At 29.8% G+C, this 68,208-nt stretch overlaps 1 protein-coding gene across 1 annotated transcript; it reads left to right on the top strand.

Moving 5' to 3' along the window:
• Window positions 1-8,867: 8,867 nt before the first annotated feature.
• LOC119610695 lies at window positions 8,868-38,001 on the top strand (the record flags this gene model as incomplete). Its single annotated transcript, XM_037966023.1, has 2 exons — window positions 8,868-8,986; window positions 37,633-38,001. Coding segments are annotated over 2 exons (428 nt in total), but the record flags the coding sequence as incomplete, so codon positions are not given.
• Window positions 38,002-68,208: the final 30,207 nt, after the last annotated feature.

Below are 68,208 nucleotides of genomic sequence, written 5' to 3'. Positions count from 1 at the left end.
TTCACTCAAAATCGAATTTTGATAGGAATAGAAGGATCACAGATTTTCCATTCTTCTGGCTCTGCTCTTATAGTTTAGGCCAGAAAATGGACTTTGGGTTTTCACTCAAAAAATCGAATCTTTGTGGGAAATAGAAGTGATCAACAGATTTCATTCTTTTGGCCTAGCTCATCTAGTTTAGCCACAAAATGGACTTTTAGGTTTCGCTCAAAATTTAATTTTGGAAGTAAATAGAAGGTGATCACAGATTTCATTGTTTTGGCCCTAGCTCTTATAGTTTAGCGAAGAAATGGACTTTTAGGTTTTTTGCTCAAAAATTTAATTTTGGTAGCAAATAGAAGTGATCACAAGATTTCATTCTTTTGCCCTAGCTCTTATTGTTTAGTCAGAAAATGGTCTTTTAGGTTTTCACTCAAAAAATCGAATATTGGTAGGAAATTGATGTATCACAGATTTTTATTCTTTTGGCCCTAGCTCTTATAGTTTAGCCAGAAAGTTGACTTTTAGGTTTTCACTCAAAAATCGAATTTTGTTAGGAAATAGAAGTGATCACAGATTTTCATTCTTTTGGTCCTAGCTCTTCTAGTTTAGCCAGAAAGTGGACTTTTAGGTTTTCACTCAAAAAATCGATTTTTGGTTGGAAATAGAAGTGATCACAGATTTGCATTCTTTTGGCCCTAGCTCTTATAGTTTAGCCAGAAAATGGACTTTTAGGTTTTCACTCCAAAATTCGAATTTCGAAGGAAATAGTAGTGATCACAGATTTTCATTCTTTTGGCCCTAGCTCTTATAGTTTAGCCAGAAAATGGACTTTATTGTTTTCACTCAAAAAATCGAATTTTGGTAGGAAATTGAAGTGATCACAGATTTTCATTCTTTTGGCCCTAGCTTTTATAGTTTAGCCAGAAAATGGACTTTTGGGTTTTCACTCCAAATCTGAACTGAACTAGAACTTAAGTGAGTTAAAACTGAATATTTTTTAAATTTGGAAATCCTACCAAAGGGAACAAGCCTATTATTTATACAAACAAAAGAACCCAAGAAGTATTGAAACAGCAGGCTTATTTATGTTTAAATTATTTCCTCTTCGCCAAAAAGCATAAAAAGAAAAACAGTAAATCAGAGTGAAGGATTACTCAACGAGGGTGTGAGGAAACCAAGAGGAAAATAAAAATAAATAAAAGAAAGAATTCTATTTTGAAAATTGTCGTTAAATGATTTCCGCAATTGTTGGTTATTACTTAGTATTTTTTTGTAGCTTTGTTGCTATTGCTTTATTACTCTGTAAAGTTATTATGTGTGTGTGAGAGAGAAGAGTAGTATAATATTATTTACTTCTTTTACACAGTCGGTCCTGTAAACAAGTAGTAATGTGTGCATAGGAATATGTATAATTTTATGTTAACAGTCATTGTATGAATTATGTTTTTGAAACATGTGGCTTTCACTGTTTTATAACAGTAAAAGTTTTTCTTTTTTTCCCCCACTCTCGCTCCATTTCGTCTTTGATCCTTGTTTGGCAACAACAAGACCTTAAAAATATTCAGTATGTAAAATATTCAGTTGGTAAGTAGCTGCTGCAGCTACTGTTGGCAAACACCCGAAGTTGTTTTCCATGAGCACATCTACTTTAAAAGTCATTAGCAGCTTTACACATGATGACAAACATTTTTTGGAGAAAAAAAGTGTAAAAATAAGTTTACTTCTCATTTTTGTATGTTTGTTACAAAAATGTCCTTCCAAGCGTGTTATTTTTTGTTTGCTATAAAACACAAACAATTGTTTCTAGTGGTAAAGCAAATTGTATCAAAAGGCAGTTTACCTGTATTAGAATAATGTTGTCTAAAAGATACTTAAAGGCAATAAGCAAAGTAGCAGGGAGCTCTTTAGGATCACTATCTCACATGAATCGAACATTTGAATTTTAGGTGTATGTTTTATATATGTATAGCATTTATGTTCTGTATATAATTATTTAATTTTAAAATATATTTTAATAAGTTATTTCTATATTTTCTTTTAAATATTTTTCTGTTCACTTTATGCCAAAACATTTGCTTTTTAATTAATATCAGTTTTACCACAAAAAGTTATTTAAAAGGAAGTATTTCTTTGAAAGAAATTTATAAATTGAAAAATTAAAGTAATTACTTAATGGCATAAATACTTTTAATTACATACACATATTTATTTAAAAAATATTTAAACAGAAAACAAGATTTTACAAGATGACATTCGAAAAAAAATTTGATTGAAAACTTACTAAAAGAAAAACTTAATATTTATGTAGGAGACTGCTTTACAATTCAAACTTATACTTTATACTTTATACTTTATACTTTATACTTTATACTTTATACTTTATACTTTATACTTTATACTTTATTCTTTATATACTTTATACTTTATACTTTATACTTTATACTTTATACTTTATACATTATACTTTATACTTTATACTTTATAATTTATACTTTATACTATACTTTATACTTTATACTTTATACTTTATACTTTATACTTTATACTTTATACTTTATACATTATACTTATACTTTATACTTTATACTTTATAATTATACTTTATACTTTATACTTTATACTTATACTTTATACTTTATACTTTATACTTTATACTTTATACTTTATACTTTATACTTTATACTTTATACTTTATACTTATACTTATACTTTATACTTTATACTTTATACTTTATACTTTATACTTTATACTTTATACTTTATACTTTATACTTTATACTTTATACTTTATACTTTATACTTTATACTTTATACTTTATACTTTATACTTTATACTTTATACTTTATACTTTATACTTATACTTTATACTTTATACTTTATACTTTATACTTTATACTTTATACTTTATACTTTATACTTTATACTTTATACTTTATACTTTATACTTTATACTTTATACTTTATACTTTATACTTTATACTTTATACTTTATACTTTATACTTTATACTTTATACTTTATACTTTATACTTTATACTTTATACTTTATACTTTATACTTTATACTTTATACTTATACTTTATACTTTATACTTTATACTTTATACTTACTTTATACTTTATACGTTATACTTTATTATACTTTATACTTTATACTTTATACTTTATACTTATACTTTATACTTTATACTTTATACTACTTTATACTTTATACTTTATACTTTATACTTTATACTTTTATACTTATACTTTATACTTTAACTTTTGGTACTTTGTACATTTTTGTGAACTTCACTACCAGTGTCTCTGATGGAATTGAACTCACGACCTCCGGTTTGACGGTCTAGAACATTAACAACTAACCTACCATATGCACACGTACTTTAACTAAGTTTTCGTACTAAAAACTATGTTAAATAAATTCTAATATATTCCTAAATTTCTTCACCTTTTAAACTTATCTCGTTTAAAAACTCCCATTAATTTTTATCTTTCCCATACAATAAAAATCCTTTACCTCAATTAAAATAGAAAAGAAAAAAATCTAGACGCCATTCATTAGTCAGTCAAGTCATTATGGTTTTTAATTAGTAACTTTTTCGGGTATAAAAAGAGCACAAAAAGCGGCAAAAGTATCTAAACTACATAAACAAAAAAGTGAAAAACTTAAAACATTAACATAAAATTAGTTGTCTTTGTGACACTCTAATGAAACTAAACTCAACGAGAAAAAAGTGTCATAAAAACACAGAGACCATACAGCACAGTCATTAACATTAAACACCTCTCAGAAGAAAAACTTTAGAAAACAGACACATGCACTAGTTAAGAGACATACATATGTATGTATATGAATGACACTATAAAAACAGTTAAGTTTTTAACGTTAAAAACACTAATACAATCATAAACACATGTGAATTATTTAATATACACTTTAGTGCAAATAATTAAGGTTGTTTGGATATGAAGAAAACTTAACTACAGAACACAACTAAAACTGAAATAAAACTGAACTATGGACGTTATTTTCTTTTTTGCTATTTCTGATAAACATTTAATATTTTTTCTAATTTACAGCCAATTTTCCATCACCAATAGACATTTTTTTTAAACTTTTATGTTTTCCTTGCAACTAATGTGACAGCTGTCATTAAAAAACTTTCAACATATTCTTTAACACAAAAAATATGTTTAAAAAACATCATTGTTTTTGTTAAATTTTATAACTCTTTTTCTTTTCCAACAAACTAACGTGTCCCATAATGATGGTTTTTTTTCTGACTACTTTCAAGCACGTCAATGATGTTTCTATGAAAATTTTAAGCTTGACCTTTAACTGCAAAAATGTTCACACTCTATGACGAGTTAAATGAGTGTATTTAAAAACCAAAAAAGTAACAATTTCGTGTTATTAGGGAAAGAGGTACTTGTTCCTTTTTTTCGTCTTTTTTATTTCTGGTTTAATTTTCATGTTTTTGTAAAATGTTAGAGAACAAAAGGCTTGTTATTTTTGGTGTAATGTCAACTAATTGTTGTTTTTGTTGGAAAATTGCTATTTTTTTGGTGTTAAATTGTTTGGAAAGAGAGAAAAGAGAGCTGAATGAAGGTTCAACATTTTGTCACGCTTAAATGTTGAAGATTTTTAGGTTTGTAAAATTTTTAGTTTGGTGTGATGAACACGCTATTTTACTGTTTGACAAAACATTTATTTACACAGGGTTTAAATGTTTTTATTAAAAGGATATTTTAATTTCTAGTTCTGTTCTAGTTCTAGTTCTGTTCTAGTTCTGTTCTAGTTCCGTTCTAGTTCTGTTCTAGTTCTGTTCTAGTTCTGTTCTAGTTCTGTTCTAGTTCTGTTCTAGTTCTGTTCTAGTTCTGTTCTAGTTCTGTTCTAGTTCTGTTCTAGTTCCGTTCTAGTTCTGTTCTAGTTCTGTTCTAGTTCTGTTCTAGTTCTGTTCTAGTTCTGTTCTAGTTCTGTTCTAGTTCTGTTCTAGTTCTGTTCTAGTTCTTCTAGTTCTGTTCTAGTTCTGTTCTAGTTCTGTTCTAGTTCTGTTCTAGTTCTGTTCTAGTTCTGTTCTAGTTCTGTTCTAGTTCTGTTTCTAGTTCTGTTCTAGTTCTGTTCTAGTTCTGTTCTAGTTCTGTTCTAGTTCTGTTCTAGTTCTGTTCTAGTTCTGTTCTAGTTCTGTTCTAGTTCTGTTCTAGTTCTGTTCTAGTTCTGTTCTAGTTCTTTCTAGTTCTGTTCTAGTTCTGTTCTAGTTCTGTTCTAGTTCTGTTCTAGTTCTGTTCTAGTTCTGTTCTAGTTCTGTTCTAGTTCTGTTCTAGTTCTGTCTAGTTCTGTTCTAGTTCTGTTCTAGTTCTGTTCTAGTTCTGTTCTAGTTCTGGTTCTAGTTCTGTTTCTAGTTCTGTTCTAGTTCGGTTCTAGTTCTGTTCTAGTTCTGTTCTAGTTCTGTTCTAGTTCTGTTCTAGTTCTGTTCTAGTTCTTTCTAGTTCTAGTTCTGTTCTAGTTCTGGTTCTAGTTCTGTTCTAGTTCTGTTCTAGTTCTGTTCTAGTTCTGTTCTAGTTCTGTTCTAGTTCTGTTCTGTTCTAGTTCTGTTCTAGTTCTGTTCTATTATGTTCTAGTTCTGTTCTAGTTCTGTTCTAGTTCTGTTCTGTTCTGTTCTGTTCTAGTTCTGTTCTAGTTCTGTTCTAGTTCTGTTTAGTTCTGTTCTAGTTCTGTTCTAGTTCTGTTCTAGTTCTGTTCTAGTTCTGTTCTAGTTCTGTTCTAGTTCTGTTCTAGTTCTGTTCTAGTTCTGTTTAGTTCTGTTCTAGTTCTGTTCTAGTTCTGTTCTAGTTCTGTTCTAGTTCTGTTCTAGTTCTGTTCTAGTTCTGTTCTAGTTCTGTTCTAGTTTCTTCTAGTTCTCTTCTAGTTCTGTTCTAGTTCTGTTCTAGTTCTGTTCTAGTTCTGTTCTAGTTCTGTTCTAGTTATGTTCTGTTCTAGTTCTGTTCTAGTTCTGTTCTAGTCTGTTCTAGTTCTGTTCTGTCTAGTTCTGTTCTAGTTCGTTCTAGTTCTGTTCTAGTTCTGTTCTAGTTCTAGTTCTAGTTCTAGTTCTGTTCTAGTTCTGTTTAGTTCTGTTCTAGTTCTGTTCTAGTTCTGTTCTAGTTCTGTTCTAGTTCTGTTCTAGTTCTGTTCTAGTTCTGTTCTAGTTCTGTTCTAGTTCTGTTCTAGTTCTGTTCTAGTTCTGTTCTGTTCTAGTTCTGTTCTAGTTCTGTTCTAGTTCTGTTCTAGTTCTGTTCTAGTTCTGTTCTGTTCTAGTTCTGTTCTAGTTCTGTTCTAGTTTGTTCTAGTTCTGTTCTAGTTCTGTTCTAGTTCTGTTCTAGTTCTGTTCTAGTTCTGTTCTAGTTCTGTTCTAGGTCTGTTCTAGTTCTGTTCTAGTTCTGTTCTAGTTCTGTTCTAGTTCTGTTCTAGTTCTGTTCTAGTTTGTTCTAGTTCTGTTCTAGTTCTGTTCTAGTTCTGTTCTAGTTCTGTTCTAGTTCTGTTCTAGTTCTGTTCTAGTTCTGTTCTAGTTCTGTTCTAGTTCTGTTCTAGTGTTCTAGTTCTGTTCTAGTTTGTTCTGTTCTAGTTCTGTTCTAGTTCTGTTCTAGTTCTGTTCTAGTTCTGTTCTAGTTCTGTTCTAGTTCTGTTCTAGTTCTGTTCTAGTTCTGTTCTAGTTCTGTTCTAGTTCTGTTCTAGTTCGTTCTAGTTCTGTTCTAGTTCTGTTCTAGTTCTGTTCTAGTTCTGTTCTAGTTCTGTTCTAGTTCTGTTCTAGTTCTGTTCTAGTTCTGTTCTAGTTCTGTTCTAGTTCTGTTCTAGTTCTGTTCTAGTTCTGTTCTAGTTCTGTTCTAGTTCTGTTCTAGTTCTGTTCTGTTCTAGTTCTGTTCTAGTTCTGTTCTAGTTCTGTTCTAGTTCTGTTCTAGTTCTGTTCTAGTTCTGTTTTCTAGTTCTGTTCTAGTTCTGTTCTAGTTCTTTAGTTCTAGTCTGTTCTAGTTCTGTTCTAGTTCTGTTCTAGTTCTGTTCTAGTCTCTGTTTCTAGTTCTGTTCTAGTTTCTAGTTCTGTTCTAGTTCTGTTTAGTTCTGTTCTTTAGTTCTGTTCTAGTTCTGTTCTAGTTCTGTTCTAGTTCTGTTCTTAGTTCTGTTCTAGTTCTGTTCTAGTTCTGTTTAGTTCTGTTCAGTTCTGTTTCTAGTCTGTTCTAGTTCTGTTCTATTCTGTCTAGTTCTGTTCTAGTCCTTGTTCTAGTTCTGTTCTAGTTCTGTTCTAGTTCTGTTCTAGTTCTGTTCTTGTTCTAGTTCTGTTCTAGTTCTGTTCTAGTTCTGTTCTAGTTCTGTTCTAGTTCTGTTCTAGTTCTGTTTCTAGTTCTGTCTAGTTCTGTTCTAGTTTGTTCTAGTTCGTTCTAGTTCTGTCTGTTCTGTTCTAGTTCTGTTTCTGTTCTTGTTCTAGTGTCTGTTCTCGGTCTGTTCTAGTTGTTCTAGTTCTGTTCTAGTTCTGTTCTAGTTCTGTTCTAGTTCTGTTTCTAGTCTGTTCTAGTTCTGTTCTAGTTCTGGTCTAGTTTCTCTTCTAGTTCTCTTCTAGTTCTGTTCTAGTTCTCTTCTAGTTCTGTTGTAGTTAACAGTTCTGTTGTAGTTAAGTTCTAGTTCCTTCCTGATATATATTTTCACTTCTAAAATATATTATTTTTCTGCTAACATAATACATAAGTGACAAATATTTTTACTGGCTTTTATATTTTTTGCGAGGTAATAATTCACTTAATATCTGCTCTTTTTTATCTCAGACAAACAATAGAAATTTATCAAATTGTCCCCTGTGGGTGTAAAATGGAAATTATTTATTAAGAAATATAATTTATTATCGTGTGTATAATTAATTTAATGATTGTATGAGATTTTCTTTTTGGCTTTACGGCACATACACATACACACACACTCAACCACGTCTCGATAAATAAATAATTCCTATATAAAGCAAAGAAAAAATTTTACAGGGTCATCTATTATGCAGCATTTAATTGGTTAAAGTAGATTTTTAATAAATCATTTATGAACAACAATAAAGAGAGCACATTTATGCTGACAAACTGATACCATCACTAGTTAGTTTCAAACCATAAAGTGGAATATTGTAACTAACGATGGCTTTTAATAACAACATTTTTGTCTTTTTTATCCAACTTCTTATACCAAAGGTAACCAGTATTTTCTTTGTAAATATAACAATAGCTTTTTAGCCCAAACTCTTGAACTTTTGAGAACATGTGTATTTTTTCCATAAATAAATAGCAACTTTGGAAAATTTTCTTTTGTTATACTTAGTTTGTAGTAATCTTTACAATTGTGGGTTACTTGGGCGTTTGTTTTGGTTGTAGGTGTTATATTGAGCTAAAAGTTTGTATTTTCTTAAGCACACACACACACAAACTTTCTTTTGTTTCCTTCTTATATGTGCTTATGGAGCAGCTTTGACATCGACAGGCTTACAAACCTTGTAGTTGTGGTAGAACATGTATATAATTTATTCATTAAAAGCCATTAGCTAAAGAAAAGGTTATCACAAGCCAACATGTTTTACTTCTTTGGCTTATTGTTCTCAATTGTAGCTAAGATTTAGTTGAAAAGAAAAAGGTTTAGATGAATGGGGGAAAAGTATTCAAGTAAAACTAGAAGCTGTTGTATAAATATCTTGTGAACAAAATTTTTCCTTAAAAAATAAATAATATTTTATATCACTCTGCGTATACTTAATATTTTTCTTAATTATTTTACTTTACAACACTCATACGTTCTGTTGACCCCTATTTTTTTATTAATATTTTTAAATTTCCTTTTAACAATTAACTAATTTTTGGAATTTATTTTCTTTTATCTTTAAGGTTGTGCTTTCTTAACATATTTTACACCAGATAGCACTACGGCTTCTACCTCACCAACTGCCTTAACAACAACAGCAGCAGCTGCATCCATTTTAAATGATAAACAAGCTTTAACAGGGGTAAGTAACATTAACACCTTGTCGTTATTCTTTTTTTTTTCTTTTCTTAGTAGCAATTCCTCGCCATCCTGCTTATAATGTTAGTTTTAAAGCAAATTATAACAATCATAAATGTTGTTTTATACACTTTGTTCTTTATTTATTTTAGCTTGGCTATTTTTTTTTATATCCTGTCCCATCTCTTAGTGTCCTTTAAGTGTTTGCATAAATTATGTTTCTTTTTTCATTTCAAACTTTCTTTGTTTGTTGAAGTTTAGACATAAATATTTAAATACTGTTTTTTGTATTGTGTTCTTATTTAAATAGTGTTTGCTTATTTTTAATTATTATAAATTAGTTTGCTTTTTTTTGTTATTAAGAAAAATTGTGTTAAGAGGATAAATCTTAGCTGGAAAAACAATTTAAGTTTTACACTTAATTTTCATTAGTTTCATTATGATTAATATGATTGCGAAATGTACTTATGTGACCTTTAAAAGGACAAACGTAGAAGCAGAAATATTTTAGAAATATATGTTGTGAGAACAAAATTCAATTCGTTTTAGAAAGTGGTAGGGACAGTTTTCTTTAAAAAAGGGTCTTGTTGAAAAATTTTCTTCATAGAAGTGTTTTGTCAAAAAAGTTTTCGTTAGAAACGTGATTTGTACAGATAGTTTTCTTTAGAAAAATGTCTTTTTTAGACAGTTTTCTTTCGAAAAGCGTCTTGTACAGACATATTTCCTTAGAGAAAATGTTTTGGACAGACAGTTTTCTCTAGTAAAGTGTCTGGTATAGACAGTTTTCTTTAGAAAAGTGTCTGGTATAGACTGTTTTCTTTAGAAAAGTAAGTTGTACGGAAAGTTTTCATTAGAAAAGTGAATTGTCGAGACAGTTTTGTTTAGAAAAGTGTCTACTACAGACAGATTTCCTTAAAGAAGGGTTTTGAACAGACGGTTTTCTATAGAAAAGTGTTTTGTATAGACAGTTTTCTTTAGAAAAGTGTGTTGTACAGACAGTTTTCTTTAGAAAAGTGTTTTGTACAGACAGTTTTCTTTAGAAAAGTGTCTTATACAGACATTTTTCTTTAGAAACGTGTCTTGTACAGATAGTTTTCTTTAGAAAAGTGTCATGTACAAACAGTTTTCTTTAGTAAAGCGTCTTGTACAGACAGTTTTCTTTAGAAAAGTGTCTTGTACAGACAGTTTTCTTTAGAAAATTGTGTTATACAGACAGCTTTCTTTAGATAAGTGTCTTGTATAGACAGTTTTCTTTAGAAAAGTGTCTTGTACAGACAGTTTTCTTTAGAAAAGTGTCTTGTACAGACAGTTTTCTTTAGAAAAGTGTCTTGTACAGACAGTTTTCTTTAGAAAAGTGTCTTGTATAGACAGTTTTCTTTAAAAAAGTGACTTGTACAGACAGTTTTCTTTAGGAAAGTGTCTTGTACGGACAGTTTTCTTTAGAAAAGTGTATTGTACAGACAGTTTCCTTTAGAAAAGTGTCTTGTATAGATAGTTTTCATTAGAAAAATGTCTTGTACAGACAATTTTCTTTAGGGAAGTGTTCTGTACAGACAATTTTCTTTAGGAAAGTGTCTATAGACAGTTTTCTTTAGATAAGTGTCTTGAATAGACAATAACTGTCTTGTACAGACAGTTTCCTTTAGAAAAGTGTCTTGTACGGACAGTTTTCTTTAAAAAATGTCTTGTACAGACAGTTTTCTTTAGAAAAGTGTCTTGTACAGACAGTTTTCTTTAGAAACGTGTCTTGTACAGACAGTTTTCTTTAGAAAAGTGTCTTGTACAGACAGTTTTCTTTAAAAAAGTGACTTGTACAGACAGTTTTCTTTAGAAAAGTGTCTTGTACAAACAGTTTTCTTTAGAAAAGTGTCTTGTATAGACAGTTTTCTTTATATAAGTGTCTTGAATATGCAATAACTGTCTTTTACAGACAGTTTCCTTTAGAAAAGTGTCTTGTATAGATAGCTTTCATTAGAAAAACGTCTTGTACAGTGTCTTGTACGGACAGTTTTCTTTAAAAATGTCTTGTACAGACAGTTTTCTTTAGAAAAGTGTCTTGTACAGACAGTTTTCTTTAGAAAATTGTCTTATACAGACAATTTTCTTTAGGAAAGTATCTTGTACAGACGGTTTTCTTTAGAAAAGTGTTTTGAACATACAGTTTTCTTTAAAAAAAGTGTCTTGTATAGACAGTTTTCTTTAGATAAGTGTCTTGTACAGATAGTTTTCTTTAGAAAAGTATGTTGTATGGTCTGTTTTCTTTAGAAAAGTGTCTTGTATGGACAGTTTTCTTTACAAAAGTGTCTTGTACAAACAGTTTTCTTTAGAAAAGTGTCCTGTACAGGCAGTTTTCAATAGAAAAGTGTCTTTTCAAGAAAGTTTTCTATAAAAAAAGTGTCTTGTCGAGACACGGTTTTCTATAGAAAAGTGTCTTGTCGAGTCTGGTATAGACAGTTTTCTTTAGAGAACTGTCTTGTCTTGTAGTTTTCTATACAGAAGTGTACTTTATTACATATAGTTTTCTTTAAAAAAGTGTCTTGTTAAGACAATTTTTTTACTCCGCACTACCATTCGTATGTGTAATATTTTTCCATTAAATAACAATCATACGTACTGTTGTTTTCCATGTATACAAAGGTAAACAAATTTTTGCCAATGTATGTATGTACTTGTTTTCAATTATTTACATTTATATTTTCATTTAAATTAGATTATTTAGTTTAAAATAACATTTTAACTTTCCACTATTTTAAAATATTTATTTTTTTTTATAATATTTTATTTTCTAATTTATTATTTAGTCGATAACATATTTTTGGTGCGTTTTAAAAATGTATTTTTAACATGTTTATTTATAAGTTTTATAACTACATATGCATTTATTTATTAAACGCAAACATATCTTGTTAATAATTTATTATATTTATTTATTGAGCCATAAATTAAAAACCTTTAAATATTTTAACACTTATGCAGACATTTCAAAATTCACTTAAAAGGGGAAATTTAAATAAAACTAAGCAGTAGGTATAATGAATGTAATACTTTGAGCTGTATTAAAAATGAGCTACATTTTGTTGTAAGCTAAAAAATTTGAGGATAAAAAAGCGAAATCTTTTTTGTCGAAAATTCTGAAACTTGTCCAGAGATTGAAGGCTTCTACAATGTACTAAGTTCACACTGTGTTGGTTCCCAATGTTCTAGCTTAACCTTTTAACTACCCTGCAGGATATGCTATCATTAAACATCCTTTTTCCCGTAGTGTCCCTTAAACATTCGTTGTTTATCTTTTTTTAAAGACCACTTGTATTTGTTTTAATTTATGACTTTTTTAAATAATTTTTATGCATTTATGTTTTTTTTTTCGTTATTTAATATTTATTATTGCAGCTAATGCTGCTAAATATTTCTACAGCAGACATACGCCAAACATTTAAAAACATAAATAACAATTTAGGATTTTTAATATTTCGAGGCTAAAAATATTAATGGCATTTAAAAGGATTAAAACAAATAATTGTAAAGGGATTTTATTTCAGATTTTTGAAAAAAAATCTATAAAAGAGGAACAAGGGAAGGGTAATACACGTGAATTCCAAGCTCCATTTTTTACTAAACTAGAACTAGACTGTAGACTATAGTATAGCCTATAGACTAGTTTATAGACTAGACTATAGACTAGACTATAGACTAGACTATAGACTAGACTATAGACTAGAACTAAGACTAACTATAGACTAGTTTATAGACTAGACTATATACTAGACTATAACTAGACTATATACTAGACTATAGACGAGACTACAGACTAGACTATAGGACTAGACTATAGAATAGGCAATAGACTAGACTAAAGAGTAGACTATAGACTAGACTATAGGCTAGACTATAGACTAGACTGAAAGACTAACTATAGACTAGACTATAGACTAGACTATAGACTAGACTATAGACTAGACTATAGACTAGAACTATAGACTAGACTATAGACTAGACTATAGACTAGACTAGACTAACTATAGACTAGAACTATAGACTAGACTATAGACTAGACTATAGACTAGACATAGACTAGACTATAGACTAGACTATAGACTAGACTAGACTAGACTATAGACTAGGACTATAGACTAGACTATAGACTAGACTATAGACTAGACTATAGACTAGACATAGACTAGACTATAGACTAGACTAGACTATAGACTAGACTATAGACTAGACTATAGACTAGGACTATAGACTAGACTATAGACTAGACTATAGACTAGACTATAGACTAGACTATAGACTAGACTATAGACTAGACTATAGGACTAGACTATAGACTAGACAATAGACTAGACTATAGACTAGACTATAGACTAGACTATAGACTAGACTATAGACTAGACTATAGACTAGACTATAGACTAGACTATAGACTAGACTATAGACTAGACTATAGACTAGACTATAGACTAGACTATAGACTAGTCCATAGACGAGACTATAGACTAGTCCATAGACTAGACTATAGACTAGTCCATAGACTAAACTATAGACTAGTCCATAGACTAAACTATAGACTAGTCCATAGACTAGACTATAGAATAGACTAAACTATAGACTAGACTATAGACTAGACTATAGACTAGACTATAGACTAGATTATAGACTATCCTATAGACTAGACTATAGACTAGACTATAGAATAGACTATAGACTAGACTATAGACTAGACTATAGACTAGACTATAGACTAGACTATAGACTAAACTATAGACTAGACTATAGACTAGACTATAGACTAGACTATAGACTAGACTATAGACTAGACTATAGACTAGACTATAGACTAGACTATAGACTAGACTATAGACTAGACTATAGACTAGACTATAGACTAGACTATAGACTAGACTATAGACTAGACTATAGACTAGACTATAGACTAGACTATAGACTAGACTATAGACTAGACTATAGACTAGACTAGACTAGACTATAGACTAGACTATAGACTAGACTATAGACTAGACTATAGACTAGACTATAGACTAGACTATAGACTAGACTATAGACTAGACTATAGACTAGACTATAGGACTAGACTATAGGACTAGACTATAGACTAGACTATAGACTAGACTAAGACTAGACTATAGACTAGGACTATAGACTAGACTATAGACTAGACTATAGACTAGACTAATAGACTAGACTATAGACTAGACTATAGACTAGACTATAGACCTAGACTATAGACTAGACTATAGACCTAGACTATAGACTAGACTATAGACTAGACTATACAGACTATAGACTACTAGACTAGACCTATAGACCTAGACTATAGTACTAGACCATAGACTAAAACTATAGTCCTAAACTTAGACTATTAGGAGTCCAGACTATAGATCTAGACGCTATCTGGCCTACCTTGATCCGGATTTTCTTTGTTTTTAAATACTGCTGTCATATCATAAGTTTTATTAGTCCTTTAAATTTGCATAAATTATAATAAAGTTTTTAAGCCTTTTTTCTTAAATCATTTGCCCTCAAATTCATTGATCTAGAAACCTGATTTTAAGAATATAAGCAATATTTTGAAATTGGGAAAATAACAATAGTTTATTAAATTCCCAAAATCTTTGCTGAAAAATATGCCACAAAATCTTGCTAAATAGAGCAGAAATATAATAAAGAAATCAATTTCTTTCCCACTTTTCTCTATTTACCAAAAGAACAAAGCATTTGCTGGTGTCTTAACTTTTGAATATTTATAAGTCAAGCTATAAGAAAAACATATAGAAATTATTATTAAAATAAGCAAAAGTCTTGCAGGATAAAACTTCTTGTTTGCAGAGTTTCTTTTGAGAGTGTAAGACTTCTATTGTTTTTTTTTCTAGAGGTTTGTTTGGATTTCTTCTAACAACAATATCTAATTTGTTTTCTTGTATAGTTTATGGTGAATTTAATTTTTGCAAAATGCAGCTGTTTTCTGGGCTGCATTTCCATCTTAATATTATTCATATTGTAGGGAGAAAGAGAAAAACTAAATAAAATATAGTTTATTTTGTTATTGCAATTTTATCAATAAATTTTGTAACTAAAATTGTATACATCTTGTTCTGGTTTTTATTATTATTATTTATAAACATATTTTTGCAAGTCAAATCAAAAATGAACGAAATGTAAAGCAACAACTGTTTTTTTTTACTGCAGTGAAATATTCATGGCCCAATGATGATGATCATGAGCATGATGTACTTACACATGTTGCAACAGGGAAGAGTATAGGAAAAAATGTTATTGTTTCTGGCAGAAACAAATGTTGTACAGTTAGACAAACCAAAGTGCTGGAGAAATAACAACCGAAAAAATCAGGAAATAGTTTTTTATTAGAATTGACAGAAAAACCTTTTGTTTTTCAGACTATTTGATTTGTTAAGGATTTGCATACATACGTACAAGTAAACATTTGGTAGTTGGAATATTTTGAATATAAAATTTATTGTTTTGTTAGAAAAAGGAAGAGATTTTTTTTTTCAATTTTAAAAATAAACAACAAAATTTCTTTATCAATTTTAAATAAATAATAAATATTTTAAAACAAATTTAATTAATTCTGTAGCCAAGAGTTTAAATATTCTCCTAAAAATATGCAAATATGTTTTGACGTATGATTTATATGCATTTGTTGCATATTACTCAAACGCTTCATAGAACTTCCTATTTTTATTTTCTTCCTCCTAAAACTATGCTATATTCTTTTACTATTCAATTGACCACCATTATTACTTGTCACAAAAGTTTTTTTTAGAAACTTTAATTTTATACAAAAAAGCCGACCGGCATTTTTAACAGCATTGATATTAGCATAAAACTTCCTTTTTGTATTTTTCTCTAAAATAAAAACTTTTTCTTTAAACAAACTTTTTTTCTTTTTGTTTTCGAAGAGAAAAAAAAAAAAGCACCAACTAAAATGTCTTTTAAACTTTCTTTACTTTTGGCTAAAGGAACAAATTCTGTTTATCTAGATCTAGTTATGCTTTTGCTTATGAATTTTTTAAAGATTTTTTTTTGTTGCTATATTAAAGGAAAAGAAAAGGAAATCATTGTAAAACAAAAATTCTAACAGTTTGCAAAAAAAAGGACACCAGACTTCTTTAGTTTTTTTTTTAAGGATTTCTTTATAAGTTTGGCATAATGTTTGATGGCATATTCAAATTATGTTTGAAGGTATGCACACTACACCATTTTGAAGAAGAACTCGACTTTTAGGATTCCAAAAAAATCAAATTGCTGATCAGCAGCTTCAGATTTTCTAAAGGAAATAATCGAGCTGCTCATGAACTAAAGATTTTCTAAACAAAATGATCAAGCAGATTAGCAACTCCAGATTTTCTTAAGAAAGTGATCGAGCTGATCACCAACTCCATATTTTCTTAAGAAAGTGATCGAGCTGATCAGCAGCTCAAGATTTTCTAAACAAAATGATCTAGATGTTCAGGAGTTTCAGATTTTCTTAAGAAAATGATCGAGCTGATCTGCAGCTCAAGATTTTCTAAAGAAAATGATCGAGCTGATTCCAGATTTTCTTAAGAAAGTGATCGAGCTGATCAGCAACTCCAGATTTTCGAGCTGATCTGCAGCTTAAGATTTTCTAAAAAAAAATGATCGAGCTGATCAGCAACTCCAGATTTTCTAAAGAAGATCATTGCTGATCAGCAATTCCAGATTTTATTAAGAAAATGATTGAGCTGATCAGCAGCAAATGATCGAGCTGATCAGCAACTACAGATTTTTAAAAGAAAATGATCGATCTGATCAGAAACTCCAGATTTTCTTAAGAAATTGATCGAGCTAATCATAAACTCCAGGTTTTCCTAAGAAAATGATTGAGCTGATCAGCAATTCAAGATTTTTGTAAGGATATGATCGTGCTGATCAGCAACTCTAGATTTTCTTTAGACATTGATCGAGCTAATCAGAAACTTAAGATTTTCTTATGACAATAGTTGAGCTGATCATGTGATCAAGATTTTCTAAAGTAAATGATCGAGCTGATCAGTAACTCTAGATTTTCTTAAGACCTGATCAGTAACTTCAGATTTTCTTATGAAAATGATCGAGCTGATCAGCAACTTCAGATTTTCTTAAGAAAATACTTGAGCTGATCACGAGATCAAGAGTTTTTAAAGAAAATTCTTGAGCTGATCATAAGATCATGCTCGATCTGATCAGCAACTCCAGATTTTTAAAAAAAAATGATCGACCTGATCAGCAGCACAAGATTTTTTTTTTCTAAATAAAATGTTTGAGCTGATCATGAGATCAAGATTTTCTAAAGAAAATACTCTAGCTGCTCATGAGCTCAAGATTTTCTAAAGAAAATACTCGAGCTGTTCACGAGTTCCGGATTATCTAAAGAAAGTGATCGAGCTGCTCACGAGCTCAAGTTCAGATTCCTTTCCAACTCAAGATTTTGTGAAGAAATAGCTTGAGCGGATCATGAGCTCAAGATTTGTAAGGAAAACGCTTGTGCTGATCTTGAGATCAATATTTCCTAATGAAAATACTCGAGCTGCTCACGAGCTCAAGTTTTTCTAAAGATAATACTCGAGCTACTCACGAGCTCAAGATTTTCTAAAGAAAATACTCGAGCTGCTTACGAGTTCCGGATTATCTGAAAAATTTCAAAACAAATTTTTGATATAAAGATCCTTTAAGTCGACCTTGATGGTTTATAATATTTTATTTTGACATCTTTTTTCTGCGCTTACTTACTTTTGACAAACGATAAAAATCAAGTGGTTTTCAAATGTAGATGCAACAACAAAAAACCATCAGAAATACGAACAGCAGCAAAGAAATCATAACGGAAATTTTTCAAATTTATAAAAAAAAATATTTAGAAAAGAAATTGTTACTTCTTAAAAAACTAAAAAAAACTTCTTTGTATTCCTCCCCCAAAAGTCCTTGCAAACGGAAGTCTTAGTATTTGCATGTTTTAAAAAGCAATAACAGCAAATATAAGAAAAATTGTGAGTTCTTTCTTTTTTTTTTCTTTCTCCATAAAGCAAGATTTATTTAAAGATTAGATTTTTTTGGTGTTTACTTTGTTAGATTTTTCTTTAGCAGTTTTAAAATAAAGGAAATGAGAAATTTATATGCCAAAAAGTTTTCTATGAATTGTAATACTATTTCCGTTTTCTTAAACACAACCCTCCTCGACTGCTCAACCATACTCGGCTGCTTTGCCCCTAGAAATAGGCACCATATCATGTTTTAAACAATGATAATTGTATGAAAAAAAAACAAAAAATGCTCTACATTACTTTGTTATACTTAACAAAAATTCACGGATGTTACTTGCTTAAGTTTTGCTATGCTTTTCAGTGCAAACTTTTAAACCACATAGGAAGCGCCCGTAAGTATGCAATCATAATAATAGTTATAATATTTGTTGATGATTGCATAGTTTAAATGATTCTTTTTTGGATTTTATAAGTAAAAGTTAATGGCAGTGTAAGTGTGTGTGTTCGTCAGAGTTGGTGTTTTACTTGCTAAATATATTATTTTTGAAGTTAAGTGTTGAAATCAAGAGCATAATTTTAGGTGTTTAGTTTAAATGAAATACATGATAACATGAAAATTGCATGCCTAGAGAATTTTACTAAATGATTTAACATGCTTAATATTTTTTTGTAAACAAGCACGTTATAAAATACTCGATTTATGTTTAAAAATTTGTTAAAGAAAAATCAGGTTGTGGTGAATAAGAAATTTTCTTTCTTTGCACTTTATAACCCTCAACAAAGTTTTAAAATTTTCAGAATTTAAACTTAAACTTTTCACCACACAATTTAAAAATTTCTCTAAAACTAAAACTTTTATCAATATAAATTGAAATATGGCTTAAATACTCGCAGACTGACCAAATAAATTTGTCTGACAGCATTGTTAACCTCCAGTCTGGGCTAAAAATATTTAGAGGAAAATTCTGAAAAAAAAAACAAAATAAAAACCGGCAATGTTTCTTGTTAAAAGGCTCGGATGGTTAAATTTAAAGGTAAATGAAACACCAGCCTTTTGAATTTTTCCTTTACACTCTATTAAAGCAACAGAAAAATAGCAACAACTAAAACCACAGAAAAACGTTTACTGAAAGTAACAATCATGGCTAAAACAAATAACAAGAAATAGAAACAAAAGCAAACAAAAATGGTAAACTGTCGGCAGAGAGCTAAAAGATAGGGAAAGGAGGCAATGGAAAGTTAAAAAAATTAAGTAAATAAAACGTCTACAATCAGTTAGAGTTAAAAGGAAACCACATGTAAAGCTCAGGTAATAAAAATGCAACACTGATTAATGTCCAGGTTTAATTTTTCTGGTTTTTTGGGGGGAACAATTTTTTTCTTTAAATACTGGCCACAAAATATTTAGTTTCTTCTAGGATAATTATCTTTAACAGGAAGAAAGAAATCAACTTATAAAGCTAATGTAAACAACATATACTTTATACTTTATACATTATACTTTATACTTTATACTTTATTCTTTATACTTTATACTTTATACTTTATACTTTATACTTTATACTTTATATACTTTATACTTTATACTTTATACTTTATACTTTATACTTTATACTTTTATACTTTATAACTTTATACTTTTATACTTATTATACTTACTACTTTATACTTATAACTTATATACTTTATACTTTATACTTATACTTTATACTTTATACTTAATACTTAATACTTTATACCTTTATACTTATACTTATACTTTATATACTTTATACTTTACTACTTTATACTTTAGTACTGTATACTTTATACTTATACTTAATAATTAATACTTTATACTTGAATACTTTATACTTATCTTTATACTTTATACTTATACCTTTATACTTTAGCTTGATACTTAATACTTAATACTTTAAGACTTATACTTTATACTTTAGATACTTATACTTTAATACTTTATACTTATCCTTTATACTTTATACTTTATAACTTATACTTCAATACTTAATACTTTATACTTTATACTTTATAACTTTATACTTTATATACTTTATACTTTATTACTTTATACTTTAGACTTTATACTTTATACTTTATACTTTATACTTTATACTTTATACTTTATATACTTTATACTTTATACGTTATACTTTATACTTTATACTTATAACGTTATACTTTAATACTTTATACTTTATACTTTATACTTTATACTTTATACTTTATACTTTATACTTTATACTTTATCTTTATACTTTATACTTTATACTTATACTTTATACTTTATACTTTATACTTTATACTTACTTTATACTTTATACTTTATACTTTATACTTTATACTTTATACTTTATACTTTATACTTTATACTTTATACTTATACTTTATACTTTATACTTTATACTTTATACTTTATACTTTATACTTTATACTTTATACTTTATACTTTATACTTTATACTTTATACTTATACTTTATACTTTATACTTTATACTTTATACTTTATACTTTATACGTTATACTTTATACTTTATACTTTATACTTTATACTTTTATACTTTATACTTTATACTTTATACTTTATACTTTATACTTTATACTTATACTTTATACTTTATACTTTATACTTTATTACTTTATACTTATACTTTATACTGTATACTTTATACTTACTTTATACTTTATACTTTATACTTTATACTTTATACTTTATACTTTATACTTTATACTTTATACTTTATACTTTATACTTTATACTTTATACTTTATACTTTATACTTTATACTTTATACTTTATACTTTATACTTTATACTTTATACTTTATACTTTATACTTTATACTTTATACTTTATACTTTATACTTTACTTTTACTTATACTTTATACTTTATACTTTATACTTTATACTTTATACTTTATACTTTATACTTTATACTTTATACTATACTTTTATAATTATACTTTATACTTTCATACTTTATACTTTATACTTTATACTTTATACTTTATACTTTATACTTTATACTTTATACGTTATACTTTATAATTTATACTTATACTTTATACTTTATACTTTATACTTTAATACTTTATTACTTATACTTTATACTTTATACTTTATACTTTATACTTTATACTTTATACTTTATACTTTATACTTTAGACTTTATACTTTTACTTATACTTTATACTTTATACTTTACTTTATACTTTATACCTTTATACTTTATACTTTATACTTTAATACTTTATACTTTATACTTATACTTTATACTTTATACTTTATACTTTATACTTTATACTTTATACTTTATACTTTATACTTTATACTTTATACTTTATATTTTATTCGACAATAAGTTATTCTGATAGGATCACATTTGTTGGGAATCGAACCCATGAACTGCGGATTGACAGACTACAACATTACCAACTAATCTACCGCCTACAATTAAAAACTAAACCTACGTTCTCGTTTTACGTTTGGTTAAAATTTATAAAAAAATCTTAAACAAATTACCAAGTCTGGACGCTTAACTGAGCTGTGTAAGCATTCAATTTCTTTTCCACTTTCCCCCTCCAACAAGGAGGAAATAAAAATATTTCTGCTTACATTGTTGTTATCTTACAATATAAAACGGGGAAAATACAGCAAAACTTAAGCCACAAAAACACACCAAGACCTCAAACTCGAATAAAAACAAAAATAAAACTGAATAAAAATGTTAAAGAAAAAATTCTTTGCCATTTTTATTTTTTTTTGGCAGAATGTTTTTAAATCAGCAAAATTTAACCGCAGCATGCAATTAATCAAGCCCAAACCTCAAGCCGGGCAAGTAAAAAAAAAACTGCAAATAAAATCGGCAACATACCAAACAATACCAACCAACACACATCGCAGGCCAAAAAAAAAGAATGAATGAGGCTAAGCCTCATGCAAAAATAAAACGCCAAGCGCCAAATATAAAAAAAAATACTGAAAAGAAACCAAACAATTTATATTATAAAACCCAGAAAAAACGAGGAAAAAACAACAGATTCAAAGGAAAGACATATTTGCAAACTACCCGAAGACTAACGTAGATATCAAGCCGATTTTTTTCTATATCCTGGCCCAGGGTGGTTGGTGTAGGTGACCACATTGTAAAACTACAAAAAAAGCCTTAACAACAACAATATTTCACTGCTTATAACATCAACAGCAAAGTAAACTGGAAAATGTTTGTTTTTGTTCATTTAGCAGTGAGTTACGAAATACAAACAATTACTCTCAAACGCCCCAGCACCATCTACTCTCTTTTTTTTTTTGGACAGCAAACAAAACCTAAACGAATTGTAACCATCAACGGATTTCCGATATTTATCTTATTGCCCAGTTTAGCATTTAGGACACAATAAACAAAAAACCACAATTTCAAACACTCAACCACCCCCTTTCTCATAAATTTTCCTAAAAAATCTAGGAGACTTTTAACAATTATGTTTGATTTTCAGACGTCTACATGTCTGCTTGTTTTAGACAAAAATTTCACTTAATATTTTTCAATTTTTCCCTAAAAGTTTTCCCTCCACCTCTTAGCCCTTATTTTGATGGTATCTTGTCATTGGAGTTTGTTGACTGGCTTTTCTCAACAAGCCGCCTGTTCAAAAATTATGAAGATGCTGACCATGTTGTTTTTAATAAACATGATGACATTGTTGTTGTTTGCTGCAGTTGTTTAGTCCTTGTTTGAATGAAAACGAAAATTGAGTGTTAAATGAGTTTATTAGGGTGGGAGAATAAGAACAGAAGAATTTAGCTATAAAACATGTCTAAAACATACAATATTAATTGTTAAGGGACATTTATGAGTGGCCTTCTTTATTACTTTCTTGCAGCAAGAGGACCTAAACAAAAGAAGATTTTAAGAGATTTTTTTCTTTAACAATGAAATGTAATTAAAGTGGGACCATTTTATATATTTATAACTGGAAATTGCATTTTTTAACAAAAGTTCATTTAAGGTTGACTTGAGCTTGACAAGTACTTTAATTTCTTACACAAACAATTAAATGAAATAACCAAAATTTTATCTCAACCAAATTAGAACAGAACTAGAACAGAACTAGAACAGAACTAGAACAGAACTAGAACAGAACTAGAACAGAACTAGAACAGAACTAGAACAGAACTAGAACAGAACTAGAACAGAACTAGAACAGAACTAGAACAGAACTAGAACAGAACTAGAACAGAACTGGAACAGAACTAGAACAGAACTAGAACAGAACTAGAACAGAACTAGAACAGAACTAGAACAGAACTAGAACAGAACAACAGAACTAGAACAGAACTAGAACAGAACTAGAACAGAACTAGAACAGAACTAGAACAGAACTAGAACAGAACTAGAACAGAACTAGAACAGAACTAGAACAGAACTAGAACAGAACTAGAACAGAACTAGAACAGAACTAGAACAGAACTAGAACAGAACTAGAACAGAACTAGAACAGAACTAGAACAGAACTAGAACAGAACTAGAACAGAACTAGAACAGAACTAGAACAGAACTAGAACAGAACTAGAACAGAACTAGAACAGAACTAGAACAGAACTAGAACAGAACTAGAACAGAACTAGAACAGAACTAGAACAGAACTAGAACAGAACTAGAACAGAACTGAACAGAACTAGAACAGAACTAGAACAGAACTAGAACAGACTAGAACAGAACTAGAACAGAACTAGAACAGAACTAGAACAGAACTAGAACGAACTAGAACAGAACTAGAACAGAACTAGAACAGAACTAGAACAGAACTAGAACAGAACTAGAACAAAACTAGAACAGAACTAGAACAGAACTAGAACAGAACTACAACAGAACTAGAACAGAACTAGAAAAGAACTAGAAAAGAACTAGAACAGAACTAGAACAGAACTAGAACAGAACTAGAACAGAACTAGAACAGAACTAGAACAGAACTAGAACAGAACTAGAAAGAACTAGAACAGAACTAGAACAGAACTAGAACAGAACTAGAACAGAACTAGAACAGAACTAGAACAGAACTAGAACAGAACTAGAACAGAACTAGAACAGAACTAGAAGAGAACTAGAAGAGAACTAGAACAGAACTAGAACAGAACTAGAACAGAACTAGAACAGAACTAGAACAGAACTAGAACAGAACTAGAACAGAACTAGAACAGAACTAGAACAAACTAGAACAGAACTAGAACAGAACTAGAACAGAACTAGAACAGAACTAGAACAGAACTAGAGAACTAGAACTAGAACAGAACTAGAACAGAACTAGAACAGAACTAGAACAGAACTAGAACAGAACTAGAACAGAACTAGAACAGAACTAGAACAGAACTAGAACAGAACTAGAACAGAACTAGAACAGAACTAGAACAGAACTAGAACAGAACTAGAACAGAACTAGAACAGAACTAGAACAGAACTAGAACAGAACTAGAACAGAACTAGAACAGACTAGAACAGACTAGAACAGAACTAGAACAGAACTAGAACAGAACTAGAACAGAACTAGAACAGAACTAGAACAGAACTAGAACAGAACTAGAACAGAACTAGAACAGAACTAGAACAGAACTAGAACAGAACTAGAACAGAACTAGAACAAATAGAACAGAAATAGAACAGAACTAGAACAGAACTAGAACAGAACTAGAACAGAACTAGAACAGAACTAGAACTAGAACAGAACTAGAACAGAACTAGAACTAGAACAGAACTAGAACAGAACTAGAACAGAACTAGAACAGAACTAGAACAGAACTAGAACAGAACTAGAACAGAACTAGAACAGAACTAGAACAAACTAGAACAGAACTAGAACAGAACTAGAACAGAACTAGAACAGAACTAGAACAGAACTGAAACAATAGAACAGAACTAGAAACTAGAACAGAACTAGAACCGAACTAGAACAGAACTAGAACAGAACTTAGAACCAGAACCTAGAACAGAACTAGAACAGAACTAGAACAGAAACTAGAACAGAACTAGAACAGAACTAGAAAACAGAACTAGAACAGAACTAGAACAGAACTAGAACAGAACTAGACAGAACTAGAACAGAATAGAACAGACTTAGAAACTAACCTAACTAGAACAGTAACTAAAACATCTTATTGTCCTTCCTGTTTGTCATAATAAAAGTTATATAATCAAAAATATTTTTTAATTTCTCTTTGTTGTTTTCAATTGCCTTAAATTTTCATTCCTTTTTCATTTTGTCAACCAAAAGTAATAATATTATTACTCTTTTTTATTCACCAAGTTAATAATGATCATTTCATGTTGATGAAACAACTTAAAGTATGTGGTTAAAATACCTGTTTTTTATATTTCTAACCCTTTTCAAATAAAAATAAAGTAGAAAAAAAAAAAAAAACATTGTAGACTCTTACCGTGACCACTGACAGTATCAAGCAATTTTATTATCTCAACTTAAGCTATAAAATGAAAAAGAGGAGATCCTTTTTCCACAATGACAATATTTTACGAGCAAAAAGTCAAACTGAGAAACGAAATGCTTTTTAAGCATTTTAAAATTTATTTTTATACTTTTCGGCACAAATATATTTCTTCAATATTTTTTTAGGCAAAAATGAGAGATAGAGACCAAAGCTGGATAGATGTCTATGGGATTTTATGGGCAGCTGCGGTTGAAAATTATAAAAAATTTTTAGAACTCTTATATTTAAACATTATTTTTATTATTTGGTTTACTTTTGTTTTTTTCTTTTATAAGTATGAAACTTTACGACTTGTTAATAATCAACTGGTTGGTGGCAAGAAAAGGCCCCTTTTAAGAGACAAAACAAGTAAAAAATAGTCATTATTATTGTGTACCTGAGAGCTCATTGTAAATTTAAAAGGATTTATGTTTGTTAAGACCTACTACTACTGCTGCTGATGCTATTTATATGTATCTATATGGAGCAAAGCAAAGTTAAAATAACAAATGTTTAATAAGAGTTGTAGAGAGTAAAGTGCTAAGTTAAGTGAGTAGCATTAGTAGTAATTTTACCAGTATGAATAGTCAATCCCACAGGGTAACTTGTAATAAGGTAGACAGCAAGATTCAAGTTTAATTTAGCTGCAGGTGAATCTAGGATTTCAATTTGTTTTCTTGCTCTTTCTTCTGTGAGATTTACTTTTGTTACTCTGTATTAATCAAGGATTCTGATATTGTACAAGTTCTAAGAACTGTAAGTGTTAATTTACCACACTTTGACTTTTTCTGTTTTGTTATTCTCTGCTTTAATACGTTAAATGTTCATAAGGCTGTAAAGGAATTTACTAATAATAGGGTGTCCTTTTTAAGAATTGTCGCTATATCAAAATAACTTCATCTTAACACTTCATAGAAATGTCCTAACATGCCGAACTTAAAACGTAGTTATGTTTTTGAACATGTTCTAAAATGTTGTTTTTTGCACCACCCTAATATTTATATATACATATACATATATTCATAAGTATGTCTGTCTGTCTGTATATGTGTTACTTCATTTGTAACTCTACATTGCTTAATTGTAGACACCACTTTGTATATTTTCATTAAAATGTTAAAACAATACAAGGCAAAATTCTTGGAAAAATGAAAAAAAGACAAAAAACAGGACAAACATTCCTTACACTTACTTCCAAGGCCCTTTATTTCCATATTTTTTTTTCCAAAAGCCTTTCAGAATTTATATACTTTTGCTATTTTTTGAAATTGTTCATTTACAGCCGCCGAAAAAATGTGTTCATTTTCCCTATTCCTTACCCGTTATAGATTTTTAAATATCTTTTATTCTCCATTCACTCTTACACTTTCATTCGGCATTCACATACAAACTCACTTTTACACACATACATACAATAATCCATAACCATAAATTTACAAAAGGATTTTAATTACACACGTATTTTGTTCGAAATTCTTGGCATTTTTATATGGTCTCGGCTTTTTTCCCTTCTATCTTCACTGTATCCTTTTTATTAAAGGTTGCTACTCTGTTATAGTCCTTGCTCTTTAATTGCCAAGTCTTCATTGGCAAATTTACGCTGTAAATAGTTTGTGGTGGCTTAACTATTAAAATAGTAAAAATATTCATGCTTATTCATGGTTTAAAAAAGGATTTGAATGTGTGCGGTATATGATTTTTGAACTTAATGAACGCAGTTGATTTCTTTAAAAAGCAAAAAGGATAATAAATGTTAAGTAAGATACTGCTTAACTTTTTTCGATTGTCTATCATTGCATTACGCTATTTCTGTTCTAGTTCTGTTCTAGTTCTGTTCCAGTTCTGTTCTAGTTCTGTTCTAGTTCTCTAGTTCTGTTCTAGTTCTGTTCTGTTCTGTTCTAGTTCTGTTCTAGTTCTGTTCTAGTTCTGTTCTAATTCTGTTCTAGTTCTGTTCTAGTCTGTTCTAGTTCTGTTCTAGTTCTGTTCTAGTTCTGTTCTAGTTCTGTTCTAGTCTGTTCTAGTTCTGTTCTAGTTCTGTTCTAGTTCTGTTATAGTTTGTTCTAGTTCTGTTCTAGTTCTGTTCTAGTTCTGTTCTAGTTCTGTTCTAGTTCTGTTCTAGTTCTGTTCTAGTTCTGTTCTAGTTCTGTTCTAGTTCTGTTCTAGTTCTGTTCTAGTTCTGTTCTAGTTCTGTTCTAGTTCTGTTCTAGTTCTGTTCTAGTTCTGTTCTAGTTCTGTTCTAGTTCTGTTCTAGTTCTGTTCTAGTTCTGTTCTAGTTCTGTTCTAGTTCTGTTCTAGTTCTGTTCTAGTTCTGTTCTAGTTCTGTTCTAGTTCTGTTCTAGTTCTGTTCTAGTTCTGTTCTAGTTCTGTTCTAGTTCTGTTCTAGTTCTGTTCTAGTTCTGTTCTAGTTCTGTTCTAGTTCTGTTCTAGTTTGTCTATTTGTTCTAGTTCTGTTCTAGTTCTGTTCTAGTTCTGTTCTGTTCTAGTTCTGTTCTGTTCTAGTTCTGTTCTAGTTCTGTTCTAGTTCTGTTCTAGTTCTGTTCTAGTTCTGTTCTAGTTCTGTTCTAGTTCTGTTCTAGTTCTGTTCTAGTGTTCTAGTTCTGTTCTAGTTCTGTTCTAGTTCTGTTCTAGTTCTGTTCTAGTTCTGTTCTAGTTCTGTTCTAGTTCTGTTCTAGTTCTGTTCTAGTTCTGTTCTAGTTCTGTTCTAGTTCTGTTAGTTCTGTTCTAGTTCTGTTCTAGTTCTTTCTAGTTCTGTTCTAGTTGTTCTAGTTCTGTTTAGTTCTGTTCTAGTTCAGTTCTAGTTCTGTTTTAGTTCTGTTCTAGTTCTGTTCTAGTTCTGTTCTAGTTCTGTTCTACTTCTGTTCTAGTTCTGTTCTAGTTCTGTTCTAGTTCTGTTCTAGTTCTGTTCTAGTTCTGTTCTAGTTCTGTTCTAGTTCTGTTCTAGTTCTGTAGTTCTGTTCTAGTTCTGTTCTAGTTCTGTTCTAGTTCTGGTTTCCAGTTCTGTTCTAGTTCTATTAATGTTGATATAATTTTCATAATTTCAATGCAAATTTCTGTAATGTTTTTGTAGTAATTTTATTAATTTATATTACTTTTACAACAACGAAAACTGCATTAATAAAAACATTGTCATAAATATTAAAAAGCAGCATATTGTTGCTGCTTTTTCCCGCTCTCTCTGTTCGACGTTTTGACACAAACCTTTGGCAACGACAAAATGGGGTAATAAATTAAAATTGACGCTTTACACATAAAATCGTTTTAAAATACTCAAAACATACACATTCACAAATAATAACGGCACAAAAATGACATGCACATGCATGCTAAGGAAAGAGGAAATAAAATACAAAAACACAACTAACTTCACAGGGAAAATGTGAAAAATATACCATTAAACTCATATGAGATTTGTCATATTTTGTTAAACACATACACAAATAAAGGTAGTTGGAACAAAGAGTATTTTTTGTTAGTCAAGCTTCATACGTATTTGTAGAGTACCATGTGTCAACGGAAATTAAAATTTTGTGCTTGTATTACGTGTAGAGCAAGCAATTATTGATTGATTTCCTTGAATCACATTTCATTTTTTTAAGCTTTTTTCTACCTTTTTGATTTAACTCACAAAATCCTCATCATTTTTTTTACAAAAATTCTTTAGGGGAAATGATTCATAAACAAATGTAGATGAATTAAAATAATAAAAAAACAGTGAAGCAGAAAGAAATTCATATAAAATGAAATCACATACGACTATTAAAGTGTTTTTCATAATAATAACTTAAGGGAATTGTGTTGAGGAGAAAGAGAGTGTTAACATGATTGTGCATGTTTAAATATGTTTGTGTGTAGAAATAAATATTGTAATATTTGTTTATTTGATTTTAAGTGATTACCGGAAATTACTTAAAAAAACGCTACAGAAATAAATGACTGTCAACTGGGGATGCATTAGTTTGATTGGAAATGACAAAAAAGCTATAAATGCATTAAATTGCAAATAGCTGAGCAATAGGGAAATTGTCAAATAAATATAATTAATTATTTATTAAAAGCAGTTAAACATTTCCTTTTAGTGTTATTTAAATTAAACGAATTCTCTACAACAATTTTTTACATTTCCCTTTAAATTCTTCTTTTGTTAACAGTAACAATTATTTAACAAAATTTGCTTATTTCTTATTTAATTTTATTACCCCAACAATTTGTAAATTGTATTTTATATTGTTTTCTATTTGTTTTTTTTTCTTTAAAAATATATATATATTTTTTTTATTTATTAAAAACTACACATGATTGTATGTTAAGTTTACACTAGAATTACATTGTAATTCCGTTTTGGCAAACTTACGTTTCCGGTTGGTAGACATATAATACGGCCAAAATCATACCCCGAAAAACTACAGTAAAAGGCGCCAAATATTTATTGTTATAAATATGTATTTAAAACAAATTCACACTTAAATAAAAAGACAGTGGCTTAAATTCAGGTTTTAGCTAAAATTTATATTTTTAGCGAAAATTTGGTTTTTAAAGCAAATTTGTAATTTTAATGAAAATTTCGATTTTTATAAAAAATTGATTTTTGTAAAAATTTTGATTTTTAGTGAAATTTTATTTTTTTTGTGAAAACTTAAATTTTTAAATAAAATTTTAATTTTTATTTAAAAATTGATTTGTTAATTAAAATTCAGAAATTTTGTAAAAAGTAAAATTTTTTCTGAAAATTATATTTTTTTTTGTTAACAAACAAATTTTCGGATTTTTAGCGAGAACCAGAACTGAAGCTGAACTAGAACTGAACCAGAACTGAAAACTTAAATTTTTAAATAAAATTTTAATTTTATTTAAAAATTGATTTGTTAATTAAAATTCAGAAATTTTGTAAAAAGTAAAATTTTTCTGAAAATTATATTTTTTTTGTTAACAAACAAATTTTCGGATTTTTAGCGAGAACCAGAACTGAAGCTGAACTAGAACTGAACCAGAACTGAACTAGAACTGAACTAGAACTGAACTAGAAACTGAACTAGAACTGAACTAGAACTGAACTAGAACTGAACTAGAACTGAACTAGAACTGAACTAGAACTGAACTAAACTGAACTAGAACTGAACTAGAACTGAACTAGAACTGAACTAGAACTGAACTAGAACTGAACTAGAACTGAACTGAACTAGAACTGAACTAGAACTGAACTAGAACTGAACTAGAACTGAACTAGAACTGAACTAGAATTGACTAGAACTGAACTAGAACTGAACTAGAACGAACTAGAACTGAACTAGAACTGAACTAGAACTGAACTAGAACTGAACTAGAACTGAACTAGAACTGAACTAGAACTGAACTAGAACTGACTAGAACTGAACTAGAACTGAACTAGAACTGAACTAGAACTGAACTAAAACTGAACTAGAACGAACTAGAACTGAACTAGAACTGAACTAGAACTGAACTAGAACTGAACTAGAACTGAACTAGAACTGAACTAGAAAACTGAACTAGAACTGAACTAGAACTGAACTAGAACTGAACTAGAACTGAACTAGAACTGACTAGAACTGAACTAGAACTGAACTAGAACTGAACTAGAACTGAACTAGAACTGAACTAGAACTGAACTAGAACAGAACTAGAACTGAACTAGAACTGAACTAGAACTGAACTAGAACTGAACTAGAACTGAACTAGAACTGAAACGAAACTGAACTAGAACTGAACTAGAACTGAACTAGAACTGAACTAGAATGAACTAGAACTGAACTAGAACTGAACTAGAACTGAACTAGAACTGAACTAGAACTGAACTAGAACTGAACTAGAACTGAACTAGAACTGAACTAGAACTGAACTAGAACTGAACTAGAACTGAACTAGAACTGAACTAGAACTGAACTAGAACTGAACTAGAACTGAACTAGAACTGAACTAGAACTGAACTAGAACTGAACTAGAACTGAACTAGAACTGAACTAGAACTGAACTAGAACTAGAACTGAACTAGAACTGAACTAGAACTGAACTAGAACTGAACTAGAACTGAACTAGAACTGAACTAGAACTGAACTAGAACTGAACTAGAACTGAACTAGAACTGAACTAGAACTGAACTAGAACTGAACTAGAACTGAACTAGAACTGAACTAGAACTGAACTAGAACTGAACTAGAACTGAACTAGAACTGAACTAGAACTGAACTAGAACTGAACTATAACTGAACTATAACTGAACTAAAACTGAACTAGAACTGAACTAGAACTGAACTAGAACTGAACTAGAACTGAACTAGAACGGAACTAGAACTGAACTAGAACTGAACTAGAACTGAACTAGAACTGAACTAGAACTGAACTAGAACTGAACTAGAACTGAACTAGAACTGAACTAGAACTGAACTAGAACTGAACTAGAACTGAACTAGAACTGAACTAGAACTGAACTAGAACTGAACTAGAACTGAACTAGAACTGAACTAGAACTGAACTAAACTAGAACTGAACTGACTAGAAACTGAACTAGAACTGAACTAGAACTGAACTAGAACTGAACTAGAACTGAACTTTGAACTGAACTAGAACTTGAACCTAGAACTGAACTAGAACTGAACTAGAACTGAACTAGAACTGAACTAGATCTGAACTAGAACTGAACTAGAACTGAACTTGCACTGAAACTAGAACTGAACTAGAAACTGAACTAGAACTGAACTAAAACTGAACTAGATCTACTTCTTCTGCTTTTGTATACTTTTCTGCTGTGTGGACGAATTTCTTATATTTAAACCAAGTTTTAAAACATATCAGACTACTGTGTTCAGTGGTATGTTTTAACGGACTAACAAATTGATATTACAATATATTTAAACAAATTTGTTGGTTTGTTTTTTTCTATAAATTTTATAGTTTTTATCCAAACATTTTCCTACAAATTCATGTAGAACATGATTTTTAACTGCATTGCTGTTAAAAAAGGCATTTAAATATTCAATATTAAATTAAAATGAAATATAATAAAAATAAAACAAACAGCGAGATAAGCAAATAAAACACAAAAAAACCTGCCAACATACACACATACACAACTGTTAACAAACACACACTAATAAAAAAACAGGATAACGGAAAAATAAAAATTATAAAAATAACACTACAAATATTATGTTTATAGGAGTATAACAGGCTCTTTTACAAAACAAAAGTTATATATGTATATATAATACCCACACATAAACAAATATGTGTGTGTGTGAAAGTAAGGATATGTCTGTGTTTTTTTGTTAACACTAAACAACAACATACAAGCAACATATGCGGTCAATTTCACCAAATGTTTATTATTTATTATTATTTTTTCCTTTTGTTTATTTGTGCAATATGCAACAAAAACAAATTTATTATATTTTTATATTCATTTCAGTTTGTTTTTGCTTTTTTTGAGTAATTTATTTTCATTTGCAACAACAGCTGCATTTCACTCTTTTTACTGGCTTTTGCCGTTTGCCCCTTTAGCCCCTGCTCTGTTTATGATACATTTTTTTTCTCTCTCTGTATCTGATGTTGATGTTTGTATAGTTATTTGTATAAATTTTGTTGCATGGTATAATCTGCATGTGTGTTCTTTATTTTAATTTTTTTCCTATTTTTTTAAATATTCAACTAAGGTTTTTCTATATATAAAGCTCTATGTATGGCCCACTTTAGTATGTGCCCCTAAATGTGGCAATAAAAGAAATAAAACTAAAAATAACAAACATAAAAATGCAACCAATATTGTTTTATAAAATATTTATCAATAAATATTTTGTAAGAGTTTTTTTATAAACAAATTGCTCGTTTGTAGTTTTTTCTTTAAACAAAACGAGAAAAAAAAAATTTGGCAAAAATAAATAATTTTTAAAATTCAATGAATAATATTGGTCGGTTGGTTGGTTGAGTGGTTGATTTAACAAAAACCCCAAAAAAATCTATCTACATATGTGTGGCAAGTGTATTTATGTATGTGCAACAAGATATATTTGTTTTGTAATTCCTCAATATTTGCCAGCCAAGTTTTTTTTTTGTGTGCCGGTGAATTGTGTTATTTAAAACCACCACCTGGCAAAAGAATTATTAGTATTTGGTTGGAAAATACAATTGAAATTTTTTGTTTAACCAAATCATTTTAAGAGCCGCTTAAATAAGGCTTAAAGCAAAAAACAAAACAAAAATTTTACAAAAATTAACAGAATTAAATATCAAACAAAATTTAAATTTTTCTTCTATTTGAAGTAATTTTGCAATGAACCTGTTCTCTGCATTTATCCTTTTCATGTTCCACTACAATTGTCAACAATGTAATATTTACCGTCGCTAATTAACGTTATAATAATTTTACTACCTTTTCCTTAAATATTCGAGTGCCACACATAGTTGCTTATGAGTGTGCAACATGCTCGCTAAATGGCAACAATGTTGCACAAAAAAACCATTAAACTAAATAATGTTTATGTATGTATTTAAAACGTTAAATTTAAATAGCAGTAAAAAGAGTGTAAAAGTTAAAACATTAAACAGCAGGGGTTAACTACGGTTGTTAGGAAAAAGTGTGCTGTGAAAAATAAGTATTTTTCTCTACTTCTGTTCTAGTTCTAGTTCTGTTTTAGTTCTGTTCTAGTTCTGTTCTAGTTCTGTTCTAGTTCTGTTCTAGTTCTGTTCTAGTTCTGTTCTAGTTCTGTTCTAGTTCTGTTCTAGTTCTGTTCTAGTTCTGTTCTAGTTCTGTTCTAGTTCTGTTCTAGTTCTGTTCTAGTTCTGTTCTAGTTCTGTTCTAGTTCTGTTCTAGTTCTGTTCTAGTTCTGTTCTAGTTCTGTTCTAGTTCTGTTCTAGTTCTGTTCTAGTTCTGTTCTAGTTCTGTTCTAGTTCTGTTCTAGTTCTGTTCTAGTTCTGTTCTAGTTCTGTTCTAGTTCTGTTCTAGTTCTGTTCTAGTTCTGTTCTAGTTCTGTTCTAGTTCTGTTCTAGTTCTGTTCTAGTTCTGTTCTAGTTTAGTGTTCTAGTTCTTCTAGTTCTTCTAGTTCTGTTCTAGTTCTGTTCTAGTTCTTCTAGTTCAGTTCTAGTTCTGTTCTAGTTCTGTTCTAGTTCTGTTCTAGTTTGTTCTAGTTCTGTTCTAGTTCTGTTCTAGTTCTGTTCTAGTTCTGTTTAGTTCTGTTCTAGTTCTGTTCTAGTTCTGTTCTAGTTGTTCTAGTTCTGTTATAGTTCTGTTAGTTCTAGTTCTGTTCTAGTTCTGTTCTAGTTCTGTTCTAGTTCTGTTCTAGTTTGTTCTAGTCTTTCTAGTTCTGTTCTAGTTCTGTTCTAGTTCTGTTCTAGTTCTGTTCTAGTTCTGTTCTAGTTCTGTTCTAGTTCTGTTCTAGTTCTGTTCTAGTTCTGTTCTAGTTCTGTTCTAGTTCTGTTCTAGTTCTGTTCTAGTTCTGTTCTAGTTGTTCTAGTTCTGTTCTAGTTCTGTTCTAGTTCTGTTCTAGTTCTGTTCTAGTTCTGTTCTAGTTCTGTTCTAGTTCTGTTCTAGTTCTGTTCTAGTTCTGTTTTAGTTCTGTTCTAGTTCTGTCTAGTTCTGTTCTAGCTGTTCTAGTTCTGTTCTAGTTCTGTTCTAGTTCGTTCTAGTTCTGTTCTAGTTCGTTCTAGTTCTGTTCTAGTTCTGTTCTAGTTCTGTTCTAGTTCTGTTCTAGTTCTGTTCTAGTTCTGTTCTAGTTCTGTTCTAGTTCTGTTCTAGTTCTGTTCTAGTTCTGTTCTAGTTCTGTTCTAGTTTGTTCTAGTTCTGTTCTAGTTCTGTTCTAGTTCTGTTCTAGTTCTGTTCTAGTTCTGTTCTAGTTCTGTTCTAGTTCTGTTCTAGTTCTGTTCTAGTTCTGTTCTAGTTCTGTTCTAGTTCTGTTCTAGTTCTGTTTAGTTCTAGTTCTGTTCTAGTTCTGTTCTAGTCTGTTCTAGTTCTGTTCTAGTTCTGTTCTAGTTCTGTTCTAGTTCTGTTCTAGTTCTGTTCTAGTTCTGTTCTAGTTCTGTTCTAGTTCTGTTCTAGTGCTGTTCTAGTTCTGTTCTAGTTCTGTTCTAGTTCTGTTGTAGTTCTGTGTAGTTCTGTTGTAGTTCTGTTCTAGTTCTGTTCTAGTTCTGTTCTAGTTCTGTTCTAGTTCTGTTCTGTTAGTTCTGTTCTAGTTCTGTTCTAGTTCTGTTCTAGTTCTGTTTCTAGTTCTGTTCTAGTTCTGTTCTAGTTCTGTTCTAGTTCTGTTCTAGTTGTTCTAGTTCTGTTCTAGTTCTGTTCTAGTTCTGTTCTAGTTCTGTTCTAGTTCTGTTCTAGTTCTGTTCTAGTTCTGTTCTAGTTCTGTTCTAGTTCTGTCTAGTTCTGTTCTAGTTCTGTTCTAGTTCTGTTCTAGTTCTGTTCTAGTTCTGTTCTAGTTCTGTTCTAGTTCTGTCTAGTTCTGTTCTAGTTCTGTTCTAGTTCTGTTCTAGTTCTGTTCTAGTTCTGTTCTAGTTTGTTCTAGTTCTGTTCTAGTTCTGTTCTAGTTCTGTTCTAGTTCTGTTCTAGTTCTGTTCTAGTTCTGTTCTAGTTCTGTTCTAGTTCTGTTCTAGTTCTGTTCTAGTTCTGTTCTAGTTCTGTTCTAGTTCTGTTCTAGTTCTGTTCTAGTTCTGTTCTAGTTCTGTTCTAGTTCTGTTCTAGTTCTGTTCTAGTTCTGTTCTAGTTCTGTTCTAGTTCTGTTCTAGTTCTGTTCTAGTTCTGTTCTAGTTCTGTTCTAGTTCTGTTCTAGTTCTGTTCTAGTTCTGTTCTAGTTCTGTTCTAGTTCTGTTCTAGTACTGTTCTAGTTCGTTTAGTCTGTTCTAGTTCTGTTCTAGTTCTGAAAATCTCCTCATTATATTAGTATTAAATTGTTTGGGTTAAGAAAATACTTATATTTTTACAGACCTTTGTTTTTCGTTGAAAACTTTTAAAGCATTTTATTATTTATTAATTTTCATTATACTTTTTGAGTGCTACATATTTTACTACTTTTTTATTTGCTTTGCTCCACCCAATACAAATTTTCATAAATCATTAGCAAAACACCCATTTTAAGCATGCTAACTTAGCTGAAAACAAAGAATATTTTACTTGAGTCATAAATTTATTAGACCCAAAATTATTATTTCATTTACTTTTAAATAAACTTATTATGAGCCACAGAAAGGTAAGTAGTATTTTCTCATCATATTCAAATTATTGGATAAAAAAATTATATGAAAAATTTTTAAATGTTGTTTTGATTTTTATCAACATTTTAAATGTAATTTTTCTTATTATCATTAAGTATTTGACATTTATATTGATGTTGTTATTGTTGTATTTAATAAAAAAAAAACTTAGGGGCAACTAGTCACAAGAAAGAATTCAGTTATTCAGTCCTTTTGATTAGAGCCCTTTAAGAATTGATGTTGTTTAACTTTTCTTAACGAATATATTAAATGTTTATAAACATTGAATGACTGGCAACATATTGCTTAAACAATTTAACTGACTGTAACTGTTTTTTTTTTATAAAAAGGTGTTGAATGTTTAAATAAAGTATAAAAAACTGAAATTTTAAATTTAAAAAAATGATAAAAAAACTATATTGATGTTGTTTTATATTGATGTTGTTATTTTGTTGTTGTGTGTATTTTTTCTCTATATATATTTACAACTATTCTTAAATACTCTATGATTTATATTTATAAACAAATATATTTTATAAATAAATATATATTTTAAATAAGAAATAATGCTCTTAACTTTCTATATGTGTTTTTTGAAAAAAAAAAATCGAACAAAAATTTTATTACAATTTTCATTATTGATGTATTATTTTTATTGAAAATCATCAATGTATTTGTATTGTAATTGTATGTATGTGTGTGTTATTTCTACTGATATAAATGTATGTATGTATTAATAAACTTATTCATTTCAAATACAAAATAAACATAATTTTTCTCTTAAATGTTGTAACTTTAATTTTTCGATGTTGTAAATTGTGTTTTTCTTAAGAAATATTTCAAAATAAAGTTAATTTTTGTCAAATACTTCAAAATTATTGTTTTATTTTCAACTACCTAAAGCAAGGCTGGTATAATCAGGGTACAATTTCCTTTCCGTTTTCTTTGTTACTTTCTTTGCAGATATTATTTAAAGCGAAAACTATGACCAATTTAACACCCCGAAAACGGCCTTATATGTATCGACCACAACTCTCTACAGTGACTTTAGTGAATTCTATTCCATATTGGTTTCAAAGAACTAAAAGTGATAAAAAGGATTGCCTTACATCTCCACCACAACGGCATCGTTTGCATCAACAATCTATTGATGATGCTCTTTCGCGTGAATTTAGTTTAAATAAAACAACATTTAATACAACATTTAATAATAGAAAACAACATCAATGTAGTAGTGAATTTAATAATAAAGCCAGTGTTTCTAAATTATAGCAATTGCAACAAATTGTGGCAAAACGGAATATAAATTTATGCCATGATCAGTCGTGTGATAAAAAGGATACACAAGAAATGGTAGGTAAATATTAGATTAAGTTTTAAATGAAATAAGATTAAAAAGCAAAAACTAGAACAGAAAAAGAAGAAAACTAGAACAGAACAAGAACAGAACTAGAACAGAACTTGAACAGAACTAGAACAGAACTAGAACAGAACTAGAACAGAACTAGAACAGAACTAGAACAGAACTACAACAGAACTACAACAGAACTAGAACAGAACTAGAACAGAACTAGAACAGAACTAGAACTAGAACAGAACTAGAACAGAACTAGAACAGAACTAGAACAGAACTAGAACAGAACTAGAACAGAACTAGAACAGAACTAGAACAGAACTAGAACAGAACTAGAACTAGAACAGAACTAGAACAGAACTAGAACAGAACTAGAACAGAACAAGAGCAGAACTAGAACAGAACTAGAACAGAACTAGAACAGAACTAGAACAGAACTAGAACAGAACTAGAACAGAACTAGAACAGAACTAGAACAGAACTAGAACAGAACTAGAACAGAACTAGAACAGAACTAGAACAGAACTAGAACAGAACTAGAACAGAACTAGAACAGAACTAGAACAGAACTAGAACAGAACTAGAACTAGAACAGAACTAGAACAGAACTAGAACAGAACTAGAACAGAACTAGAACAGAACTAGAACAGAACTAGAACAGAACTAGAACAGAACTAGAACAGAACTAGAACAGAACTAGAACAGAACTAGAACAGAACTAGAACAGAACTAGAACAGAACTAGAACAGAACTAGAACAGAACTAGAACAGAACTAGAACAGAACTAGAACAGAACTAGAACTAACTAGACAAAAATATAATATTTTCTTCTAACATTTTCTTGCATTCCTCATCCATTAACATTTATCTTTCATTTCAAAATCATTTATTATTTTAAAATTCTCCTTTGGCTGCTTTTGAAAAGCATAAAATGAAATTTGTCTTAATTTCTCACTATAATGTCACGTTTGAGCATTGAAATACGTGTCTTCAATTGCATTCATATCCTTAAATACAAGGATATGAATGAGTTTATGTATATGTGCCGGTATTAGTGTATGTGTTCATAAGAGCGTTTAACAAAACTTTCAGTGGCTATTAACTTTTAATTGTGGTCAAATAGTAAAAAAAATATAGCAAAAAACTACAGAAACATGTTAGTTGGCATTTTTTTAAGTAACTTTTGGTTTGTTATAATTATAGCCAGCATTATTTGCAGCAGCAGTTGTTGCCAAAAGGTGTTGACTTTGAAATTAAAATTAATTGACTATTCCAAATGCGTTTCAACAACTGGGAAACACTTAACCTCACACTAACTAGGATGTTTTGCAAATAGTGAAAAAAACAGCTACAAAAATTGGCTCAGGTTAAAATTGTTCATTAGTAATGAGCAGCCAGCAGCAGTTGGTAGTAAGTTGCTTAAAAAAGTTTACAGTATTTTGGCAACATTTGTTAGTTCAAGCAGCAGACAATAATAGCAAAAAAGTAAATTTACTTTTTCTTAAAATATCTCTTTCCCCTTTCTAAAAGTAATTTTTGAGATTTTTTTTGGTTTACTGGTTAAAAACAATGAACAGGAGCAAAAGATTCAAGTGCAAGAATTGAAGACAAAATGCAAGCAATTCAACTAATTCGACTTATTCGTTCACACAGACATTTTGTTTTATTGTTTTTTTTTCACTTTTTTCCCTTTTCCTCTTTCTCTCTCTCACTCTTACTTCGTTAATGAGCTTAATTAGTGTTAAATGGTAAAACGTGAGCAAATAATTATTTAAAAGAAAAACTATTTATTTGCTCTAGGTATTTGGAACTTAAATGAAAAGATTACAAATTGTATGCAGTTTTTTAAGGGATAACGTTGAAAGTTTACTTTAGAAATTTTGCTCCGATTAGAAGAGAAAAATTACAAATTTCGATAAAAATGTTGCTCTGATTCAGAGAGTGATTTCTACAGAAATTTTGAAATTTTTTATAGAAAATTTTCTCTGAGTCATTGACAAATTTCTATGGAACATTTGGTCTGAGCGAGAGACAAATTTCTATGGAAAATTTGCTCTGAGTGAGAGACAAACTTCTATAGAAAACTAGCCTTGAGTGAGAGACAAATTTGTACAGAAAATTTTCTCTGAGCCCGTGACAAATTTCTATGGAAAATTTGCTCTGAGTGAGAGACAAATTTCTATGGAAATTTTTCTCTGAAGGAGAAAGAAATTTCTGTGGAAAATTTGGTCTGAGTGAGAGACAAACTTCTATAGAAAATTTACTCTGAGTGAGAGACAAATTTCTATAGAATATTTGCTCTGAGTGAGAGACAAATTTCTATGGAAAATTTGCTCTGAGTGAGAGACAAATTTCTATAGAAAATCTGATCTAAGCCAGAGACGAAATTCTAAAAAATTTTCTCTGAGCCAGAGACAAATTTCTATAGAAAATTTGCTCTGAGTGAGAGCCAAATGTCTATGGAAAATTTGCTCTGAGTGAGAGACAAATCTCTATAGAAAATTTTCTCTGAGTCAGTGACAAATTTCTATGGAAAATTTGCTCTGAGTGAGAGCCAAATTTCTATGGAAAATTTTCTCTGAGGGAGAGACAAATTTCTGTGGAAAATTTGTTCTGACTGAAAGACAAATCTCTATAGAAAATTTTCTCTGAGTCAGTGACAAATTTCTATGGAAATTTGCTCTGAGTGAGAGACAAATATCTATTAAAAATTCTCTCTGAGTGGGAGACAAATTTCTATTAAAAATTTGGTCTGAGTGAGAGACAAATCTCTATAGAAAATTTTCTCTGAGTCAGTGATAAATTTCCATAGAAAATTTGCTCTGAAGGAGAGACAAATTTCTATGAAAAATTTGCTCTGAGTGGGAGACAAATTTCTATAAAAAACTTGTTTTGAGTCAGAGATAAGTTCTATAGAAAATTTTCTCTAAGTCAGAGACAAATTTCTATAGAAAACTATTTAGAAAATCTGCTCTGATTCAAGGAAAATATTCTTTGATTGAGAGACAAATTATTATGAGAAATTTTCTCTGGTTTCGAGTGAAATTTCCATATAAAGTTTGCACTGATTCAGAGAGAAATTTCTCTAGAAATTTTGCTCTTTTTCAAAAGGAAATTTTTCTGTGATACAGAAAGATATTTGACATTTTATTTAAGGGTTTCTAACTTCATTTTAAATATTAAATATATTTTATTTGTGTAAATTTATAAACATTTTAATTAAATTATTGAAACCTCTTTAAAAGTATGTAAACAATTTAGTGTTTTTCCCCTTATTTACGTTTATTTAATTAATTTTATTTTAAATTTAATACAAATTTATTTATTGTGTAAATTCCATTAGCATCTATTGCTCTCTCTCTATATATTTATTTATTTGCAAAAAATTTTGTTTGCAATGCAAATAATTTAAATTTGAAATATAATTTAATAACGACAGCAAGTACGAGCAAAAAAAAATGTAATTCAACGAGAATTTCAAGTTGTAAATTATATTTACATTCAATTTGCACACTCACTATCTCATACACAAACAGGGATACAAACATAAGGATATAAACTCTAACATGTATGAGTTAGTCATACTCATACATGTTTACATATAATTAAATTGAATTTTAGTTATTTTTAGTAAAGCACATACATACATGTATACACACTTGTATGGGGGTGTGAGGGTTTAACCAACAAACTAACAAAACAGATATGCAACTCCTATTATAAGCCTGACAATTTCTTCCACCTACTTTTCTTTCCATGTGACAATATAGAGGAGTAACCAAACATTTTGAAAATTTCTTTAGCAAGAAATGAAAAATTTTATTTCCTTTTCTAATGCTTCGCATAATCGTCGTAGTTTTATAACTGCAAACATGTCCACCCGTTTTAACTGTTTGCTGAAATATTCACCCATAGTTAAATCAAAACAGTAGCATTATTATTGTTGTTACTATGCTGTAACAACAACATGATCTAAACTGTAATAGCAAGAAACAGCAGCGCGATATCAAGCTTAATCTTGTTGCTTTAGGGAACTAGAAAATTGTTGTCTTTTTCAAACAAATATTATGTGTTCTGCATATTAAAATAAACTTCCGTAAGAATTTTAGTATGTAGACAAGAAAGTGTAAAGGAGACTGGAGTTTTGGAATATTTTAAATTCAAAACTGAAGCAGAACTAAAAAAGAATGTAACTAGAACAGAACTTGCACATAACTATAACAGAACTAGAACAGAACAAAACAAGAACAGAACTAGAATAGAACTAGAACAGAACTAGAACAGAACTAGAACAGAACTAGAACAGAACTAGAACAGAACTAGAACAGAACTAGAACAGAACTAGAACAGAACTAGAACAGAACTAGAACAGAACTAGAACAGAACTAGAACAGAACTAGAACAGAACTAGAACAGAACTAGAACAGAACAGAACAGAACTAGAACAGAACAGAACAGAACAGAACAGAACAGAACAGAACTAGAACAGAACTAGAACAGAACAGAACAGAACTAGAACAGAACTAGAACAGAACTAGAACTAGAACAGAACTAGAACAGAACTAGAATAGAACTAGAACAGAACAGAACAGAACTAGAACAGAACTAGAACAGAACTAGAACAGAACTAGAACAGAACTAGAACAGAACTAGAACAGAACTAGAACAGAACTAGAACAGAACTAGAACAGAACTAGACAGAACTAGAACAGAACTAGAACAGAACTAGAACAGAACTAGAACAGAACTAGAACAGAACTAGAACAGAACTAGAACAGAACTAGAACAGAACTAGAACAGAACTAGAACAGAACTAGAACAGAACTAGAACAGAACTAGAACAGAACTAGAACCGAACTAGAACAGAACTAGAACAGAACTAGAACAGAACTAGAACAGAACTAGAACAGAACTAGAACAGAACTAGAACAGAACTAGAACAGAACTAGAACAGAACTAGAACAGAACTAGAACAGAACTAGAACAGAACTAGAACAGAACTAGAACAGAACTAGAACAGAACTAGAACAGAACTAGAACAGAACTAGAACAGAACTAGAACAGAACTAGAACAGAACTAGAAACAGAACTAGAACAGAACTAGAACAGAACTAGAACAGAACTAGAACAGAACGAGAACAGAACTAGAACAGAACTAGAACAGAACTAGAACAGAACTAGAACAGAACTAGAACAGAACTAGAACAGAACTAGAACAGAACCTAGAACAGAACTAGAACAGAACTAGAACAGAACTAGAACAGAACTAGAACAGAACTAGAACAGAACTAGAACAGAACTAGAACCGAACTAGAACAGAACTAGAACAGAACTAGAACAGAACTAGAACAGAACTAGAACAGAACTAGAACAGAACCAGAACAGAGCTAGAACAGAACTACAAGAGAACTGGAACAGAACTAGAACAAAACTAAATATGAACTAGTACAGAAATAGAAAAGATAAATTCTTGAGATTTTAATACTTTTGTTTTTAGGTACTTAAAACTTACAAATGTTAATTAATAACTTAATGTCCTTCCATCTCATATTTAGTTAGTAACAGAACCATATAGTTTTAAATAAATTACCGGGGTTTACTTTTTTAATTTATTTGTTTATTAAACCACAATTATAATTGGTAAATATTGCTGCTTGTTAAGTATGTATAACAGTACCAAAGACTTTAAATATTTTTAATGGTTAATTGTCATTTGCAGTTGAAAAAAATCGGTAATAATAACAATAAAAAAGTATAACAAACATACTTCACGGCTATAAAACACATACACGTTTACAAGTAAAAAGGTGTAGCAATATTATTATAACAATTAAAATAAAATGTTAATATTAATAATGTTCAAAAAGCAAACACACACAGAGAGAAAGAGAAAACACCAACAGCATCATTCACACTTTTCCAGTGTGTGTGCGCGTAGGTTTCCTGTATCCTGTGTTTATTGTTGTATATTGCCATTGGCAACATTTTGTTTTTCTTGTTGTTGCTGTTGGTGTATGTTTTTCATTAAAAGGTAAAAGTAAAAATAAACAGCAACATCACAAACGACAACAAAAATTAAACGCAACATGATAAATATTGGTTTGATATCCATACCATTAAATTAATATAACTCAGCGGTATATCAATAATTATCAATTAATATGCAATTGTCTGTTTGTAATTTCGTTTTTATTTTGTTTATACACATACATACATATATTTTATAATTGTATTATTTCATTTTAAATTTTTAATGAAAATTCAACAAATATAACTGAAAGGTGTTATGCAAAAAAAGGGAAAACAAAAAGTTTTTAAAGTCCATGAAAGAAAATATGCACAAAATTTAATAATTTTTCCGAATTCTGCTTTGACTTGGATTGAACCTTATATTTAATTCAGTTAAAGTTCAGTTATAGTTCAGTTATAGTTCAGTTCTAGTTCAGTCTAGTCAGTTCTAGTTCAGTTCTAGTTCAGTTAGTTCAGTTCTAGTTCAGTTCTAGTTCAGTTCTAGTTCAGTTCTAGTTCAGTTCTAGTTCAGTTCTAGTTCAGTTCTAGTTCAGTTCTAGTTCTGTTCTAGTTCAGTTCTAGTTCAGTTCTAGTTCAGTTCTAGTTCAGTTCTAGTTCAGTTCTAGTTCAGTTCTAGTTCAGTTCTAGTTCAGTTCTAGTTCAGTTCTAGTTCGTTCTAGTTCAGTTCTAGTTCAGTTCTAGTTCAGTTCTAGTTCAGTTCTAGTTCAGTTCTAGTTCAGTTCTAGTTCAGTCTAGTTCAGTTCTAGTTCAGTTCTAGTTCAGTTCTAGTTCAGTTCTAGTTCAGTTCTAGTTCAGTTCTAGTTCAGTTCTAGTTCAGTTCTAGTTCAGTTCTAGTTCAGTTCTAGTTCAGTTCTAGTTCAGTTCTAGTTCAGTTCTAGTTCAGTTCTAGTTCAGTTCTAGTTCCGTTCTAGTTCAGTTCTAGTTCATTCTAGTTCCGTTCTAGTTCAGTTCTAGTTCAGTTCTAGTTCAGTTCTAGTTCAGTTCTAGTTCAGTTCTAGTTCAGTTCTAGTTCAGTTCTAGTTCAGTTCTAGTTCAGTTCCTAGTTCCGTTCTAGTTCAGTTCTAGTTCAGTTCTAGTTCAGTTCTAGTTTCAGTTCTAGTTCAGTTCTAGTTCAGTTCTAGTTCAGTTCTAGTTCAGTTCTAGTTCAGTTCTAGTTCAGTTCTAGTTCAGTTCTAGTTCAGTTCTAGTTCAGTTCTAGTTCAGTTCTAGTTCAGTTCTAGTTCAGTTCTAGTTCAGTTCTAGTTCAGTTCTAGTTCAGTTCTAGTCAGTTCTAGTTCAGTTTCTAGTTCAGTTCTAGTTCAGTTCTAGTTCAGTTCTAGTTCAGTTCTAGTCAGTTCTAGTTCAGTTCTAGTTCAGTTCTAGTTCAGTTCTAGTTTTCAGTTCTAGTTCAGTTCTAGTTCAGTTCTAGTTCAGTTCTAGTTCAGTTTAGTTCAGTTCTAGTTCAGTTCTAGTTCAGTTCTAGTTCAGTTCTAGTTCAGTTCTAGTTCAGTTCTAGTTCAGTTCTAGTTCAGTTCTAGTTCAGTTCTAGTTCAGTTCTAGTCAGTTCTAGTTCAGTTCTAGTTCAGTTCTAGTTCAGTTCTAGTTCAGTTCTAGTTCAGTTCTAGTTCAGTTCTAGTTCAGTTCTAGTTCCGTTCTAGTTCAGTTCTAGTTCAGTTCTAGTTCAGTTCTAGTTCAGTTCTAGTTCTTCTAGTTCAGTTCTAGTTCAGTTCTAGTTCAGTTCTAGTTCAGTTCTCGTTCAGTTCTAGTCAGTTCTAGTTCAGTCTAGTTCAGTTCTATTCAGTTCTAGTTCAGTTCTAGTTCAGTTCTAGTTCAGTTCTAGTTCAGTTCTAGTTCAGTTCTAGTTCAGTTCTAGTTCAGTTCTAGTTCAGTTCTAGTTCAGTTCTAGTTCAGTTCTAGTTCAGTTCTAGTTCAGTTCTAGTTCAGTTCTAGTTCAGTTCTAGTTCAGTTCTAGTTCAGTTTCTAGTTCAGTTCTAGTTCAGTTCTAGTTTCAGTTCTAGTTCAGTTCTAGTTCAGTTCTAGTTCAGTTCTAGTTCAGTTCTAGTTCAGTTTCTAGTTTCAGTTCTAGTTCAGTTCTAGTTCAGTTTCTAGTTCAGTTCTAGTTCAGTTCTAGTTCAGAGTTCTAGTTCAGTTTAGTTCAGTTCTATGTTCAGTTTCTAGTTCAGTTCTCGTTCAGTTCTAGTCAGTTCTATTTCAGTTAGTTCAGTTCTAGTTCAGTTCTAGTTCAGGTTCTAGTTCAGTTCTAGTCAGTTCTAGTTCAGTTTCTAGTTCAGTTATAGTTCAGTCTAGTTTCAGTTCTAGTTCAGTTTTAAGTTCATTTCTAGTTCAGTTTTCTAGTTCAGTTCTAGTTCAGTTCTAGTTTCAGTTTCTAGTTCATTTCTAGTTCAGTTCTAGTTCAGTTTAGTTCAGTTCTAGTTCCGTTCTAGTTCCGTTCTAGTCATTATCTATATGTTTCAAATTATGTTATTGTGTTCAAACTATAAAATTTTCTTTTAAACCATAATTATGGCAACTTACTAATTTGTAATTTTATACAAAAGCCTTATTATCATCGTCATTATTTTTCTCATCAATTTTAACGAAATTATAAAAACCTTTGTAACAAATTGGTGGAGTGGTTGTTTGTGTATGTGTACATTACAACCAAGTTGCATATGCCACATAATTATTTATAGCTGTTTCTAGCTACATTATTTTATAGTTTTTATATATTTTTTCACCATATAAATATTTCATCAATATTTATTATGCAAATTGCATATTCTATTCTATATTTATTTATGTAGAGAGAGTGAGTGAAATGTTTTTTTTCTATTTGCATTCTTCATTATCATTATATACTTAGTAACGTGTGCATATAAATGCATATGCAAATATGCCAATGTATACAAATATAATGATTGTGTACTAGTTATGCCATAATTTAACAAACTCATCTAATAAATACCCGTATGTATTTGTTAGGTGGTGTTTTAGGGGGATTGTGGAACAAGAATTATTCGTTTATAAAGCCTGTTTAGTTTGTACGCACGTACTATGCAATTTTATTTGAACTGTTTTTTTTTTTTTTTTTTTTTTTGTAAAGCGCTCCATAACTACTGACAACAAGAATAGTTACTACTAATATCAGGGTTTGAATATATTGTATACAAGATGATTTGAATATGCCCATACATTCACACATATTAATGCAAATACCTTTACTATAACACAAAGGCAAATAAGTATTAGTATAATATTAACAGTGGCCGTAATGCTTTTAATTTCTACAGACAATAGAACTAGAATAGAACAATAGAACTAGAAACAGAACTAGAACAGAACCAGAACAGAACTAGAACAGAACTAGAACAGAACTAGAACAGAACTAGAACAGAACTAGAACAGAACTAGAACAGAACTAGAACAGAACTAGAACAGAACTAGAACAGAACTAGAACAGAACTAGAACAGAACTAGAACAGAACTAGAACAGAACTAGAACTAGAACAGAACTAGAACAGAACTAGAACATAGAACAGAACTAGAACAGAACTAGAAACTAGAACAGAACTAGAACAGAACTAGAACAGAACTAGAACAGAAACTAGAACAGAAACTAGAACAGAACTAGAACAGAACTAGAACAGAACTAGAAACAGAATCGCAAAAGAACTAGAACAGAACTAGAACAGAACTAGAACAGAACTAGAAACAGAACTAGAACAGAACTAGAACGAACTAGAACAGAACTAGAACAGAACTAGAACAGAACTAGAACAGAACTAGAACAGAACTAGAACGAACTAGAACAGAACTCGAACAGAAACTAGGAACAGAACTAGAACAGAACTAGACCAGAACTAGAACAGAACTAGAACAGAACTAGAACAGCAACTAGAACAGAACTAGAACAGAACTAGAACAGAACTAGAAACAGAACTAGAACAGAACTAGAACAGAACTAGAACAGAACTAGAACAGAACTAGAACGGAACTAGTACAGAACTAGTACAGAACTAGTACTAGAACTAGAACAGAACTAGAACAGAACTAGAACAGAACTAGAACAGAACCAGAACAGAACTAGAACAGAACTAGAACAGAACTAGAACAGAACTAGAACAGAACTAGAACAGAACTGGAACAGAACTAGAACAGAACTAGAACAGAACTAGAACAGAACTAGCACAGAACTAGAACAGAACTAGAACAGAACTAGAACAGAACTAGAACAGAACTAGAACAGAACTAGAACAGAACTAGAACAGAACTAGAACAGAACTAGAACAGAACTAGAACAGAACTAGAACAGAACTAGAACAGAACTAGAACAGAACTAGAACAGAACTAGAACAGAACTAGAACAGAACTAGAACAGAACTAGACAGAACTAGAACAGAACTAGAACAGAACTAGAACAGAACTAGAACAGAACTAGAACAGAACTAGAACAGAACTAGAACAGAACTAGAACAGAACTAGAACAGAACTAGAACAGAACTAGAACAGAACAGAACTAGAACAGAACTAGAACAGAACTAGAACAGAACTAGAACAGAACTAGAACAGAACTAGAACAGAAACTAGAACAGAACTAGAACAGAACTAGAACAGAACTAGAACAGAACTAGAACAGAACTAGAACAGAAACTAGACAGAACTAGAACAGAACTAGAACAGAACTAGAACAGAACTAGAACAGAACTAGAACAGAACTAGAACAGAACTAGAACAGAACTAGAACAGAAACTAGAACAGAACTAGAACAGAACTAGAACAGAACTAGAACAGAACTAGAAACAGAACTAGAACAGAACTAGAACAGAACTAGAACAGAACTAGAACAGAACTAGAACAGAACTAGAACAGAACTAGAACAGAACTAGAACAGAACTAGAAACAGAACTAGAACAGAACTAGAACAGAACTAGAACAGAACTAGAACAGAACTAGAACAGGACTAGAACAGAACTAGAACAGACTAGAACAGAACTAGAACAGAACTAGAACAGAACTAGAACAGAACTAGAACAGAACTAGACAGAACTAGAACAGAACTACAACAGAACTACAACAGAACTACAACAGAACTACAACAGAACTACAACAGAACTACAACAGAACTACAACAGAACTACAACAGAACTAGAACTGAACTAGACTTAAAGTAGAAGTGAACTAAAAATAGTTTAAAATGTTCATTTGTCCCACTGTCTTTGTTATTTCCCCAAAAATATGTAATATATTGCATTTATTTTTATTATTTTTGCCTCAAATTCAAAGTAATATTTGTATAATTTCCGCTTCATAAGTTAACAAAATTTGAATTGACGTTTTCCCGCAAAAGTATGTGTTTATCAAGGTAATCGACTAACAGACATACCCTGTGCACAACTTCACAACAAACATATAGTCACAATATCGACAGACATGCTTCAAAAAAAGTGCAATTTCATATAAAGAAAAAAGAAAACGAAAAGCGTTTCTAACATCAATCAATTTTGTATAAAAAATAGTAGCTTTATAAAATAAAAAATAACAAATTATAGTAAAAAACCTAAAGTTAGTTTCTTTTAACAAACAGAAAACCTAAAATTAAATTTGAGCCAAAATAAAAACACCAACAAAAATGTTTATCCATTAGAAAAACAGAAAAAAATTCTAAAAAAAATTAAACCATAAATATACACACAACAAATTTACAAAAAAAAATATATAAATAAATATAGACTCAACGCCTTAACACCTGATTTCACTCACATATTTTATATACAAATACTTATTTGTTGTTTTGTGAAAAAAAAATATATATTTACATATTTGTTGTTTGTATGAAAAAATCGCATTTTACTTTTCGGAGTTACTTGAAAATCACGTAAATGCCAACAACAACATTTTATTATTTTACCCACAAAACATTGACTAAACTAATGGTGCAGACTTTTGCATGCATACACACACTGTGTTGGTTGGTGTCAATCCAGAGTAGGCGACACCGGGTTTTTTTTTCCACCGACTTTTTCATGTGTTCCTAGTATATGAAACAAAAACTTAGAACGTGATTTGTTGGTGGCACCAACAATTGCCAGCGTTACTTACTATATACACCAAACAAAAACGCATGTTTAAACAGTGAGAGAAAAAGTAAAACCACACTTTATAAAGCTAAAAAATTTTGTTTAAAAAACTAGTTTTATATTTAGAAAAGATTTGAAAAACATTTTTTAACTTGACGATAAAGAGGTCGTTGGTTTATTTCAGCAAGTTCTTGGAAGAAAATAATCAAAGCATACAATTTACAAAGATTTTAAAATACTGTCCCTATATTCTTGCCACCAGTATACTGATTTGATTTCAATTTCTTGAATTTTTTTGCGCATAGTTCTGTTTCACAGCTCAACTGCTTACTTCATATATTACCTGTTCTTACCCAAAAGCAGTACTGGTAGTGTTTCACAGCGTTTAAGTCCTTTTGAAAGAGTGTATGTATGTATGTATGTGCTACACATATGACTGTTTCAAGGCGTCGTTTTGCTATATTTGCCACAAAGTGTGTACGATATAGTTTTTTTTCTCATACATATAGTTGTTCTATTGCATTTTATTTAGTTAAAGGTTGTTTGTATAGTTTTATTTTATATTTCTATATTTTATTTTCTTCACTCTATACATTTTGTTTAGTCGTTGTTGCTGCTACTGATTTTTTTTCCTATTATTAAATTCTCTAGCATTTGCACGTTAACGCGTCAGTCTGCCAAACTGTCAAGAGCGTGCCTTGTTTATATAGTTTTCCTTTACTGTGTAATATTTTTCACAGTTTGTACAAAAAGTAGAAGGAGTAGTTAGTATTGTTGTTGTTGTTTAAAAATTTCACATAACAAAAAACTACAAATGGGTACGTGTGTCCCGGTTTGTCAAGTGACATGTTAGTTAGAAAGAAATTTCAAGGAAACGTGTTTAAGGGAAATTGAAAATTTTTGGTTAAAGGAGAGAAATGTGGATTTAAATTATTCAAAAAGAGCCTAAAGATAGGCAATAGAAATACAAAATACGTAAAGCCTAAAAACTAGACTTAGTCATATTAGAGTAAAGATAAGAGTTAAGATTTTAGCTATAGACTATAGACCAGACTAGACTATACACTAGAAAATACACTAGAATACACTAGACTATAGACTAGACTATAGACTAGACTATAGACTAGACTAGACTAGACTATAGACTAGACTATAGACTAGACTATAGACTAGACTATAGACTAGACTATAGACTAGACTATAGAATAGACTATAGACTAAGACTATAGACTAGACTATAGACTAGACTATAGACTAGACTATAGACTAGACTATAGACTAGACTATAGACTAGACTATAGACTAGACTATAGACTAGACTATAGACTAGACTATAGACTAGACTATAGACTAGACTATAGACTAGACATAGACTAGACTATAGACTAGACTATAGAACTATAGACGACTATGACTAGACTATAGACTAGACTATAGACTAGACTATAGACTATAGACTAGACTATAGACTAGACTATAGACTAGACTATAGACTAGACTATAGACTAGACTATAGACTAGACTATAGACTAGACTATAGACTAGACTATAGACTAGACTATAGACTAGACTATAGACTAGACTATAGACTAGAATAGACTAGACTATAGACTAGACTATAGACTAGACTATAGACTAGACTATAGACTAGACTATAGACTAGACTATAGACTAGACTATAGACTAGACTATAGACTTGACTATAGACTAGACTATAGATAGACTATAGACTAGACTATAGACTAGACTATAGACTAGACTATAGACTAGAATATGACTAGACTATAGACTAGACTATAGACTAGACTATAGACTAGACTATAGACTAGACTATAGACTAGACTATAGACTAGACTATAGACTAGACTATAGACTAGACTATAGACTAGACTATAGACTAGACTATAGACTAGACTATAGACTAGACTATAGACTAGACTATAGACTAGACTAGACTATAGACTAGACTATAGACTAGACTATAGACTAGACTATAGACTAGACTATAGACTAGACTATAGACTAGACTATAGACTAGACTATAGACTAGACTATAGACTAGACTATAGACTAGACTATAGACTAGACTATAGACTAGACTATAGACTAGACTATAGACTAGACTATAGACTAGACTATAGACTAGACTATAGACTAGACTATAGACTAGACTATAGACTAGACTATAGACTAGACTATAGACTAGACTATAGACTAGACTATAGACTAGACTATAGACTAGACTATAGACTAGACTATAGACTAGACTATAGACTAGACTATAGACTAGACTATAGACTAGACTATAGACTAGACTATAGACTAGACTATAGACTAGACTATAGACTAGACTATAGACTAGACTATAGACTAGACTATAGACTAGACTATAGACTAGACTATAGACTAGACTATAGACTAGACTATAGACTAGACTATAGACTAGACTATAGACTAGACTATAGACTAGACTATAGACTAGACTATAGACTAGACTATAGATAGGACTATAGACTAGAACTATTATACTAGACTATAGACTAGACTATAGACTAGACTATAGACTAGACTATAGACTAGAATAGACTAGACTATAGACTACACTATAGACTAGACTATAGACTAGACTAGACTACACTATAGACTAGACTATAGACTAGGACTATAGACTAGACTACAGACTACACTATAGACTAGACTATTGACTAGACTATAGACTAGACTATAGACTATACTATAGACTAGACTATAGACTAGACTATAGACTAGACTATAGACTAGACTATCGACTTCACTGTAGACTAGGCTATAGTTAGTTTCGTTTATATAGACTCGACTATATTTTCATAAATATTCCTAAAAGTATGCAAGGAAACTACAATAACTTTTAAGTAGGCAATAATTTCTTCTTTAAACTATAAATTGTATTTATAACAATTTTTCATTAAAATTCCTTGTATTCAAATAAATTTCACCTGTTGGCTTATTAAATAAACATGTCCAGACCTGCTGCTACATTGACTTATTGATTGCATTAAATAAACAAACAGAATGCCAACATGTTATATTATTAATTAATAAAAGGATTGACATTATAAACATTAAAGCAACCCCAGACTTTAAAGGAAAATTATAGAAAAAGGTGATCGAACTTAGGGTAACTTTAAAGGTCAATAAACTGGCGTCAGCCATAACTAGACACTAACAGTCAACTTAATCAGTGACTAATTCTGCAAGGCAGTAATTTATATTGTGTTTATTTTCTGCCTCGATAAAAATCATTAGAAATATACTATGCTTCTCTAAACAGGATAAACTTTAAGGACAGGAATTTTTCACGCACGCATTATTTATAAAATAAAATCTTTAAAGAGAGGGGGAGGGAGAAGATAAAAAGCTAAGCAAACAAAAGGTGTTTTAACATGATTTTATAATAAAAAGTGCGTGTTAATCCTGATGGTAAAAGGACACCAGCTAACAAGGCTATAAATAAAGGGGAACCATTTTTGCAAATGAGGAGAAGTAGCATGGAAAATAATCCCCTTTTAAATAACAAATTTGAAAAAGTTTAAACATATTATACAATTGCTAATAAAAATTAAAATGACTCACTAATAAATGTTATATATTTTATAAACTGTTAATAAAAATGCAATTTTAAAAGTCCTCTTTAAAGTTAACAGAAAAAAATTCAACTAAATATAATTTAATTGCTATTCAAAGTTTTGTAAAAAAATGCAAAAATTGCATGCTAACACAATGTAGTAAATTAATAAAAAAAAAACAAACGCCTAAATGTATACTCTGCTCATAAATTGTTAAATTGCCTATATTTAGGTGCTCCATAATTCTTAATGAAATTTAACACAAAGCAACAACAACAACATTTTGTAAATTTTTGTTAAACAAAATACAAAAAATTACTAACAAACAACTCTACACCATAGACCTACATACTTAATATAATAATTTTCAAAACATTTAGACAAACTATAGGCTTTAGGCAACAAAATGACGAAATATTTTTTAAAATGACATTATAAACAACTGTTTTGTGGCATGCCTCACCTGGGTAATTAATATTTAATATGCTAACAGACATTGAAGCTAAAAATGCAACTACCATTACGCATACGATATTTTTAAAGTTTAATTTGAAATGTTTAAGGAATTTTAGAGAGAATTTAATAAAAAGCCTAAAAGTAGGCTATAGTTTACACTACATTTGAGCCTATACAGTAGACTATAGTTAAGATTATAGATTAGATTGTATGCTGTACTAAAGTCTACTGTCTAGACGATTGTCTAGTTTATATTTTAGACTAGACTGTAGTCTGGCCCATATTCTGGACAATAGTCTAGTTTTTAGTCAGAAAAGTATTTGAATTTATAGTGTGCACTATGATCTGTTCTATAGTACGAATTATAGTCTAGCCTGTAGTCTGCACTATTATATAATCTATAGTCTGGACTATAGTCTAGTTTGTGGTCTGGACTATAGCCTAGTCTATAGACTGGACTATGGTCTACTCTATAGTCAGGACTATAGTGTAGTCTGTAATCTTTACTATATTACAGTCTGTTGTCTTTACTATAGTATAGTCTATCGAGTATAGTCTGTACTGTAGTCTAGTCTAAAGTCTGGTTTATAGTCTATAGCCTGTGTGGACTAAAGTCTATAAGTCTGAACTATAGTGTATTCTATAGTCAGGAGTATTGTTTAGTCAACAGTATGGACTATATTCTAGATAAAAATCTTGATTATAGTCTAGTCCATAGTCTGGTCTAAAGTCTGGTCTATAGTCTGGCCTATAGTCTGGACTGTAGTCCAATCTATCGTCTGAACAATAGTCTATTCTATATTCTTGACTATAGTATAGCCTGTAGTCTGGACTATAGTCTAGACCATAGTCTAGTCTATAGTCTGGACTATAGTCTAGACCATAGTCTAGACCATAGTCTGGTCTATAGTCTGGACTATAGTCTAGACCATAGTCTGGTTTATAGTCTGGAATATAGTATGGACTATGTTCTAGTCAATGTTATGCATTATAGTCTTGTCTATAGTCTGCTCTGTAGTCTGATCTACAGTCAGGACTATAGTTTAGCCTATCACCTGGACATCAGTCTGGACTATGGGCTAGACTGTAGTCTAATCTATAGTCAGGACTATAGTTTATTCTATAGTCTGGTTAATATTCTATAGTCTGAACTATAGTGTATTCTATAGTCAGGAATATTGTTTAGTCAATAGTGTGGACTATATTATAGATAATAGTCTGGATTATAGTCTAGTCTATTATCGGGACTATAGTCTAGTCCATAGTCTGGAATATAGTCAGGACTATAGTCCAGTCTATCGTCTGAACAATAGTCTAGTTTATAATCGGGACTATAGTCTATTCTATATTCTATATATATGGTACATTCAGTAGTCTGGACTATAGTCTAGACCATAGTCTGGTCTATAGTCTCGACTATAATCTGGTCTGTAGTCTGGGCTATAGTATGGACAATGTTCTAGTCAATATTATGCATTATAGGGTTCTTTATAGTCTGGACTATAGGTTAGTGCTTAGTCTGGTCTGTAGACTGGTCTATAGTCAGGACTATAGTCTAGCCTATCGCCTGGGCATTAGTCTAGTCTGTAGACTTGACTCTAGTCCAATCTATAGTCAGGACTATAGTTTAGTCTATAGTCTGGCTAATATTCTAATCCATTATTTAATCTGAACTTTATTAAAACTACCATTAGTCCACTTTTTACCACATTAGTAATTACTTAGTGATTATTTTCTAATTAAAATTAGATTTTGTAGCAATTAATTTTCACTTATGTTGTGTTAAAAACTCTTTAAATTTTAAACTATTTTGTTGTACTAAACAGTTTTTATGATATTTTTTTAGTTTTTAGATACAACAGCCATCGTTCAACAGAACAACAAATTGCCACAATTTTAAGTCCATTTAGATGGCGTGCTAAGATTAATACGAAACGGCGCGACCTCAACTAAATTGTGGCATTTTTGTTGTTGTTGTTTTTTTCTTCGAACAATCCAGTCCTGTTAAATAGTGGGGCCTGCTGTTGGTTTATAGTTTCGCTTTTTTTTCTAAATTCTTCTATATTTGTAGCATTCTCCTATTTTCTATTAAAATGCCACCCAGATAAAGAGTTTATAAATAAACACTGCCTTTACTAGTGGATTGAGTAGACAAACGGGACAGACAAACATGTTAAATAGAAAAATGACTTTGCTAAAGTTTTATGCACTTCATTTACTTTAAATCTTGCGTCGCATGGCAAGTGGCAACATGCAGCAGCAAATGCTAGGGGTTTGCTAAAGTTTGTGTTCATTTCAAAATTGACATTGATAAAATGTTAAACATGATTTTTTCGAAGAATATAAAAATAGTAAACATAAACTTAAGTGATTAAGCTAAAGGCGGTAAATTAAACTAAGAGTTTTTTAAACTTGAATTTTGAAAATTTCTTTAAATTTTAACAAAATTGTAATATTTAAACTTTTCTTGTATATTTTGTTTATTTATTCCTTGTGATATTTATTCCCCAAAGTCTTTTTCTCCACAATAAGTATCATTTTTATACACACACATGATGATGCAAACAAACATTATCGCTGGTAGTTTGTTGTTGATCTTCTTCAGCCGTAGAAAAATAAATAAAAAATATATATGTATGTTCCCCTCAAACCAAAAAAGTACAATTGGTTACCAACTACATATTTAAAGCTTAAGAAAAAAGTAAACTTGCAACGGCAAACAAACAAACAAAAAAAAACACGAGATACATCAGAGTGTATGAAATAAACATTGTTATGCAACGTTGTGCTTCAGTGCCTATAAACAATTGTAACAAAATACTGATACAAATACATCTTAACATGTAGTTGCACATCCTCCTGCAAATACAAATACTATACTTTCTCTTTACACATGAAAAATACTTAGCAACTGTCCGCTTTTCAATATTATTTTCAGATTCTTGTTCATTTTTATTTTTGGGCAATTTTTTTTCTGCACTTTTTCATTCAGCCATTCATTTATATTGTTAAGCAGAAGTAGGGAGTGCAACAAAAAAGATTTTAAAAGGACTTTAAGTTGCAAGGACGAATTTTGAAAACACTAAGTTTCATTGTTTTTTACTATAGATCAGATAGTCCAGACTATAGACTAGACTATAGTCCAGACTATAGACTAGACTATAGTCCAGACTATAGACTAGACCATAGTCCAGACTATAGACTAGACTAGACTATAGTCCAGACTATAGACTAGACTAGACTATAGTCCAGACTATAGACTAGACTATAGTCCAGACAATAGACTAGACTATAGTCCAGACTATAGACTAGACTATAGTACAGACTATAGACTAGACTATAGTCCAGACTATAGACTAGACTATAGTCCAGACTATAGACTAGACTATAGTCCAGACTATAGACTAGACTATAGTCCAGACTATAGACTAGACTATAAACTAGACTATAGTATATAGGCTAGACCATAGTCCAGACAATAGACTAGACTATAGACCATACCATGGACTAGACTGTAGTCCAGACTATATAGTATACTATAGATTATACCACAGTCCAGACTATAGACTAGACCATAGTCCAGACTATAGACTAGACCATAGTCCAGACTATAGACTAGATCATAGTCCAGACTATAGACTAGACCATAGTCCAGACTATAGACTAGACCATAGTCCAGACTATAGACTAGACCATAGTCCAGACTATAGACTAGACCATAGTCCAGACTATAGACTAGACCATAGTCCAGACTATAGACTAGACTATAGTCCAGACTATAGACTAGACTATAGTCTAGACTAAGGACTGTACCATACTCTGATATATAAATAAGTTTATAGACCGTACTATAGACCAGATTTATACAAAGACCTTATGAGATCTATCCCCATTATTACAAGCAGTTTCAAACGTAAGGATACACTGAAATACCCGTGTTATGTTGAGTGTTATAAAAAATGAACTGAGTTGAGAATATATTTGTATTGTTTGGGCTTTTGTGTAAAATGTTTGTTGCCACTTGCCTCAAAGTAAAGTGTGCTGCCATTGCTATTCTATACACAAAGCAAAATTATTTTAACGAAATTTTGGTAAACCTAGAAACACCCTATTATAAGCCAGCTAATAAAAACTATAAAAAGAAAGAAGGAAGGACATATGAATGTTTCTCAATATCTTTCATATTTTTTTGGAAATATCCTTAAAAAAAGATCATTCCTATATATTTATTTGTATACAATCCAACAATCTCCTTTGTATTCCTTTGATCTCATGTAGCTCATCTTCTTGTCATTGTTCTCTCAATCAAATTTCATTTTTGTTCACAGTTTTATTTTCCCAATTCTACTCATCTTTGTTTAATTCTGTGTTACAGATTCCCTTGGCCTACAGCCAATTCTATTATGTGATATGATATTTCGTTTTTGTTGTTGAGATTTTTATTCTGTTATATTGAATTGTTGTTGTATGTACTATATAGTAGTGGAAGTGGAAAAAAAATTAGGACTACTTTATAATTCTAAGGATATTGTTTTTTTCTCTTGTATTCAGTGGTAACTACTTTATAGAAAAAAATACAATTTTAGTTGTCAATTGTTTGAATAGTAGTTGTTGTTTTTTTTTTTTTTTTGAAATGATGTGTCATGATGGAAAAGGGACAAAAAAGAAAATTTGAAGAAAAAAATATTTAAATTGAAAATTTAAAAGTTTTGATTGATGTTTAATTGATATGATGTTGTAGAAGAATTTATGGAATAAGATCGTATATAGACTAATTTTTACAGAATAGCTTTTGTTTAAATGAAACAGATTAAATTAAAAATTCTCTTTTATTGAAGAGGATCATTTGAAGATCTCCTTCTACACACCAAGTTCGTTTGAAGATTCTCTTGTAGATTAGATAGGATAAAAATAATTAGAATTATGCTAAGATTATATTCTGTAGAATGACGATCGTGTAATGATAATGAGGTTTATATGTAGATCTTATCCTAAGGAGTAAAGATCATATGATGATCCTTTTTTTATGAAATATCAATATTGTGAAGATTATATTCTATATAATGTCTTCTTTTAAAGATCGACGATCCCATCAATATCTCATTTTGTAGATTAAAGACCTTGTAACGATTCTATCATAAAGAATAAGTGTTAAGATTTTATTGTATTTTATTGTAGAATGGTGTGAAGATCATCTGAAGACTTTATTCTTTAGAATGAAGATCTTATGAAGATTATATTCTATAAAATGAGAATCTTATGAAGATCATAATCTGGAGAATGTGGATTTTGTACAGTTCCTGTTCGATAAAACGAGAAACTTATAAAGATCTCGTTCTTTTAGTAAAGATCACATTCTGTAGAAAAGTGATCTTTTCAAGATTTTATTCTATAGAATGAGGATCATATAAAGAACTTTTACTTTTTATAAAACAATGAGCATTCTTTGAGATTCTTGTTCTATTCTAAGGATCATGTAATAATATTTTCTATATAATAAAGATCTTTTAGTAATGATCACATTCTGAAGAAAGGTGATTTTATTCTATAGAATCAGGATCATATAAAGAACTTTTTCTATAAAATTATGATAATTTTTTAAGATTCTGTTTCTATTCTTCAGAGAAAGGTTCTTGTGAAGATAATCTTGTGGAGATTTTATTCTGTTAAGATCATAGCCTAAAGAATTTAGATTTTGTGAAGATCACTTTCTATAAAATGAGGTTTTAATAATTAAACTATTGCTATCCTAGACCCTATGGAATGAAGATAAGATAAAATATATTTTAGGGATCATATAAAGAAGTTTTTGTATAAAATTATGATCATTCTTTGAGATTATTTTTCTTTCCTCAGAGCAAAGTTCTTTTGTTTATTCTGTTCTATAGTAAGAGAATCTTATGAAGATTTTATTCTGTTAAGATCATAGTCTAAAGAATTTAGATTTTGTGAAGATCACTTTCTATAGAATGAGGTTCTAATAATCCTAGACCCTATAAAATCCTAGACCCTATAGATTATATTTTAGGGATCATATAAAAAACTTTTAATATCAAATAATGATCATTCTTTAAGATTCTTGTTCTATTCTTCAGAGCAAGGTTTTTGTGAGGATTCTGTTCTATAGTATGATAACTTTATGAAGATTTTATTCTGTTAAGATCATAGTCTAAAGAATTAAGATTTTATGACGATCACTTTCTATAGAATGAGGTTGTTATAATGATAATGAAATTGTGATCTTTTTAATACTTTTTCTACTGATTTAGGATCATATGAGGATCGCATTCTATGGAAGGAGTATAATACCGAAATTTTATCTGTAGAACGAAGATCACGTAAATATAATTTTATATGTGATCTTTTGACGATCGTATGCTTTAGACTCTACATGGGCAGAGTGTAAAAAATAAGTACTCTTACTGGTTTTTATCGTTTTTTATATATGTGTAAGCATACATGCGTGTGAAATTAAGAGTGCAAGAAAGCTCTTAACAAAGCTCTTTGACGATCACGGCTGTAGAGCATGGCTTTTAAGAATCGTTTCTATCGAGCTCGACTATTTCAAACCTTACACATAATTTAGTTTTTAAAATATATAAATTAATGTTAAAATTTAAAGTCAACAGTCATGAGTTCATTTATATTTTAATATATTAAAAAAACAACAACAAAAATATAAATTTAATTTTCTTTTATAATTCAAATACTAACAAAAACATAAAAATTCAATTAAAAATTTTACTCAAACCATTTTTTCCAATTTCATTGCAGGTGAGTGAAGAAATGATTTGTGTATGCAAAATGCTTTACAACAAATAGAATAATTTATAAATTTTATAAGAGTAAGTAGACAAATAAATAAAAAATTAAGAAAATAAAATAACAAAAAATTCTTCATTAAAATTTTACAAAATTTCATAGAGTCCTTAAAAGAAATTCTAATACTCAAGGACTTAAGCAAAATACTCATCATATACTTTCTTCCACAAAATGTTTTGTTTACTTTTAGTTGTATTTTTTGTCCTTTTTTTTAAACTGTAATTTAAGTCTGTAATATCCTGTTTGGTATGTCTTGTATTACTACATACTGTTCTTACAGTTTTGTTTAAAGATTTTTTTTTTTGTTTCGAAATATTTCTAGTGTGTTAAACACAACAATCAAATGGAAGACAAAAATTTTATTTTATGTTTTTTCTATAGAGGGAAATACATACATACAATACAACTTTAGATCTTAAAATTGTGTTTTTTTTCCTTTCTCTACTTTTTGTTGTATTTTGAGTGACAATAAATAAACTTAGACAACAAATCAAAAAGTCCTTAGCAAAAGCCACAAATAAATACACAGACATGAGACACTTGCTGTCTTAGAATAGAAAGAAACAAAACAAACACACTCTCTCTTACTCTTACACACACTTAAACATAGACTAAAACATTTATTGTGCAAGTTTAAACATGTTTAAGTAAAAAAATCGGAAAAAGAAAAGGACATTATTTTCTTAAAAAAAATGAACTTAAAGTCTGTGTTTAATATTGTTATAAATGTATTTTATTGTTTAAGTTCCAGCAGAGAAACCAAAATCTAACCAAACTGTTATTCATCTTTTTTTTTTTTTTGCTTCACAGTTTATTAGTTTTTTGATTTTGTCTACTTTTTTTACTAAATTTATCTTGTTTCTTTCTAAGAGCTTTAGTTTTCTCTATAAGAAAAATAAATTTGTTTATTTTTGTTAGCATTAAAAGTATTTACTACAATATGGTTATAAAGCAATAAATTTTTGATCAAAATTGATTGGTTTGTTAAATAATTTTTAATGGAGCAAATCAAGTATTACAAACAAAATAATATTTACATTTATACCATAGAAAATTAAGTAAGAGACTTAAGAAAACAAATTTGTTTAAATTTTAAAGAATTTAAAAAAATTATATAAAATGTTCGTAACCGGAAATGTTATATCATACATACATACATACATTATAATACCACTTCCTAGTTTTTGTTAACAGCTCTTTTTCTTCTGCTTATCTCTCTTAACATCTGTGCTAAGTATTGTAATAGATCATTTTAGTTAGATTTTTTTTACAGCTGATTTAATTGAATCGAATATACAATATCAGTTTACATGTATGTCATATTTTGCTATTTACAATTTTCAAATCCCCAAAATCATTTCAATCATTTTTACATTTCAAACGCATCTTCTTCTATTAAATAAACATTTTCAGTAACAACAACTAGAATAAAATTCATATTAAAGCGTTGCGGGAAAAAAAATGAATCTGCTCGTTACAGCAATGCATCAATGTCAACAGCAAAAAACAACTCAACAACAAATCGAAAAAATACATACAAACAAATATACAGATATATAAATATTAAGGGGATACTCTCCTATGATCGTTCTTAGAAAAACTTTATATTATAGAACACTAATGTAGAGGATCTTGTTCAAAATCTTTTCTGTAGAAAAGAGGAACTTGGCCACACTCTATTATTTAGAAGAGATGATCTTGTCCGGACTCTATTCTATAGAATATAGGATCTTACCCAGACTCTATTCTACAGAATAAAGGATCTCTATTCTATAGAATATAGGATCTTGTCCAGACTTTATTCTATAGAATATGATCTTGTTAAGATTTTATTCTATAGGCAGGATTTTGTGAAAACTCTATTCTATAGAATAGGATCTTGTGAAGACTCTATTATTTAGAAGAGATGATCTTGTCCAGATTATCTTATATAGAATAGAGGATCTTGTCCAGACTCTATTCTATAGAATAGAGGATCTCTATTCTATAGAATCTTGTCCAGATTATCTTATATAGAATAGAGGACCTTTCCAGACTCTATTCTATAGAATATAGGATCTTGTCCAGATTCTATTCTACAGAATAGAGGATCTTTATTCTATAGTATATAGGATCTTGTCGAGACTCTATTCTATAGAATAGTATCTTGTGAAAACTCTATTCTATAGAATAAGATCTTGTTAAGATTTTATTCTACAGCCAGGATCTTGTGAAGACTCTATTCTATAGAATAGGATCTTGTGAAGACTCTATTACTTAGAAGAGATGATCTTGTCCAGATTATCTTATATAGAATAGAGGATCTATTCTATAGAATATAGGATCTTGTCGAGACACTATTCTATAGAATAGGATCTTGTGAAGACTCTATTCTATAGAATAGGATCTTGTGAAGACTCTATTCTATAGAATAGGGTCTTGTGAATACTCTATTCTATAGAATAGGATCTTGTGAAGACTCTATTCTATAGAATATGATCTTGTGAAGACTCTATTCAATAGAATAGGATCTTGTGAAGACTCCATTCAATAGAATAGGATCTTGTGAAGACTCTATTCAATAGAATAGGATCTTGTGAAGACTCTATTCTATAGAATAGGATCTTGTGAAGACTCTATTCTATAGAATAGGATCTTGTGAAGACTCTAGTCTATAGAATAGGATCTTGTGAAGACTCTATTCTATAGAATAGGATCTTGTGAAGACTCTATTCTATAGAATAGGATCTTGTAAAGACTCTATTCTATAGAATAGGATCTTGTGAAGACTCTATTCTATAGAGTAGGTTCTTGTGAGGACTCTATTCTATAGAATAGGATCTTGTAAAGACTTTGTTCTATAGAATAGGATCTTGTGAAGAGTCTATTCTATAGAATAGGATCTTGTAAAGACTTTGTTCTATATGATATGATCTTCTGAAGACTTTAACCTGTATAATAGGATGTTGTGAAGATTCTATGCTATAGAATATGATCTTGTAAAGACTTTGTTCTATATGATATGATCTTCTGCAGACTTTATCCTATATGATAGGATCTATAGAATAGTATATTGCCCAGCCTCTGTTCTATATAACAGACTCAACTTTATATAACTCGATCTTGTCAAGATTATATTTAATAATCTAGGACTTTGTAAGATCTTAAGAACATCGCTTTCTTAGAATATTTGATGGTTTCTTAGAAGTGCCTCCTTATTAAACGTGTGTTCAAAAAAACACCAACATATACTCATGCTAAAAACATTACTAATCTTTTGCTGACACAATGTTTTTCTCCTGATGTTATTATTGTTAGTGATGGCGGTCGTATTGTTGCTACACAGCTACAAACTATTTACTTATCATATGGTTTATATTAACACACACACACACTATTGCAAAATAAGCAATATTGCAGTTGAGATATTTTACATTGAAATGACAAGTGTTTTTGACGCTAGCATTGAGAATGAGTTTAAATCTAATACAAAAAAGTCATTAAAGGGAAACGAAAAACAATATCACAGTAAACTATTGATTTAAGTAAATAGCGCCCTCTATCTAAAGACTAAAAAATTTTGATACTTGTCTTTTTTTTTGTACTCCTTTTCCAAGTTACAGGCATATCCTAGCATAAAAAATGTTTACATTTATTCCCTTCTATTAATTGAGGTGTGGTTAAACTAGAAATTTTAATTGAATACTAAATATTGCCATTTTAATTTTAATGACAATTTTCAATTAATTCTTCTCTTAGTGTTTTAATTATATTATAATTTTATTATATTTGTATAACTCTTCTTTTTTTCTAAACTAATTTCCATATTAATATTGTATTTGTTTTCATTTTTTCCCTTTAAACATCTCACAGTATAATGTTGTAGCTGATTATAATGTTGATTATTTTTATTATATGGGTATTAGAAAGAGAATTAGAGAGATAAAGTTAAGTGGAGTTTCCCCCAGTTCGCCCATTTAATATTGTACATAATTATGTAGAAAGCCATTAAAATTTATACATTGTAAAACTCAATGGTCTAATAATAATAATGATGATAATGTAAAAAAGACAAAACTTAAAGGATAAAAGTAAGGAGGGACATTTACTTGTCAATAAGGCAATAGGAGAAAAAGGGCCTTTTTGGTGAAAAAGCGATTTTTTTCGTGAAAAACGAATTTTTAATGAAAAATTCAATTTTTTGTGAAAAACTGTATTTTTGATAAAAAATCGTATTTTTGATGAAAAATCGTATTTTTTGGTGAAAAATCGTATTTTTAGTGAAAAATCGTATTTTTATGAAAAATCGTTTTTTTAGTGAAAAATCCTATTTTTAGTGAAAATTCCTATTTTTTAGTGAAAAATTGTATTTTTGATGAAAAATCTTATTTTTGATGAAAAATCTTATTTTTGATGAAAAATCATATTTTTAGTGAAAAATCGTACTTTTAGTGAAAAATCATACTTTTAGTGAAAAATCATGTTTTTAGTGAAAAATCATACTTTTAGTGAAAAATCATGTTTTCAGTGAAAAATCATATTTTTAGTGAAAAATATGTAGATTTTTTATAAAATATATAATTTTTTTGTAAATATTAGAATTTTGATAGAATCGGATCACTTTCAGATCACATTCTATAGAATAGAATCATCTGAAGATCATTTTCTAAGTTGAAAGATCACGATCTATAGAATAGGATCATCTTAAGAACAGTTTTTATGAGTCAGAAATAGCAAAAGATCTATTCAATAGAATAGGATCCTCTGCAGATCATGTTCAATTGAAAATGATCAACTGAATATCATATTTTATAGAATATGATCATCTAAAGATCATATAGAATAAGATCATCTGAGGATCATATTCTATGGAATAGAATCATTTTAAGAATAAAAGAATAAAATAAAAGATCATGATCTATAGAATAGGATCATCTTAAAAACATTTTTTATGGAGCAGAATTAGCTAAAGATCTTTCCAATAGAATAGGATCCTCTGAAGATCATGTTCAATTGAAAATGATCATCTGAATATCATATTTTATAGAATACGATCATCTTAAATCATATAGAATAAGATCATTTGAAGATCATATTCTATAGAATAGGAACATCAGAAGATCATATTCAATAGAATAAAAGGTCATGATCTATAGAACGGGATCATCTCAAGAACATAGTCTAATGAATAGGATTATCACAAGGTCATATTTTAAAGAATAGGATCATCTGAAGGTCATATTATATAGTGAAAGATCATCTGAAGATCATATTCTATAGAAAAGGATTATCTAAAGATCATATTTTATCGGCTGTGATCATTTATATATCATATGATTATCATATTCTAAAGAATAGGATCGTTTAAATATCAGATTCTATTGAATATTATCATCTGAATATCATGTAATATAGAATATAACCATCAGAAGATCATATTATATAGAATAGGATCATCTTGACATCATATTCTTTAAAATAGGATCATCAAATAATATATTTTACAGAATAGGATAATTTGTCCAGTTCTATAGATCAAAAATCACCTGAAGGTCAAATTGTACAGATTAGGATTATTTGCTATCGTATAGCAATCTGAAGATCATATCCATAACTATTCTAAAGATCGCTGTTTTGTAAAAAGGATTTTTTATACAGAAAATGATTTTTGTATCACGTTGAGCTCTTCCTTTGAAAGGGCCTATTTTCTAAACACTTTTCTCTTTGTAAACAATCTGATCCTTTACCAATTTCTAGACAACAAAACTTCATGATGTTCTTGTATGTACTCGTATTAGCCACATTTAATGATTCACACAACATTGTAATTATACAAATATACAAACGAACAGACAAACATACACGGTCATAAATAGAAAAATACAAACAGACAGATACACTGATAGCATTGAAACGCCCGGGACAAACTTTTAGACAAATGAACAAACAAATGGACAAGACTTTAAACACAGACAGCACGCAAAATAACCAGGCACACCAAAACCAACCAATCATCATTATAATTTTAATGATCATTATGTTAATCATATACATATATGCACTTATCTACAAATATTCGTTATTTGTACGCACATTTCGACCACATTTAGTAGCAACAAATTTTAAATCGCAAACCACGCCAAAGTTGTTGTTGTTGTCGTCATATTTATAGCAGAGTTAAAGCAGAGAAAAATAAAACAAGTTGTAGTTAAACACAAGCATAACTACATAGTTAAATACAAATGCGTACAATATACAAACTCATTATGCTCTAAAGGATAATAAATGTATACGTGATTGTGTGTGTGTGTGTGTGTGATAGAGTGTGTATGACATGCAAAGACAATAGTTTATGAGCTTTTATTATGCACTACATGCATGCAATTGTTGTGTTTAGCAAACAGTGGGTAGCAAATGTAAATGATTTTAAAAAGAGAAATATTTTTTTATAATTTTTACTTTATAAAACTGTTTGTAACTTCTTTAAGAAACATCCAAGAGCCGCCAAATTTATACAAAGGTAGCCTAGTAGTGTCTAGAAGATGTGGGCAAAAAATCAAGAAAATCAGATTATTATCTTGGAAGGTCCACATATATCCTTTATTTTATAGTTTTTAAATTAACAAATTTTCTTTACAAAGACAGTTCAAAGTAGAAAAGTTGACTTGAGAACCATAATTTTTTTTTTAATTTTGCTTTATTTAATGATTTGTGCTTTCTGTAAAACTGATCCAAGAGCAGCCAAATTTGTACAAAGGTAGCCCAATAGTGTCCCGAAGATAAGTACCAAAAACCAAGAAAATCTGACAATTATCTTGGGAGTTCCACATATATCCTTTTTTTGAAGTTTGAAAATTTATTTATTTTTTTAATTTTTTATAATAGAGAAGCATATTTCTGCCTTAAATTACCAGTTTTCTTCCGCACTGTTAATCATTAGTTATGTCTCTGCGTATGTATCAACATGCGTCTGTGTTTTCGTATAGTTTAGTACCTAAAGCTTGTTGAATGTTGTGTTGAAATGCATTAGGGAATATTATGCATTGTATTTGCATTGTATGTTTTGTGTATTGCTCGTATTGTATTGACGTGTTGTTATTGCTTTTCTTGCTATTGCTGTTGTCGTTGTTGTTGTTATTGCTGCTATAATACGTATTGTTGCTGTTGTATTATGCCATCATAGGATAATTTGATTCAATTAAGCATGCGTTACTATATAATTATAAGCATACAAACA

This window comes from Lucilia sericata, unplaced genomic scaffold, assembly GCF_015586225.1.
Source record: "Lucilia sericata isolate MDLA Ls3-8-SP2 unplaced genomic scaffold, ASM1558622v1 Contig001264F_arrow, whole genome shotgun sequence".
In the NCBI taxonomy this organism is placed as follows: domain Eukaryota; kingdom Metazoa; phylum Arthropoda; class Insecta; order Diptera; family Calliphoridae; genus Lucilia; species Lucilia sericata.
The sequence above is the reverse complement of the archived record's forward strand: the minus strand, read 5'-3'. Positions and strand labels throughout refer to the sequence as shown.